This window comes from Trifolium pratense, linkage group LG5 (assembly GCF_020283565.1).
Source record: "Trifolium pratense cultivar HEN17-A07 linkage group LG5, ARS_RC_1.1, whole genome shotgun sequence".
Lineage (NCBI taxonomy): Eukaryota > Viridiplantae > Streptophyta > Magnoliopsida > Fabales > Fabaceae > Trifolium > Trifolium pratense.
The window spans coordinates 4,134,010-4,206,098 of NC_060063.1; the positions used below are offsets into that span (position 1 = coordinate 4,134,010).

General features: G+C 34.3%; 4 protein-coding genes, 1 non-coding gene and 1 pseudogene across 10 annotated transcripts; 5 read left to right on the forward strand and 1 right to left on the reverse strand.

Annotated features, from left to right (window-relative positions):
* Positions 1–684: 684 nt before the first annotated feature.
* On the forward strand, positions 685–4,174 carry LOC123887368 (protein NETWORKED 4B-like). The gene is made up of 2 exons (XM_045936687.1): positions 685–817; positions 2,471–4,174. The coding sequence occupies exons 1-2, from the start codon at positions 808–810 to the stop codon at positions 4,024–4,026; spliced, it is 1,566 nt and encodes a 521-aa protein (XP_045792643.1). The 5' UTR covers positions 685–807; the 3' UTR covers positions 4,027–4,174.
* Positions 4,175–11,644: 7,470 nt separating this feature from the next.
* Positions 11,645–15,317, forward strand: LOC123885878 (annotated as a pseudogene).
* On the reverse strand, positions 13,920–13,978 carry LOC123887842. The gene has a single exon (XR_006801832.1). It is a non-coding gene; the product is annotated as a small nucleolar RNA snoR31 (small nucleolar RNA).
* A 2,774-nt stretch (positions 15,318–18,091) lies between the features above and the next one.
* LOC123887369 (leucine-rich repeat receptor-like protein kinase TDR) lies at positions 18,092–28,043 on the forward strand. Of its 3 annotated transcripts, XM_045936690.1 has the most exons (5): positions 18,092–18,371; positions 22,420–22,546; positions 22,702–22,838; positions 24,315–26,728; positions 27,347–28,043. In XM_045936690.1, the coding sequence occupies exons 4-5, from the start codon at positions 24,421–24,423 to the stop codon at positions 27,643–27,645; spliced, it is 2,607 nt and encodes an 868-aa protein (XP_045792646.1). In that variant the 5' UTR covers positions 18,092–18,371; positions 22,420–22,546; positions 22,702–22,838; positions 24,315–24,420; the 3' UTR covers positions 27,646–28,043. The 3 variants fall into 3 exon arrangements, with proteins under 3 accessions (XP_045792646.1, XP_045792645.1, XP_045792644.1); XM_045936689.1 differs by lacking the exons at positions 18,092–18,371; positions 22,420–22,546; positions 22,702–22,838 and having other exon boundaries at positions 22,887–26,728; positions 27,347–27,662; positions 27,845–28,043; XM_045936688.1 differs by lacking the exons at positions 18,092–18,371; positions 22,420–22,546; positions 22,702–22,838 and having other exon boundaries at positions 22,888–26,728.
* Positions 28,044–30,267: 2,224 nt separating this feature from the next.
* LOC123887370 (LEAF RUST 10 DISEASE-RESISTANCE LOCUS RECEPTOR-LIKE PROTEIN KINASE-like 2.1) lies at positions 30,268–35,619 on the forward strand. 4 transcript variants are annotated; one of them, XM_045936694.1, is made up of 9 exons: positions 30,268–30,843; positions 30,933–31,483; positions 32,190–32,424; positions 32,578–32,719; positions 32,809–33,780; positions 33,935–33,985; positions 34,124–35,006; positions 35,131–35,181; positions 35,302–35,619. In XM_045936694.1, the coding sequence occupies exons 5-7, from the start codon at positions 32,925–32,927 to the stop codon at positions 34,654–34,656; spliced, it is 1,440 nt and encodes a 479-aa protein (XP_045792650.1). In that variant the 5' UTR covers positions 30,268–30,843; positions 30,933–31,483; positions 32,190–32,424; positions 32,578–32,719; positions 32,809–32,924; the 3' UTR covers positions 34,657–35,006; positions 35,131–35,181; positions 35,302–35,619. The 4 variants fall into 4 exon arrangements, with proteins under 4 accessions (XP_045792650.1, XP_045792649.1, XP_045792647.1 ...); XM_045936693.1 differs by having other exon boundaries at positions 32,190–32,719; XM_045936691.1 differs by lacking the exon at positions 32,578–32,719.
* A 15,552-nt stretch (positions 35,620–51,171) lies between these two features.
* LOC123887372 (LEAF RUST 10 DISEASE-RESISTANCE LOCUS RECEPTOR-LIKE PROTEIN KINASE-like 1.2) lies at positions 51,172–54,270 on the forward strand. The gene is made up of 2 exons (XM_045936695.1): positions 51,172–52,438; positions 53,284–54,270. Exons 1-2 carry the CDS (start codon positions 52,051–52,053, stop codon positions 54,183–54,185), a joined length of 1,290 nt encoding a protein of 429 aa, XP_045792651.1. The 5' UTR covers positions 51,172–52,050; the 3' UTR covers positions 54,186–54,270.
* Positions 54,271–72,089: the final 17,819 nt, after the last annotated feature.

Here is a 72,089-nt window from a genome sequence, read left to right on the forward strand (position 1 = left end):
TGAAAATTGAACATTTTCACAAACTTATACAAAGCATTTTTTTTTGTTACAACAAAGCGTTTCTATTTAGATTTAATTACGCACTTATTTCATAATTATGACTGATTCACTTATAATCCTAAATGGAATGCATTTCGAGTAATCAATTCGACCATCAAATTATAGATTATTATAAGTTTTCAAGGTATCAATTCGACCATCAAATTATAGATTATTATAAGTTCATAACCCTAGCCTGATATACTCACAGATTGACTAGTTCCTATTTGAAATGTTGTAAATTCTTAACTGCAACAATGTCTATTCCTGATAATAGCTTAGCACTTTTTTTTTTTGTTACCATAGGGTCTTGAAACACCAGGAGATATAATTTTTATTATTTTTAATTAAATTATCATGAAAATATTTAAAAAATAATAATTTAAAATCTAAAACTAACTGACCATAATTTCTTGAGAGACTTTTTCCACAAACTATGATAATATTCATAAAAGATTAATCTATACAATTATGTGAAGAGATGGTCGGTTCATAATCGACCGAGAGAGTAAAAAAAGATGAAATATTCAAATTATTGAGGAAAAAAGGAAAGGCGGGAGTCGGCCCAAATCCCGAAACTAAAATTGAATTTCGGGGCCACGTCACGTTAATCTCACTGTCACTCACCACTTTCTGTTTGGCTCTCTCTTTCTCTTACCATTTTCTATTTGTTTCCATTTTCTCACTTTTCATTTCACACTCTCTTTACAACACAACACAAAAACCCTCATCTCTCTTTTTTTCTTCATTTTTCATTCATCTCTCTCTATGGCTTCAGGTATCAATCATTCATCTTCTTCTCTCTAATCTCTCATTTTCAATTCATTTTTCGCATTCTTCCTTTCAATTTCAAGTTTTTGAAATTCATTTTCTGTTTTGTTAATCATTCGTGTAATTACTATCATTATCATCATTTCATGCTTGATTTATAAAAATGCTTGTAAATTATCTGCAATTTATAAATTTCAAGATCTTTGACCTAGAATTGAGTAGCGTAGATTGAGCGAGTGGATGAGTGATTGTGTCACCGTAGATCTATATCTATGTATGAATGTATGTTCTATTTATCATGATCATCGTTAAATATTAGTGTAAATCATCGATTAAGTATATGAAAGTTATAATTACTACTTAAAATATATGAAAATTTGTTCAGTTTGTCTATAGTGAGATTTTGTGACTATCGTGACAAAAATTTAGGGATTAGCATGATGAAATTTTGTAAAATTTAAGGATTATTTATTATTTTTGTATATTTTAGGAGACTAAGTAAGAGTAGAAGTGTTATTTTTGTATAGTTTAGGAGACATAATTGATTTTGGTGGTGTAAAATTGATTTCGACATGTTTGGTTGCTCTCAAGTAGAATTGATCTTGACTCAAAATTGATTATAACATGATGCTAGGATTTGCAGCTTTTGAGTTTAAAAGTGATTTTTACACTGTTTTTGGATTATTTATTGTGCAACTTTCTTTTATGTAAATGTAACCAAACATAAACTACTTTACATTCAACTCACTTTTAAGCAAAATCAATTTTACAAAATCAATTTTTATTACCGTAGAACCAAACGTGCATGTGTATGTTTGTTTCAATTTTGGAGGGGGGGTAATTGGTTCTAGGGGTGTAGAATTAATTTTTTTCATGTTTGGATGTCCCCAAGTCATAATTTTAACAAATTTGTGTGTAGCTTTTGACTCCAAACTGTACTTTTTAAACTCAAATTTATTGTTCAACTCATTTTTACATGAATGTATCCACACATAAACAACTTCACATGTATGTATGTATCATAATTTTAGTCTTTCAAATGGAGTGAGACAATTTGGTCTCCAAATTTACGAAATAGTGAATTAGTCATGAAATTGAAGACCTTCATTTTGATGTAAATACCTATGTCAGTTGCAGTTGCAGTTGCAGATACTCACTCTTCTAGAGCTAATATTGATAATAATTTCTAAGTTGTAACACGTCTTTTATGCTTATTTGTTCGATCATGAGATGCAATCTTTTTTGGATACATAACTTTATACAACTTATTAAATGCCATCTGTTTGAAAGGAGTGAATAAGTACTTTTGAGGTACAAATTTGTGTGCTTTTGTAGCTCAGAAGTTTTGATACTCTGGGAGATTTAAAGTGCTTATGTTGGATTATTTTTTTATATCTATTTTGATTGTAGAATTTTTAAACTGTTTTAGTTTTCTGATACTATTTTAGATTTCCTTCACATCTAAGGAAAATGATGAGAAAAAATGCGACCACTGGTGGTTACTGTCTCACTGAATGATTTTGCAATCCATAGTTATTGTTTGTGTTACTTCTATTCATTTGAGTTTCTATGATTTTAATGAATTTTTCCTTGCTGAGGATTTTCTTATTTATTTTTCCTGTAATGTAGAGCTCTTATCATAGACTTTTTTTATCCTCAGAATCTCAGATGGAGGGCTCTGATGATTTTGGTGAAGGTTTTGACCAAGAGAGTTTATTGGCGACTCAATATTATACTCCACATCCGAAGCAAATATTGCCAAAGTCTGGTCTTCAACCTGTCAATTTGGATTTCTCTCCTAGCTCAGGTGGGGTTAGCTCTGCCACTTCTGTGAAGGAGGAGGGTTCTAGATCACCTTCCTCATCATCCTCAGATTCAGAGCCTGAATCTTTTATCAAGTCTGTAATCCATTATCAGGGCACACCGGTGAATACCGATGGTGAGCAATCCCCTGAAGGTAAGCTGAAAGAAGACCTTCCCGATATGGAAAGACCAAGCCAGTTTGTCGGGGAAGGAGAAAATAGAAGTTATGATGAGTTGCTGAAGAAGTTCATTAAAAATGAGGAAGAACTAAGAGTTTCCAATTTTAAACTTCAGCTTTCAGAAGAAGAGATTATCAAGTTGAAGAATCAAATTGAGAAAAGTGAGGGTCAACTTGATAATGCGAGGAAAGAATTAACACTGAATAAGGAGGAACTTGAATATGAAAAAGGACAGGTACTGGAGTTGCAAAAACAAACAGCTGAGTTGGAGACTCATGTTCCAGATTGTTGCTACAAGATTGCAAATTTGGTGGAAGAGCTGGAGGTAGCTAATGAACATCTCAAAATATCAAACAATGAAGTAGCAAGACTAAGAAAGGAACTTGAGAGTAGGTCATCTGAGACTCATCAATTGCAAGGTCACCTTAGAGTGACACAGGAAAATGTGGTGAAATTAGAAAGCTGGCTTGATTCAGAGAGAAATAAGGTTCGGGAATTAGAAGACACGATTGCTTGGTTTAAAGCTAATGAAACTAACCATGAACTTGAGGTGCAAAGAATGAAAGCTGAAATGCTTGATGTGCAGGAACAGTTCTCTTTTGAGAGAGATCAGTTGCATTCTGAAATTGTGAGCTTGTCAGAAATGAAAATAGATTTGACCTCTAGACTGGAGGAATGGGAGTGTAGATGCAATTTATTAGAAAAGAAATTAAGGCAATGTGAAACTGAAAATTTGGAGCAAGAAGAGTTGTATGCTACACAACAAATAGTTATGCAAGGCGAAATCAGTTCGTTAAAGGAAGAACTTAGTCAGAGAAGACATGAAGTGGAAGCTGTGAATAAGGAATTTGATAAGCACAAGCAGAAATTTGACATGCTCATGACTGAAAAAGATGAAGCCAATGCTAAGATGGATAAACTTAAGGCTGAGATAAGCTTGCGAGACGATCAAATAGCAAATACGGAGAGACAGCTTTTACAGCAACACACACAACAGGCTGGACTGACTGCAGAATCTGAAGCTAGACTGTATCTATTAAATGTGTTGAAGCTGAAAGTTGAAGAACTTGAAAAAGAGGTTACTAGACAGAATGTTGTGATCTCCGATCGGGATGAGGAGAAGAGGGAGGCAATCCGGCAACTGTGCTTCTCGATTGATCACTATAGGAGTGGATATAAAGAACTTCTTCAAGCTTTTACTGGTCATAGGCGCCGTACTGTTATAGCCTCCTAAAGTTACATTCACTGGTCTCATCATTTTATATTGTTTTGTAGATCTTTACGGATTATTTGCTATGCATGTCTTTCTCTTATTTTCTGTTATGCAGCGAAACAAAATATCGCACACAGATTGTGTAAGATTTCTTTCTTTTTTGGTTGCATAGAGTTCTTTACTCAGCAAAGTTTAGTTCTCCTTTTCATGAAATATTTTCTAGCTTTTGTTTCCAACTAGCATGATACATCAGATAATTTTTGTATGTTTGTTAAGACTAGAAGCTGTTGAAATTGGTATTTTGATTATGATAAACTAGCAATGGCATAATTCTAGTTATATGGCAGATATATTTTGTAGCGAGTAACCAGAATGTAAAGTCTGGCTTTAATACATCCACTGCCAATGGATCATGAGCCTGGAATAGTGAACAAAGCTATTCTAATTTATGTTTCTTCACAACCAAATTTCTTTACTCTAACATAAAATGGTGCCTAGGTGAAGTAATGTCTTGCCTCACATATATCAATCTCCTGTTGAATCTTAAACTAAGCTGAAAGATTGAAGAGGTCACCATTAAAAGGGGTGCCATGAATGTACTTTGGAGGATGAGAGTTTATCTTATACTCAAAGTATTTGATTAGTGTGCAATGAGAAAACATTAATTTCCTTAAGTCTATTTTAAAATTGTGTTGAGCATTATTGGTTAAAGTATATTTCTTTTATTCTTATGTTTAATTTGACCCTCTTTTCATTTTTTGTTGCGATTTTTGTTTTACCAGAATTATACAAATGCATTTCTTATTGTTTAAAATTGTGGTAATAGTTTTTTTTTTTTTTTTTTGATGAGAAAATAGTTTTTTTTACAATAAAATACTTTCTGCTTCTTTCACAACCAAAAATTAGCTTTGTCCTTGTTTCTGGTTTTACTGTGGCTGTTTGAGATCTATAAATAAATCACAACATTTTTTCTTCCAACTTTTTTAACCCATTTCAATAAACTATCACATGTAGTAAAACACTTTGTCGGTGTTAAATTCAACTGTAACATCTACTAATGTTTGTTTTAGTTCTTTTAGTCTCTATTATAAACCATTTTAGTCGATCCTCAGCTCCATTATAAACAAAAAAATAAATAAAAAATTTAAATAGATTTTTAGTCTTTTTAAATAGATGCAGTTTAGCAAGTCATTACAATTGGGCCTAACACAAACTATATTGGGCTTAAGCTAATCAAGGCCCAATACTACAAACACATTATACAACAAACTCTCCCCTAATTGAACAATCCTAAGAGTTCAATTAAAGGATACTTGACAAGCAAGCTAAGCAACATTCACACAAAAACTAAAAAATAAGCAAAGCAAAACAAGTGAAAAAACTGCAGCAATCCAAGCAATTCTGCAGCAAGAAGAAAACTGAAGCAGATCAAGCAATTCTGCAGCCTTCATTTCATCTCCATTCCTAACCCACTTCTCAACTTCAAAAACGCATCCAACTTCAAAGGTTTGGTCATGATGTCAGCCAACTGGTCTTGTGATTTGCAATGTTTGAGTTCAATTGTACCATCCTTTGTAAGATCTCTCAAGAAGTGAAATCTCACATCTATGTGCTTACAACGACCGTGCATGATGGGATTTTTAGACAGCTTGATGGAGGAGCTGTTATCACAATAAATCTGAGTGCAAATCTTCTGATTCTTAAGCAAGTAGCTTAGTATACTTCTCAACCAAACAGCTTGGCAAGCACATGCAGCAGCTGCAACATATTCTGCCTCTGTGGTGGACAAAGTGACAATAGGTTGCTTCTTAGAAGACCAAGATATGGCTCCTGAGCCAAGCATGAATACAAACCCTGTGGTGCTCTTCCTGTCATTCACATCACCAGCATAGTCTGAATCTGACCAGCCAACTAGCTCAAAACCCTTCTCAGTGTTACACCTATACATGATTCCATTTGTAAGTGTACCCTTTAAGTACCTCAATATTCTTTTGACTGCTGTAAGGTGCATGTTTGTAGGCCTTTCCATATATCTAGCTACCAGACACACTGAATAAGCCAAGTCAGGCCTTGTAGCCAACAGGTACATTAGGCTCCCAACTATCTGCTTATACTCTCTTGCATCTGTAGCATCACCATCTTCATCTTTGTCAAGCTTACAACCAGGCACTATAGGGCTGCATACACTGTTGCAATTTTCCATACCAAACCTCCCTAAGACCTCAGCTGCATATTTCTGTTGACTGATGTATATACCTTCCTCAGACTGTATTACTTCTACTCCAAGAAAAAACTTCATCTTGCCTAAATCAGTCATTGAAAATTCTTTTTGCATTGATGTTTTGAACTCATTCATCAAAAGCAAATCATTTCCAGTGTATATGAGATCATCAACATATAGACTGACTATCAGAATCTTACCATTTGGCTTGTGCTTTATGAACAATGTATGCTCTGAAGGACATTTCTCAAATTCCTCAGAGTTGAAGTAGGCTTCAATTCTACTGTACCAGGCCCTTGGTGCTTGCTTTAGGCCATACAATGCTTTCTTAAGTTTGTACACCTTGTTCTTTTCCCTCTGATAACCTGGTGGCTGTTCAACATAGATATCTTCACTTAATTCACCATGTAGAAAAGCACTTTTTACATCCAACTGGAACACTTTCCAACTTTCTCTTGCAGCTATAGCTAGTATTGATCTAATTGTGTCCCATCTTGCCACAGGAGCAAATACCTCATCATAGTCAATACCATGCTTCTGATTGTACCCTTTTGCCACCAGTCTTGCCTTATGTTTATCAATTTCTCCTTTTTCATTGTGTTTAGTTTTGTAAATCCATTTCACACCAATTACATTGGCTCCATCAGGTAAACTAGTAAGCTCCCAAGTTTGATTCTTCTCTATGGAATGCATTTCTTGATTCATAGCTTCTATCCAAACTTTAGACTTAACAGCCTCACTGAATGATGTTGGATCTTCAGTAGCTACATAGACTGCAAGATTATGCAGCTGGTCAAGCTCCTCTCCTGTGACAAAGTCATTCAAGCTCTGAGGTGGTCTCCTAACTCTTGGAGGCAAATTCACCTCAGATTGGAAGTCAATGCCATCACTATCATCACTTGAAGTATTCATATCAACTTCAGCTTGAACCTCATTGTCATTTGCTGGAGCCTCATTGTCATTTGCTGGAGCTGATGTACTATACTCTTCATCACTGAGAGCATCATTGCTTGATTGGTTTTGCTTTTTGTCTGAGATCTTATTCCAATTCCAACCTTTATTTTCTTCAAATACCACATCTCTGCTGATGATTATTTTCTTCTTTTCAGGGTCATAAAGCTTATAAGCTTTTGACTCTTCACTTAGTCCCAGAAGAACACATTTCACACTTTTGCTATCTAGCTTGGTTCTTTGACTGTCAGGTACATGAGCAAAGGCTATGCATCCAAAAACTCTGAAGTGATGCACAGAAGGTTTGACTCCACTCCAAGCCTCTTCTGGTGTGATGTCTTTGACAGATAGAGTGGGGCTTCTATTCATCACATAAGTAGCCCACTTCAAGGCTTCTGGCCAAAATGGTTTTGGTACACCCTTTCCAGCCAACATACTCCTTACCATATTCATTAGAGTCCTGTTCTTCCTTTCTGAAACACCATTCTGCTGAGGTGTGTATGCTGCAGTCAATTGCCTCTTGATTCCATGATTACTACAAAAATCATTAAAAGCATTTGAGGTATATTCACCACCCCTATCTGTTCTTAGGCATTGAATAGAACAATTGGACTCTTTCTCAACCATAGCCTTAAACTGTTTGAAAGTTTCTAGTGAACTAGACTTCTCTTTCAGCAGATATATCCAAGTTTTTCTAGTTAGATCATCAGTGAAAGTTATGAAATACCTGTTGCCACTGTTGGATTTTGGATTGATAGGTCCACAGATATCAGAATGAACAAGTTCAAGCTTAGAGCTGGCTCTCCAATTTGCTTGCTTGGGAATGGCATCTCTGTGTTGCTTGCCTTCCAAGCAATCTGCACAATTCTCATCTAGCTCTTTCAATGCTGGTAGACCTCTCACCATGTCCTTTTTAACAAGAACATTCAATCCTTTGATGCTTAAGTGGCCATATCTGCTATGCCAAAGCAAAGAGTTGACAAGTTTTGAAGCTTGCAGACATCTTGGAGCAATTACTTCTGCTTTGACAATATACATTCTATTTGTTGACATGTATGTAGCAAAAAGTAATCCCTCTTCTTCATGATAAACTTTGCAGCAATTGTTCTTGAACACAATTGTAGCCTTCTTCTGCTGAATTTGGCCAATGCTGAGAAGGTTTGTCTTTAACCCAGGTATGAAATACACATTGGTGAAAACATGAACTCTTCCATTGATACTGAGTTTCACATTTCCTTTTCCCATCACATTCATCCTTGAGTCATCACCCAATTTCACTGAATCTCTATAATTCTCATCAAAATCATAAAACCAATCCTTGTTACCTGACATATGATTGCTGCACCCAGAATCCAAGAACCAATTTTCACCAAACTCATCATCATTGGTTTTGGCCATGAGGAGCATCTCTTCTTTAAACTCATCCAATTCTGCATAATTGGCATTTTCACTCCAATTGGGACAATTACTCTGATAGTGTCCCAATTTATGACAGTGAAAGCATTCCACATTCTCTTTGCTTTGCCTTCCCCTACCACGACCTCTAGCAGAATTTGAATTTCTTCCCCTACCTCTCCCTCTGCCACCATTAGTGACCTTGAGAGCTTGCTCTTCTTGCTTGATCAGTTGGCCTTTCATACGTTGTTCATGAACTATCAAGCTACTCTGCAGCTCATCAATGGAGAGTGTGGTAACATCAGAAGATAATTCAATAGAACAGACTATACTCTTCATCACTGCAAGAGTCAATTTTATTGATCACACAAACCTTGCTTATATAGCAAGTCATTACAATTGGGCCTAACACAAACTATATTGGGCTTAAGCTAATCAAGGCCCAATACTACAAACACATTATACAACAAACTCTCATTTGCAATGCGCTGTTGTTCTACCGTTGCATTCGCCGGAGCCACTGTCACACCATTCTCGATCAAGCTCCAATATTCTTTAGATCGGAGCAAATTCTCCATCAACATTGCCCAATGATCGTAGTAGCCATCAAATTTTGGAATTGAAGGCTTCAAGAAGTCTGAATTTTCTGCCATTGCGAATATATATATATATATATATATATATAGGGGGCTTGGGTCTAAGTTAGCAAGGTGCACCTTTTGAGTTGGACAAAAATACCCATTTTTTTAATTTTTGAAAGAATAGAGCAACAGGGGCATTTCTGTAATTTTCTGCAATTTTACACGCGCCCCCCACTTCTTTTTCCCCCCCCCCAGGACACGTGGCAGCGTGTTAGTGGACAAAAATCACGCGCGTGCATCACACGCGCCGACAGGCGCGCGTGGCTGAAGCCCAAACGCGGAGAGAGAAAGCCTTTTGAAAAGGCAGGCCACGTGTCAGCATATGATTGGCTGCGTTAATTTTTTTCCATTTAATACTTTAAACTCAATTATTTCGTCGTAAATTAATTTTTTATTTTTTATTTTTTATACCAAAATTCATAATTTTTTTTTTCTACAAATAGAGACTTGGTTCGTTTGATTTGGACACAGAAAAAAAACCCAATTTTTCACTACCTTAATCTCATTTTTCACTACCTTACATCAACTCACTGAAACCATTCTACCAGGAAAATGGTTTCAGAGTACAAATCTCAGAAACCATTCTACAAGCAAAATGGTTTCAGAAGCAAATAACTAATAATCAACTTACTGAAACCATTCTACCAGCAAAATGGTTTCAGATTACAACTCTCTGAAACCATTGTACCAGATAAATGGTTTCAGAAGCAAACACAATTAATAAATTACTCACGGAAACCATTCTACCAGTAAAATGGTTTCAGAATACAACTATGTGCAACCATTCTACAAGCAAAATGGTTTCAGAAGCAAATAACTAATAATCAACTTACTGAAACCATTCTACCAGCAAAATGGTTTCAGATTACAACTCTCTGAAACCATTGTACCAGATAAATGGTTTCAGAAGCAAACACAATTAATAAATTACTCACGGAAACCATTCTACTAGTAAAATGGTTTCAGAATACAACTATGTGCAACCATTCTACAAGCTAAATGGTTTCAGAAGCAAATAACTAATAATCAACTTACTGAAACCATTCTACCAGCAAAATGGTTTCAGATTACAACTCTCTGAAACCATTGTATCAGATAAATGGTTTCAGAAGCAAACACAATTAATAAATTACTCATTGAAACCATTCTACCAGTAAAATGGTTTCAGAATACAACTATGTGCAACCATTCTACCAGTAAAATGGTTTCAGAAGCAAACATTAGTTTTTAATTACCGTTTTATCTCATTTAATTAACTAAAAATAGTTTCAGGTCTCCAAAAATTTCATAAAATATACCAAAAGTTCCAGAATATTATCTACTATTTTCCTGGTATAATGGTTTCAGTGAGTTGGTTGAGTGGTGCGTGTTAAATTACAACACACAAGTAACGTATTTAGTAGACAAAAAATGAGATTAAGGTAGTGAAAAATTGCGTTTTTTTTTCGGTGTCCAAATCAAACGAACCAAGTCTCTATTTGTAGACAAAAAAAAATTATGAATTTTGGTATAAAAATAAAAAAATTAAAAATTAATTTACAACGAAATAATTGAGTTCAAAGTATTAAATGAACAAAAATCACGCCCAGCCAACCATTGTGTGACACGTGTCCTACTTTTAAAAAGCAAATTTTTCTCTCTCCAGGTTTTAATCCAGTGTGACGCAGGCGCTTGAATCTGATGGATCTTGATGATCTGGGCTGTCTGATTGATCAGACAGTCTTGATGAGATCAGATCTTGGCTGTCTGATGGAAATCAACGGTCTGTAACCATGGTCCTTCGGTACGCGCGCGACACTGGATCCGCGTCTATTAATAGTTTAAGAAGGTGGGGCGCGTGTATATGGTTGGCAAAATTGCAGAAAATTACAGAAATGCCCCTGTTGCTCTATTCTTTCAAAAATTAAAAGAATGGGTATTTTGGTCCAATTGAAAAGGTGCACCTTGCTAACTTAGACCTAACTAGGGTCTATGTTAGAAAACCCCATATATATATATATATATATATATATATATATATATATATATTTTTTTTTTTTAGTTCTTGCAAATATGCACTTTCTGTTTTGATCCTTGATATTTTGTTTTAGTTCCTCCAAAATATGTTCATGTAAAAATTAGTCCTTATAATATTTATTTTATCACTTATTTTGAGGACTAACCAAATATTTTAGATATTTTAAGGAATAAGGACTAGTTTTAATAGAAATCAATTTTGCAAATACTAAACCAAAAACAAAATATTATATATTTATATGGTTTAAAACAAAACAAAAATTACAAAAGCTAAAATAAAATAAAAAAATTATATTCGCAGTAATTTTCATATTTAAGCACACAAATAAAAAATGCAAACTTCTTACAAATATTATGGTACTCAAAAGAAAAAAAAAAAACGTAAACTTTTAATTAATTGCATCGTGAGCCTCCGACTCAAAATAATTGCACAGAACAGAACCAAATTTGCCTTGCCTCATGACCAAAACCATAACACAGAGCATTCACGAGTTCCACAGCTCTGAAATCGATTGCTTCTTCTTTCTCGCAATTCGTAAGTTTCTTCTCTGTCATTGTTTTATTTCTATACTTTGATCATCCAAATAGCCATGTCAATTTTTTTATTGATTGTGTTTGTTAATATTTATATGCTTTTAATAAAGAAAGAAATATCCATATGAAATTAATTAAAATCTTTTATGGAAACTCATCAGATGTAGCTGCAATGTTTCTAATTCTCTGTTAGGATTTTCTTTCTAATTGTAATGATTCTAGTGTTGTTAAATGACGCGAACCAAGTAATTGGACTCAAGTGGATAATGATTCTAGGGTTGTTAAATGACACGACCAAGTAATTGGACTCAAGTGGATAATGAGCTCACTCTAGAACTCGAGTTCGATTCCTGGTTGAAACAATTTTTGGTCAGGTTTTAATTGCCTCGTGGTCGAACTCTGGATTACCTGGGAACGAGGGGGTTAATACCAAAAAATGGAAAAAAAATGATAGTCATGTCATGGAGGATTTAGTGTGCTGGAGTTTTGGACAATTTCCATATGAAATTCCTGCCATGGCGACACCATAGGTATTAGAATTTTAGAGGCCTATACTCAACCACAAAAGCTAGCTTTATAAGTGTAGTGCAAACCTCAACTCTCAAGCTAGCTTTTGTGGTTGAGTATAGGCCTCTAAAATTTTAATATGGTATCAGAGCCTATCCTAGATCCATTTGTTGTTTGTTGTGGAGACCTCCCATATTTGGGCCACCCGTTGTTGTTGATCCCACGTTCCAGCTTGTTCAGTTCTGGACGTGAGGGGGTGTGTTAGAAGTCCCACATTGGCGAGAGATATGGAAAAGATAGCCTTTATAAGTGTAGTGCAAACCTCAACTCTCAAGCTAGCTTTTGTAGTTGAGTATAGGCCTCTAAAATTCTAATAATAGGCTGCAATGGTGTTTATATAGCAGATTTTTAGCCTTCTGCCATCCGTCACGGACAACATTGTTTGACTCTATGGAGCATAGTTCAAAATTGCGGTTGTAGTCACAGTTGCGCGTAGTCATATTTGTTGTGCTGCAAACTTTGATATGGTGGCAAAATGCGGCCGCAGTTGTAGTTGTGAATTGCGATGCCATTGCAGAGACCTTTAACTATTTTATTTTGGCCACAATTAGAACTCTGCATTAGACATTAGGACACTCGGTAATTTAGTAGCCAGTAATTTGTGTTTGTATAGTGAATGAGTGAGAGATAGTATGTTCCTCTATAGCTCTATGAACCCTAGTTTTTAAACTATATAAATCACATTTCAAATTTTATATGCAAACAATGCTATATTATTTGACTCCAAAAAACTGGCTTCAGCTTACACATGTGCAAAAGAAATCTTATGAATGAATAGACTATAAGTCTATAAGAAGATGAATTCCAAATTTTCAATTTAACGATTTTTTTGAACAATTCAATGACCTGAACTATTGTTGACACAAACCAATTTGGTGAACCTGTTAGAGCAATTCAGTTGACAATCTTTTAACCTGATTTTGTTTTGTAGGAGTTAGTTTGTGTAGCTGCCATTATGTGAATTTTTGTTAGAAAGCGTAGCAACAAGAAATCAAGTTTTTAGATAGCAATGAGTGGAGGAAGGAAGAATTTGAACAGGGCAACAGAGGAAAAACATGTAACTCTTCAAGATGGGCAACACATTATGCAGGTGGTGTCTCTTCGAGGCTCCAATCTTATTGAGGTACTGTATTGGTCAATGTTTAAAATCTTCCAAAAATTTCCCTTTTAGTTTCTATAGGTTTAGTTCTTATTTATCTTTCCATTTTGATTTGTCTCCAGGTCGTGGATGCACATGGTGAGAAATCACTAGCTCTATTTCCTGCTAAATTTCAGAAAAGCATGTGGATAAAACGAGGTTTTGCCCTATTTAAGAAGCAATTCAATACCCATGGTCCTGATTTAAAGCAACTCTAAGTATTATTTATTCGAATTTTGGAAAACAAAAAAGTAACTTTTTTACTTATAGTATTACGCCTTTGCCATCGTTGATGATTTTACTGAGCTCTTGACTTTGGTGAAAGAATTGCGCAAATGCTCAATCATGGACTATTGACTTTGGTGAAAGAATCACAAATGCTCAATCATGGAATGAATAGTTTCTCTTTTCAAATGTTCCTAACATGCTATTCTTAGCCAAACCTCTTTTTTTAGATATATTTAGCATCAGATCAAGTGTTGGATTATATATTTTGCTTCATCTGATCTACCCAAACTCTTACTGGTTTATTATGGAACTATTTGAAAGTCATACATGTTGTTTTAATAATTCAATCTTAAGCCTAATAGAAGTTTTTTTTTTTTGAAACATAAGCCTAATAGAAGTTAGTTAGGTTTGTTAATTAGAATAACTAACTTCTAAGACCGTTACTTGTTTAGCAAGTAAACTAGTTTAGTTTTGAGGGAAGTCTATATATAGCGTAATTAACTAATGATGTAAAGAATACTCACTCTCTAATCAATATAGAAACACAATTTTCTCTCTTGTTTCTTTGTTCTTCCTTCAACTTTCATTTATGTGTGGTGCTGAACAATAGGCGCGTTACATTGTGCCAGGAAATAGGCGCAGCTTAGGCGCAGTTCCAACAATTCATATCATTATCAATTCCATACCACCAACCCATTTTGTCAAGAAATCCAAAAACATGTATTGAATTTGATGTTAAAATCCTGTGTATTAGTTTTGGAAATTCTTTTCTTTCTTGGTTTGCCTTTAGTTCATTGATAAATCAACTCAAACTTTCTCCTCAATCTGCAGGGAGCTTCGTTGTAGTTTATGGAAGTGGAAATAAAAAAAAGCAAGGTTGCATGTCTCATTTCTCGAGATCTTTTCTATGAACAAGTCCGAAAATTACAAAAGTCTCCAGAATGGTGCGCTCTTGTGCCAACTTTGATTTGTCGATTTTTAATTACGTTCCTTATTTATTAATCATATTCTCTATACCAAACTTGAATATTATATTTTGGCATCTAATCGTATTATACATAAGATATCAAATACTCACATTTTTCAATCATGGTTTTTGTGTAGGCCTGAAATTTTTACACATAATTTAAATAAAAGAACCACCTCTCAACATGAGAATGAAATGGACACAAGTGATGATGATGGACTACCTCCATTGGAAGCAAATACTAATAGGATGAGACCTATTGAGTTGCAGGTAAATGAAGATTTAGAATCCAATTCAAATACAAATAATTCAATTATAGTTGGATCCCATAATTTAACCAACAATATATAAATAATGTTTTTGTCCTATCTTTGTGTGCTGATTGACTTGAGCATTTACATCATTACATATTTGAATTCTACCAAAAAGAATTGATTTTTCATTAACTTGTCAAACTACAGAACACAATCAGAGCAGAAAAATTTGTTTCATTAATTTCTTTTTGATTTTTTTCTGGGTAAATCAATGGTGAGAACTGAGAACTACTAATAAGATTTCAGGTTCAATTTCATTGTTAATTTAAAAGGGATTTCATTTGAATTTAAATATGTAGAATAATTTTTTAATTCTTTTTATATTGTTTTGTAGAAGTAAAAACAAATACAGTAACAAGAAATTTTTGAACGAATTTGACTTTTAGAATCATGTGAGAAATGAAACAATTTTAATTTATTTTTTCATTTAAAATCCTTTTGTAGGAATATATAGTTTTTTTTTTGGTACATGGAAATGGAATATATAGTTTATAAAATGGGAATTCCTTTTATTAATTTCAATTTGCACTTCTTAAGACTATGTGATAAATGGAAAAGAAAAAAAAAACTTTCACATAAAGGTGATTGCCCCAAGTCTTCTTTCACATTGGTTAAACCCTAAAAAAATATTTAACAAAAAAATCCTAAAAAAATTTTAATTTGTTTTTTCTTGATGAAAATGTACACATAACATTTCATTAATTAACATTGGTTCGTATATTCACCAAAATCCGGAAACTAGCTAACAATGTGGTTGTCTTTAGCAAGTTTATGGGCAACCTCATTTGCTTATCTCCGTATAAACTCTACACTTGAGTTCCAATAATAGTTAAGCTCATAAACCCAGTTAGGCGCTACAAAAAACTACGACTTTTTTTAGCTAGAGTATAAGAACCTTCATCTTCTCTGACACATATTTTAAAATCTTTCTTTAGTTTTAGTTATAAAAGGTGATTGTCCATGTCTTCTTTCATGTTGGTTCAACTGTTTGACTTAACAAAAATTAGAATTTATTTATTTTCACAAAATTTTGTGTAATTGTTTTAAAGTCTTATAATATAAATTGTCTTAGACCTTGAAGTATCTTAATTTCATGCTATAGCAAATACAGAAAACATAGATAATAGTACCTCTTTAGGTTTATAATTAAACCACATGAAAGAAGATATGATAGACTTTAAATTTTGATGGAATAATCTAGTTTATCTATTGTTTTCTTTTCTTGGACAGTATATCAAATTTTAAGTGGGGATAACTTTTTAGAGTAATATGTTCTTACACGGTAAAAATACAATTTACTTCAACATCTCTTCACCTTCTCTACCTATTCACATTAATTGTGCATTTCAACGGCTCTTCACCTTACTCTACCTACAAGAATAATGCTAGCAACACACTCTTTAACAAACACACTCCAACACACTCTCTTTTATTGGTTGAAATTCACATGGGTCCCATAAAAAAATGTGGACCCATATAAATTTTAACCAATAGAAGAGAGTGTGTTAGAGTGTGTTTGTTAAAGAGTGTGTTGCTAGCACTCCTCCTACCTACCATCCCCCCATTTAACAAATATGCCTTTCAATTTCATCCTCTCTTCAACTATTCTATAAATACAAACTTACCATCAAACTCCCTTCACACTATAAAATTTAAAACTCTATTCAATCTCTTTTCATCTATAAACTCATTTAAACTTCTCTTCAGATACCTTTTTTTTTTACCTTCTATATTACTATATCTAGATGACATAGATCACCCCATTTTAACCAATTATGATACTAAAATATTGGCACAACATGCAACTCACAACTATATAAATGAATGTTGGATGTATTCCATTAATCCTTTTGAAATTGTCTACGGTTCATGGTTTTGGCCACCTAACTTCAAACTAATTGATCAGACAAGATTGAGAGAAGTTTGATGGTCATAGGCCATGAACTGCGAACATTTTCTCCCAAGTATGTCCATGATACATGATTGTGATCATCAAACTTTAAAATGATTGGCTGCCCAAGTCTTATAGAAGTTTGATGGCCACAACCAATGTAATGTATAGAGGTCATACTTAGCAAGGTTGGGGAGACTTCTAACATTCATGGATTCAATTATTGTTGTGACAAAAATATCATTTTGTATATTGTATATTTTGATATTGATGATAGTGAAAATGAATAATATATTTTAGTTGATTTTATTTCATTTATATTTGTATTTAACTTATAAGTATCACAGGAAAATTAATATACATGAAACAAGATATACATCAAAATTTAATGAAATATTTTTATTTTTTTTGTCTAAAAATAATATCTATTATATATATAGCCAATATATTGTAATTTACTTTTTATGTTTAATTATGGGTTGAATTTGAATAAGTTTTTCGTCTCTAAAAATATAATGAATTTTGATTTTAGTCCTTGAAAATAAAAATGGTATGTTTTCATCGATCTTCTCAAAATTTTCTTTTGTTTTTGGTCCTTAAGGGACATAATTTTGACATTTTTTAAATATAATATGGACATAAAAATGTTTGACATAATAGATAAACATAACATGAACACATCTTGAATATAAAAGGGTGCTAATCTCGACATTAACATAACATAAATTTATTATTAAAGAGCAAAAATAAAATCAAAATTTTTGGGAGTATGAAAATATTCGATTTTTAGTCTTATGGACTAAAATTAAAACTTGCTATATTTGTTTTGACTAAAATAATAACTTTGACAAATTTAATATGGGGATACATTTTATCTTTGCAAAATGTCTTTGCAAAAGGATAAATCAGCAGGCCTTTAATAAAGAAGGTATATCATAGGAGGAAAGGATTCTAAATGGGCATTATGGTAAATTCAATTCAGGATAGCAAAAATGTATAAATAGGAAGTGTAACAATAGTTGAATAGTTATTCATTTTGCAATCAGAACATTGATTCTTGAAGCTCAATAATAATCTCTTTGTATCGGTTGGTCTTATCAAAATCATTAGTTTGTTCTTTAAAATTATAAGTTAGACATTTTCCCTTATATAGTTACTATTGATTTAGTTTTTTATTTTTTTTTTACTACAGAAGTTTAGCTCTTAGTTATCTTTCCATTTTAATTTGTCTCCGGGTCATGGATGCACATGGTGAAAAATCTCTATATCTATTTCCTGCTAAATTTCATAAAAGCATGTGGATAAAATGAGATTTGTCCAATCTAAGAAGCAATTCAATACTGATTGTCCTGATTTAAAAGCAACTCTAAGTATTATTTATTCGATTTTTGGAAAACAAAAAACTAATTGTTTTACTTATCGAATTATGCCTTTGTCTAGGTGGTGAACTAATGAATTTGTGTTATCATTGATGATTTTACTGAGCTCTTGACTTATTATTTGGTACATTTTTTTTTCTCAAAGCTACTTATAATTTGGTATAGAGGGAGTATGATAGGATCAATATTGTATTGCTAACACAAATCACAAAACAGCAGACAAATAGGGAAAACTGGTATATTTATTTTTAGTAATATAAATAGCTGAAGTTCATATGGGATTCAGCCAACTATTACAGAGATGAAAGAAAAGGAAAAAAACTATAAAGACTGTAAAAGGTAGGTAAGGCAATTCGAGAAGCCTTGGATCTCCCAGAGCAGTAACAATACTGACAAAATATTTGAATGAATATTCCCCATCGTAAACTCCATAATTATAGCATCTAAATTCTATTTTCTCTCTCTGCCACCTGGCATAGTCATCCAAAAACCACTGAGTTTGTTGCTATCATTTAGGAGTGATTCCCTCCTCCTTTCTTATTGTGCTTACGTGTATAAACTATGTCATACTTATCAATACCCCCTCCTTCAAAACTCTCCTTGACCTCAAGGAGAAATCCGGGAAACTCTTTCCTCATTTTCTCAACTGATTCCCATGAATTCTCAAATTCTGGTAGCCCTTGCCATTTCACTAATACTTCCACTTCACCCTGCTCATTCCTCCTAGTATCCATTGCTTCTTCTGGCCCTGGCTCTAACTGCCACTGCTCATTCATACAAGCAGGTAGAGGTTGAGATTCTACATTAGGAGAGATAGCTTTCTTTAATAAAGAAGCATGAAAAACTGGATGTACCCTACTGTCATCAGGTAACTTCAGTTTATAAGCCACAACACCTATCTTCTGCTCTATCTCATAAGGCCCATAATATCTTGGGCTTAGTTTCTGATTAAATCTATTAGCCAACTTCCTTAACTTGTAAGGTTGGATCTTCAAATACACCATATTTCCTACTTGATACTCCACCTCTCTTCTATGTTTGTTGCCTTGTGCCCTCATCTGGTCTTGTGCCTTCAATAACTGTTCTTGCATTTCTCTCAACATAACATTCCTTTCTGCTGTAAGCTTGTTAACTTCCTCCACTGAAGAAAGACTCACATCATCTCTTATTAACACTGGTGGTACTCTCCCATACAAAGCCTCAAAGGGAGTGGATTTCAGAGATGCATGATAATTCGTATTATACCAATATTCTGCCCACGCTAACCATCTAGGCCACTGCTTGGGTTGTCTACCAGTCAAGCATCTTAAATATGTTTCTAGACATCTATTCACTACCTCTGTTTGCCCATCTGACTGAGGGTGATAAGCACTGCTATACTTCAATCTTGTACCTGCCTGTTTGAAAACTTCTGCCCAAAATGAACTGAGGGAAACCTTGTCTCTGTATGAGACAATAGAGCTGGGGAATCCATGAAGTCTCACTATTTCTTTGATAAATAGCTCTGCAATATCCTTAGCTGTGTAAGGATGCTTCACTGGCAAAAAATGAGCATATTTGGTTAGCCTATCTACCACTACCATTATGGTGTCAACCCCTTGTACCTTAGGTAGCCCACCTATGAAGTCCATAGATATGTCAGTCCAAACCTGTTTAGGTACCGGTAAAGGTTGAATCAAACCCCCAGGACTCAGAGTTTGATACTTATTTCTCTGGCACACCTCACAAGCATCCACATATTCCTTAATATTCTTTCTCATACCCTCCCAATACACCACACTAGCAAATTTTTTGTAAGTCCTGAGATAGCCAGTGCAAAATCTCCACCCTTCATCTTTCTTTTTCACTAGCAAAACTGGACTGGAGAATGGGCTGGTACTGTGCCTTATGATACCAGCGTGCATCATTTCTTTGACAATCTTCTCTATCTCATTCTTTTGATAATACGGGTACCTATATGGCCTCAGATTAGGAATGTTGGCATCTGGCTTGAGCAGTATAGCATGATCATGCTCTCTAATTGGTGGTAATCCAGAGGGCATGTTAAAAACTGTAGCAAATTCATTAATCACCTTCCCCCATTCAGACATATCTCCACCTTCTACTGCTTCTGTTGCATCACCACTGACCGTGTGTATATAAAATCCCATCCCCTCATCAGACAAAGCTTTAATCATTGTCTTCCAAGTTGCTTGACTGTTGCACATAGTTGGATCTCCTTGGATGGTGTATTTTTTTCCGTCTAATTCACACTTCAGACAAAGATTGCTAAAATTAGCTTCTATGTTGCCCAAGCTTGCTAACCAGTCCATACCAAGCACCATTTCTGAACCACTCAGTTCCATAATGAAAAAATGTTGTTTAAATTCAACCCCTTGAATGTTGAATTGTAAACCTTCACACACACCATTGTTTCTCACCTTCTCCCCGTTCCCCACTTCGATGACATAGGTGGGTGTATCAACTACTGGCAATTTCAATTCTTTCACTAATCCAAATGTTATGAAATTACTAGTGGCACCTGAATCAATCAAGGTCCTCACTTGTCTTTCCCCTACTCTCACCCACACCTTGAAGGACTTGTTGGAAGTGAACCCTTCTCTGCTGTGTAATGACAACTGTAGGTTTTTTAACTCCCTTACTGGCTCTTCCTCTCCACTCTCCTCCTCTGCTATCAACTCCTTCTCTTCCTCACTACTCCAATCACATAGCCTCAAACTCATATGTTTGAACTTGCAAGTGTGATCTCTGCCCCATTTATCTCCACACTTGAAACACAGTCCTTTCTTATGCCTATCTTCCAACTCTGTCGAACTCAACCATTTGCCTTTGAATTTATCTCCACCTACAGCCCCCCTCTTATCACTATCTCTCTTGGCTCCTCCAAAATCACCAGGGTCTCTAAACTTTACTGCACCGCCTCTATCCTTCCATTCCCCCTTCTCCTTTCCTCCAGCTCCTCGTTTCATCAAAGAATCATTCTTTTCCTCCAACAACAAGGCACGATCCATAATTTCTGCTAAGTCTCGACAATCATAGAGCTTCAACTCAGCTTGAATTTCTTCTTTTAACCCATTTAAAAATATGCTATCCAACATCACTCTCTCTTCTCTTCTTACTGGAGCTACCAACGTTTCAAATTGCTCTCTAAACTCCATAACTGTCCCCTTTTGTTTCAGATTCAACAATGGACCAAGTGAGTTTTGAAGAATTCCTGGTTGGAATCTTCTAATCAGCGAGAGTTTAAACTCATCCCAAGTCCTTGATGCAGTTTGTTCTTCCCACCACACAAACCAATTTAAGGCCTTATCCTCTAAGGCGATCACAGCTGCATCTAACTTATCACGAACGCGTACTTCATTCAAACGAAAATACCGTTCAATACGAACCAACCACCCATAAGCATCATCCCCTTTGAATATCGGGATCTCTAGCTTACGTCGGTGTCCCTGGTACCTGGGAAAACGAGGACGCGATTCTCCCGATACCATGCTACCGTCACTTCTATTGCCCTCCTCTGTAGGCGACGGTCTCCGACGTGTCCTTCCTTGCCTTTGTCGAGGTCGACTTCGCTCACGTAGTAACAATCGAATCTCATCCAAAGTATTTTCGACGTTACCCATCCTCTGTTCTAACGCATCAGCTCTCGCAACTTCCATTATTGATGATAAAGATCAACAACAACCAAAGCTCTGATACCAAATTGATAGGATCAATATTGTATTGCTAACACAAATCACAAAACAGCAGACAAATAGGGAAAACTGGTATATTTATTTTTAGTAATATAAATAGCTGAAGTTCATATGGGATTCAGCCAACTATTACAGAGATGAAAGAAAAGGAAAAAAACTATAAAGACTGTAAAAGGTAGGTAAGGCAATTCGAGAAGCCTTGGATCTCCCAGAGCAGTAACAATACTGACAAAATATCTGAATGAATATTCTCCATCGTAAACTCCATAATTATAGCATCTAAATTCTATTTTCTCTCTCTGCCACCTGACATAGTCATCCAAAAGCCACTGAGTTTGTTGCTATCATTTAGGAGTGATTCCCTCCTCCTTTCTTATTGTGCTTACGTGTATAAACTATGTCATACTTATCAGAGTATTAATTAAGAATTTGAAAATAATTTTTTTTCTCAACCCGAGCTTTTTCCTCAATCTGCAGGGAGCTTCGTTGTAGTTGATGAAAGTGGAAAGAAAAAATCCATTGAATCAGGAAGCAAAGTTTCATGTCTTGTTACTCATGTTCTTTTCCATGAACAAGTCCCAACATTACAGAAGTTTGCAGAATGGTGCGTTCTTGTTACCAACTTTGATTTGTAGATTTATAATTACATTACTTATTGAATCATATTCTCTATACCAAACTTGAATATTATATTTTGGCATCTAATAGTATCCATAGCGATATCAAATACTCACATTTTCAATCATGGTTTTTGTGCAGGCCTGAAATTTTTACGCAATTTAAATAAAAGAACAGCCTCTCAACATGAGAATGAAATAAACACAAGTGATGATGATGATGATGGACTACCTCCATTGGAAGCAAATACTAATAGGATGAGACCTATTGAGTTGCAGGTAAATGAAGATTTAGAATCCAATTCAAGTGTTTTTTCTCCATGTAACGTTAACGAATTTGAGTTTTAGTCCCTAAAAAAAAAAATTCTTTTAATTTGCCCTTGTAATTTCATATTACTTTTGTTTTAATACTCAATGTGGCAATGTCACACAAAAATGCTGACATGGTCATAATCTGCTCACCGGACCACTGCCACATGTTTAGGGGGCGCTGACTTGACAAATTATAGGGATAAAAACCAAAATCCACTCAAATTACATGGTCGAAAAACAAAATAACCCCTAAAAAGACAATTTTTTTTTATAAAAAAGAAACTTATAGTATTATTCTGGAAAAATCTTACAATCTCTTCTTCACCATATGATTTTAATAAAAACTTACACTGACATAAGAAAAACATTAAATTGATTTGCTAATTTTAGTTTAACTGTAGAGCCAAAGTGCATAAAATGATGGTGTCCTTCATTCTAATTAAGATACACATATACCGAGTCAAGCAAAAATCTACATGATATGAAACATGATCTCAATTCACACATAAACAATGAGAATATGGACGAATTTGATCCCATGTCCCACATGGCACATAAAAAAATAAAAGTAATCAGTCAATAAAAAAAAAAAAAAGGTAGTTTTAATTAGCCATGACGTCTTTCTACTTAAAGGGATTCTCCCCAAATGAAAAAGTTGGAAAAAGATAATTTCAGATTTGAAACTTTATTTCGTAATGGCGAACACCATTCAAATAAATAAACTCATAGGGTCCCCTCTTGCCCCCAAAGCAACCCATATACTAATGTTCTTGGACCAACTAATCAATCACAAATAGTCATTATCTCTTTTTTTCATACCAAATATTACTTTAGTTGAATTGAATCTTCACAAATAGTCATTTTCCTTTTTGTTTCACGTGCACAGTACCCTTTCCTTTTCTCTATTCCCCATGCAATCCTCATACCACAAAGCAAATAATAAAAGATTTTCTTTTGCTGCCTATCTACTTCTCGCGCGCCCTATGCGTTTTTATTTTTACCCTTCCGTTATTTAAATAGCGGATGTTGTAAAAATGAGAAATTTTTGAGAAATTTTGTAAATGCCGTCTGCTATTTAAGTAGCAGACGTTATAAAAAAAAATAAAAAAATTGGTAGGGTGTCTTTTGGGGTATCTGCTACCTAAGTAGCGGACAGAGATATTTTGGTAAATTCGTAGGAGGCGCGATAAAATTGGTAGCATGGCAAAAGAAATTCTATCAGTAATACTTAAAACTTTATTTTACACTGACAGCATTGCCTTTGTCTAGTGTAGTTACAATTGTCCCTCTTCCTTGTTCTCTCCAAGTTCCAATGGAGATTTTCAAATTCTTCTACTTCATTAATCTTCTCTCTGCTTTCATCTTAACACCGTCTTTAGCAATTGATCCTTATTCACAAGCACTCTTAAGTCTAAAATCTGAGCTTATAGATTATGATAATAGCTTGCATGACTGGGTGGTGGCATCATCAAGTGGAAGTTCCTATGCATGTTCTTGGTCTGGCATCAAGTGTAACAAGGACTCAATTGTAACTTCAATAGACCTTTCCATGAAGAAACTAGGAGGTATACTATCAGGTAACCAATTAAGTGTCTTCACAAATGTTACTGATTTCAACATAAGTTATAATTTCTTCTCTGGGAATCTTCCACCAGAAATTTTCAACCTCACAAGCTTAAAAAGCTTGGATATAAGCAGAAACAATTTCTCAGGTCAATTCCCAAAAGGAATTCCTAAACTCAAAAATTTGGTTGTACTTGATGCCTTTAGCAACAGCTTTTCAGGTCAATTACCTGCTGAATTTTCAGAATTGGAGTATCTTAAGATTCTCAACCTAGCTGGTAGTTACTTCAGAGGAACAATTCCATCTGAATATGGTTCTTTCAGAAGCCTTGAGTTTCTTCATTTAGCTGGAAATTCTCTATCTGGAAGTATACCTCCAGAACTTGGTAACCTCAAAACAGTGACACATATGGAGATTGGCTACAACTTTTATCAGGGTTTCATTCCACCTCAACTAGGTAATTTGAGCCAGCTTCGTTATCTCGACATAGCTGGTGCAAATCTATCTGGACCAATTCCAAAGGAATTTTCCAACCTCACAAGTTTGCAATCACTTTTTCTATTCAGAAACCAACTCACAGGATCAATACCAAGTGACTTCAGCAATATTAAACCTCTCACAAATTTAGATCTCTCTGATAATTTCCTTTCAGGGTCAATTCCTGAAAGCTTTTCAGAGCTGAAAAGCTTAAGACTACTTAGTCTCATGTATAATGACATGAGTGGAACTGTCCCTGATGGGATTGCAGAACTAAGATCCTTGGAAACTTTACTCATTTGGAACAATCACTTCTCTGGATTACTCCCCAAGAGTTTAGGTAAAAACTCCAAACTCAAGTGGGTGGATGTCTCCACAAACAAATTCAATGGCAGCATACCAGAAGACATTTGTCTAGGTGGAGTACTGGTGAAGCTAATCATGTTTTCAAACAAATTCACAGGTAGTCTTTTCTCGATCTCGAATTGTTCTTCCCTTGTTCGACTTCGCCTGGAAGATAATTCATTCTCAGATGAAGTCCCTTTAAAATTCAGCTATCTTCCTGATATCACATATGTTGATTTGTCATTGAACAAATTTGTTGGTGGGATTCCCTTGGATATTTCTCAAGCTACTCAATTGGAGTATTTTAATGTCTCTTATAATAAGCAATTAGGAGGCATCATCCCTACATTAATATGGTCTTTGCCAAAACTTCAAAATTTCTCAGCATCTTCTTGTGGTATTTTAGGCATTCTTCCTTCATTTGACTCCTGCAAATCAATTTCAACAATTGATCTTGGTAGAAACAACTTATCTGGAACAATCCCAAAAAGTGTTTCGAAATGTCAAGCTCTTGTGACAATCGAATTGCCTGACAATAATATGACGGGTCAAATACCTGACGAGCTTGCAAGTATCCCTATTCTTGAAATTGTAGATTTATCTAATAACAAGTTCAATGGCCCCATACCTGAAAAGTTTGGTAGTTCATCAAGTTTACATCTTCTCAATGTGTCTTTCAACAATATCTCAGGTTCAATACCAAATGCAAAGACATTTAAATTGATGAATAACAGTGCATTTGTTGGAAACTCGGAGCTATGCGGAGCTCCTCTAAGACCATGTTTTGAGAGAGTAGGAATATTCAGTAGCAAAGGAACTCAGAAGCTTACGCATATTTTGTTACTCTCTGTAGGGTTGCTAATAATCCTTCTGGTATTGGCTTTTGGAATACTTCATTTCAGAAAGGGATTTAAAAGTCAATGGAAAATGGTTTCATTTGTTGGACTTCCTCAATTCACAGCGAACGATGTCTTGATAAGCTTCAATGTTGTTGCAACCGAACATACGCATATTCCATCACCATCAACCGTAGTTACGAAAGCAGTTCTTCCAACAGGTATAACAGTATTAGTCAAGAAGATTGAATGGGAAAATAGGAGCATTAATGGTGTGTCGGAATTTATAATGAGACTAGGAAATGCAAGGCACAAGAATTTAATCAGATTATTGGGCTTTTGCCATAACCAGCAACTAGTTTACCTTTTGTATGATTACTTACCGAATGGAAACTTGGCTGAGAAAATTGGAATGAAATGGGATTGGGCAGCTAAATTCAAAACAGTGGTTGGAATTGCAAGGGGACTGTGCTTTCTTCATCATGAATGTTACCCGGCTATACCACATGGAGACTTGAAATCTAGCAACATTGTATTCGATGAAAATATGGAACCCCATTTAGCTGAATTTGGGTTTAAACAAGTCTTACAGTTGAGCAATGGCGCATCTCCAACTAAAACTATGCAGGAAACAGGTATGACTAAAGTTTGTGCAGCGTACGTAAGAATGAATTAAGAGATATTTCTACATCAATTATTTTATTCCCATTCTTAACTATGTAAAAATCAGTAAGATTATGAAGTGCATAAAAGGTACATGGCTTTATGCAACAACTAATAAATCCTAGCAGCCCATATTCACATACCTCAGGATGCATTTGAAACACAGTTTAATTATGTCTTTGTTAAATAAGTACTTAATTATTATATAAGCTACTTCTATAATCAAGAGGTATTGTAGTGAAATTGTTTTGTTTTGTAAGCTATTTTAAAAATTGATTGTGAACAGCTAATTCAAATAAGTTGGACATGTCATAAGTCATAAGATAAACCTAACTAACCTGTTCTAAAATCCACCCTTGATACTTACAAAGAACACTATATCACCATGAAACAGACACTTCTCACATTAGGAGTGTCCCGTGTCGGACACCGACACGACACTGACACTTATAATTACATTGAATTATGTATTTTTTTTAAATTATTATCGGTGTCGACGTGTCAATGTATGTGTCGTGTCCAGTATCCACGTCTGTGTCCATGCTTCATAGCCATATCAACACTGACTTTAGGTTTATTTTTAATGGCAGAATACAATGAAGTAATGACAGAGGAACTCAGCAATGATGTCTACAATTTTGGGAAGATGATTCTAGAAATTTTAACTGGCGGAAAGTTGACAAATGCAGCAGCCAACATTCACAGCAATTCACAGGAGGTTCTTCTAAGAGAAGTTTACAATGGTAATGAAGCGACCTCTGTCGGTTCAATGCAAGAGATTAAACTGGTTATTGAGGTTGCTATGCTTTGCACTAAAAGCAGATCATCCGATCGTCCATTCATGGAAGATGTTTATAATTTGCTTACTAACAAGTTTGCAAATGTGTAATTACATGAGTTTGTAGCTTGTTGTTGGGTTTCAACTATGGGTGGTTAAGTCCTACATCGACTATGTGTGGGAAGAATGTTGAATTTATAAGAGAGGCGACTCATTAAACTAACAGGGTTGGGATGTGGCGTCTCCCTCTCTTGTGGTCCTAGAGCATTGGCCTATTGTTTCTCCCGAGCTCCCCCGGACTCCCCAACACTTGTATAGTACATATTTCCATTGTTTTAGTGTGCCATATAATCATGTGTAATTACATGAGTTTGTAGCTTGTCCTATTTTTGTGTGCTGATTGGCTTGAGCAATTACATCATTACATCTTTGAACTCAACCAAAAAGAATTGAGTTTTCATTAACTTGTCAAACTACAGAACACAATCAGAGCTGAAAATTTTGTTTCATTAATTTCTTTTTGAATATTTTTTTTCTGGGTAAATCAATGGTGAGAAACTGAGAACTACTAATAAGATTTCAGTTTCAATTTCATTGTTAATTGAAAAGGGATTCAATTTGAATTTAAATGTGTAGAATAATTTTTTAATTGTTTTAATATTGTTTTTCAGAATTAGGTAAAAACAAATATAGCAAAACTAGAGAAGAAATTTTTGAATTGTTTTAATATTGTTTTTAGAATCAGGTAATAAGATTTCAGTTTCCCGGCCTCTGTTCATCTTGTAATCATGATTCTCTTAAAATTTGAGTATTGAGCCTAACTCATCCTTACAAAACCGGTTTGTAAGGTGAGGATTGCCTCTAGTTTATAAACACTTAGTCAGGCCATCTCTCAACCGATGTGGGACTTCTTAACACACCCCCTCGCGTCCAGCGCTATTGGGCTTGGTACGCGGATATAAATGGTAGGTGACCCGATATCGGGTGGCCCAACGGATCTTTGAGAGGCTCTGATACCATCTTAAAATTTGAGTATTGAGCCTAACTCATCCTTACAAAACCGGTTTGTAAGGTGAGGATTGCCTCTAGTTTATAAACACTTAGTCAGGCCATCTCTCAACCGATGTGGGACTTCTTAACAGATTCATGTGAGAAATGAAACAAATTTAATTTATTTTTTCAGAAAATCTTCATTTAAAATCCTTTTTTAGGAATGTATAGTTTATAAAATCGGAATTCCTTTTATTAACTTCAATTTGCAATTCTTAAGACTATGTGATAAATGGAAATTAAAAGAAAATAATTTCTTTCACATAAAGGTGATTTCCCCAAGTCTTCTTTCACATTGGTTAAACCCTAAAAATAAAATAAAAATTAACAACTCAAAAAATTTTAATAATTTTTTTTTATATGAAAATGTACACATAACATTTCATTAATTAAAATCTGTTCAATACAATGCTCAACAATCACACTAAACCATGTGTCAAATTTTGAGGAATGGAAACTATCGGCCACTCTTTTCGAATCCAACTCAAATTTCACTAGACCTAAATTAAGTTCATGAACCCAGTTAAACACCACAAAAAGTTCAAATGCTTCATCAACATACACTTCACTCTTTGAAGAAAACCACAATTTTTTTAACTAGAATAAAAGCACCTTCATCATCTCTAATACATATTTTAAAATCTTTCTTTAGTTATAAAGGTGATTGTCCATGTCTTCTTTTACATTGATTCAAACTGTTGTACTTAACAAAAATTAGATTTTATGTATTTTCACAAAATCTTGTTTAATTTTTATGGCCTTATAATAAAAAATGTCTTAGACCTTTAAATATCTTTATTTCATGCTATAGCAAATACAGAAAACATAGATAATAGGACATCATTAGGTTGATAATTAAACAACATGAAAGAAGATATATCGAATTTCAAGTTATAAGTTCTTTAGTTCACGCCAAGAAAATGGTCTCGAAATAAAGATAAAGGCCTCTAAAACAGAAAAAATAGTGTCTTTCACGATACAAAACAATGCGAGACTTTTTATTTTTTTAAATAATGAAAAATATGGGACTTTTTTATATTATTCACTTTTGTTTAATACGTTTACTCTTTTTCTGAATATACAAAGAAATCTCATTTTAAGATTCACTTTAGACCTCTTTTAATATTAAGTCTGCCGTTATAGATATATATACCTCTTTAATATTTTTTTTTGTTTTCACCACCAGTTTAATCTGGTTCGGGAGTCAGTTCTGACATCAAGTGGTTCTAGCCCCCTCCCATCGCAGTTGCGGGGGATCGAACCGCGGTCCTCCCTACCAAGTTCAGCGTCAATCATCACTGAACTAACTAACGATTGATTATTTAATATTAAAACCAATTGAAAGAAGATATGAAATAATTCAAATTTTGATAAAATATTCTAATTTATTTATTGTTTTGCTTCTTTTGGACAATACCTCAAATTTTAGTAGGGGTAACTTTTGCCATTGTAATATTTCCTTACTCTAAAAATTTCTTCAACTAATTCTTCAACCTTACTAGTTACAGTAATAGCTATACTCAACCCCCTTCACATTAATTTTGCATTTCAACTACTCTTCACCTACTCTACTTACAAGTTACAACCTCCCTTCACATTCAACAAATGTGTCTCTCATCCTCTCCTTCACTCTCTCTTCAGATATTTTATTTTTTGTCTTCTATCTATATTACTATATTTTTTATGTATCTCAATAATCCTTTTGAAATTGTTTACGGTTCATGGTTTTGGCCACCCAACTTCAAACTAATTGACTAGACAAAGTTGAAAGAAGTTTGCTTCCTCTTTTGACCAATGTTTTATAACTTATTCTCGGGATAATAGTGACCCTGCCACTTTTCATGAGTGTGTGACCTATGTCTCAAACATTCCTTTTAAAATATGTTTACTGTCCATGGATTTGACCCCAAAACTTTAAACAATTGGCCGGACGAAAGTTGAAAGAAGTTTTGGGGCCATAGTCCATGGATTGTAAATATATTTTTGGCTACATTTTATGTAGATGGGTTGTTCTTTGTCCCTTGCATCGTTTACATTAGAGAAAACTTTATTGGAAAAAGGCTTAATTAACAAGATATGAAATTTCTTTGTAAGTAATTTGTTACATAATGCTATGATTGCTGCATTTCTACAAAATAACAGTCACTATTAGTGATAATCATAGAAGTGTAAAGTTTATATACTCGACGGTGACGGTAGGCTGAAAGCTTGGTTCTCTTTGAAGGGTTATGTTGAAAGCTTGGTTTCAACTTCTTGAAAGTAAGTTCACTTTCCTTTTGTGTTTTTGTTCTTTTTATGTGTTTTGCTGCTTCACTTTCTTGTCTAACATGAATCCTTTTGAATTTTAGATCCACAAATTCAACTTTGATCAAGCCACACATTGTTGATGGTACATATCATGAAAAGGGGCTTATTTGAGCTACATTCTCTTCAGTCGTAGTATTTGTTCTAATGGTTGTTCAGGTCCTTGGTCCTTTGATTTAAAATGGCAAGGAGGTTATGTTTTGGTTATTAGCTGGTATGTCTATTGATTATCATCCTCCGGTGTGCTTCTTGGAGTTTTCGTTGCTGATGCTTCGTGTCTGAGAGCCTGCGATTTTGGGTTCTTGTTTTAGTTTGTGCAGCAGCTTTATCTACTTACCTTGTGAATTTATATCTTGGACTTCCGTTGTATCAATAACTCATTAACACCTTTCATGGAAATCATCACTATTTTTAAATCATGGTTTTGTGTAGTATCCATAAGGATACCAAATACTCACATTTCCAATCATGGTTTTTGTGTAGGCCTGAAATTTGTACACATTATTTAAATATAAAGAACACAAGTGATGATGATGATGGACTAGCTCCATTGGAAGCCAATACTAATTATAGGATGAGATCTGTTGAGTTGCAGGTAGATAAAGATTAGAATCCAATTCAGATACAGATGAATATCTCTGTGTGCTAATTATCTTTAGTATTTACATCATAATTACATGTTTGAACTCTACTAAAAACAGGATGAATTGAGTTTGCATTAACTTGTCAAACTTTTTTTTTATCAATTTAAGTGATACTAATAACTAGTATTTTACATTTGTCCCTGATGGAATTTGAACTTAGCACCTTGAGATTATAAGGCTAAACTCTTACCACTGAGCTAGTACGTCGGGTGTAATTTGTCAAACTATAGAACACAAACACAGTAGAAATCATTTGTTTGATTTATTTCATCTTTGAATTATTTTTGTTGGTAAATAAACGATGAGGACTACTAACAATAAATGTTTAATTTTAATAGGAAAAATTTAAAGTTGTTAATAACCACTACCAAATATCTATTTAGAAAAGACAAATAAGTTTTGTCTAGCATAATATTGTTAGACAAATGTGTGCCAACAACTGCATTATAGGCATGGATCCCACTTACTATTATGTCGTACCGAGATTCCCTGTAGTCGCTAACTACGCATTCATAAAGCCAGTGAATGCGTACCTGACGATTCATAAATCAAACTCTGTAAATTAAAATTTGTTCGAGATATGCACCGTCCATTTTTTATCAGACGGTCACACAAACACTGATTGCATGAATACGTGCAAATAATGAGTGATTGCAGGAAGAGGAGGAGAAAGAATAGGGTCCACATGGATTCATGTCACCATCAAGATGCAGTTGAAAATTTCATGCATGTGGATAACAATAATCAAATGGTAGAGGTGAAAGAACAACGTACACTTGAAGTAAAAGAGCAAAGAGAAACTTGAGTTTTCAGGATCTGAAAGAGTCACAAAGTCTTGTTGATGGAAATGGTGATCCTGTCTTAGTTGCCATCAAAAGGCTTGATTAACAAGGTATGAAATTTCTTTGTAAGTAATTTGTTACATAATGTCATGATTGCTGTATTTCTACAAAATAACACTCCCTGCTAATGAAGAAAATTGAATTCTTATTTTGTAATTTTACATGTCATTCCATGAAACATACAACATACCAAACCGTCACAGAGAAATCATACCAAAAGATTGATTTATGATTTTGGAGATGACTAGACCATAACAGTATAATACACCGAGAACGTCCAATAACCGTTTTCCAACATAGTTTATGAGCAGTATAATCCAGTGGAGGATTTGGCTACTCTTGAAAGTGAGTAAATAGCGGTGTAGCCCGTCTATCTTTTGTTCATGTGTAATTATTTTATATATATGACAGCAGATGTTTTCTTTCTGCTGCAGATTCAAGGTCGGAGAAAACCTTTAAACCAACAAGAGGAATCAATTTGGATGAGTTCATCCATAGTGTACATAGTTAGTTTGTTCTAGTAACAGTAGTTTACTGGTAGAGAGAAACTATGAAAATCACTATGGATAAATATTCTTCTTCTCAAACGCGTCTACCTCTTCTTCTACCATCTTTTCCTTTCACTATCAACACATTTCTCTTCCTCTTCCTCTCACTCTTATTCTTAATCCAATTCCAAAAGCACGCCACTACTAATGCGGTAATGTACGCATCTTGTGCACCTTTTGACTGTGGAAATTTCAGCAATATTAGTTATCCATTTTGGAGTTTTAACATTCAACCAAGTTATTGTGGCCATCCAAACTTCAAGCTTGATTGCCAACATGGCAATTTAACTATTGACATAAAGTCGCAAAAGTTTCACATCCTTCAAATAAATCAAACATCTCAACTTTTGAGGATTGCAAGGGACGATTTATGGGGTTACGATTCCAATGTTGTGCATTCTTGTCCTAAGCAATATATTGATGTAAACTTAGATTTGAATTTCTTCAAGTACACTGCCAATAATGAAAACTATACTCTATTGTATGAATGTGGTCCTCTTTCACAGTCCTCTACTTTGAGTTCAGAAGTTTTCGAAGTAATTTCTTGCCTCATAGAGGGTAAACCTCGTGATGCATACCTAGTGTCAAGTGCCAAATTGGCTGATTTCATTGTTATGAAGTGTAAAAATAGTATCACAGTTTCTGGCTTGAAGAATTCCTTCACAAACGACTCGGATATTGTGGTGGATGTTTTAGATGAAGGATTCGAGGTTGGGTGGAGTGGTGTGGGAGAAGACGAATGTGATGGTTGCATTAAATCTGGTGGGAGATGTGGATACAATACATCAGAAAATGCAATTTTCTGTCTCTCGCCGGAGAAATCTGTGGCACCAATAGACGGAGTAACACCATCAACCGGTATTCTTTCTTCTCCCGATGTCTTATTAGATTTTTTGCCGAACAATATTTGCATCTTTGATTGTTTACGTCAGCTGTCAAATATTCAAGATAAAGTTAATATTTTTTAAGAGTAACCAATGCTCTAACAGATTTGTCTATGATGTTTTTACAGCTGTTGCAGGTAAGCAGTTGAGCAGACAAGGGAAAATAAAAATCATTATAGGTGATACATTTAATTTCCTATCTGTGTTGATTAGTTTGGACTATTTATTTTATAAGTGAACTATTAGTATTAACTATGCAAAGAAAAATATGTAAATTTTTGCTTAATCATAAATACATTGACTAAGCCTCCTAACAGGAAGTGCAGGTGCAGTATTTGTAGCATTATCCGTATGTATCACAATCTTTTGCTTCAAATACAAGTCAACAAAAAATAACCAAGAGATCGAAAAATTCTTAAAAACTCATGAACCCTTTCCTGTTAGAAGATACAAATTCTCACATATCAAGAAAATGACCAACAACTTCAAAGTTGAATTAGGACAAGGTGGTTATGGTGCTGTATACAAAGGAAAGATACTCGATGATCGCCCTGTGGCTGTAAGGATATTAAAGTCATCCAAAAGAAATGGTGAAGATTTTATGAATGAGGTTTCTAGCATTACTAAAACCTCTCATGTTAATGTTGTCACCCTTCTCAAACCTCATAATATTCTCTTGGATGAGAACTTTTGTCCAAAGATATCAGATTTTGGGATGGCAAGACTTTGCCCGAAGAAAGAGAGCATTATTTCGATGTCAGGTGCTAGAGGGACAATGGGATATGTAGCTCCTGAGCTGTGGAATAGAAATTTTGGACGAGTTTCACACAAGTCTGATGTTTATAGTTAAGGAATGATGTTGTTGGAAATGGTTGGAGGGAGGAAAAACCTTCGTGCTGATGCAAGTCACACAAGTGAGATATACTTTCCTTATTGGGTGTACTGTGTACAGTAGACTTGATCTAGGCGGTTATTTAAGACCGGGCGAAGTCATTGCCTCAGAAGAAGATGAGATCGCAAAGAGAATGACCGTTGTAGGTTTATGGTGCATTCAAACATTTCCAAATGATAGGCCTACAATGAGTAGAGTGATTGAAATGTTAGAATGCAACATGAATTCATTGGAAATACCACCAAAACCTGTTCTTTCGTCTCCTACTAGATCAGTACCAAAATCTCCAGCTTCATGAAATTTTTGGGGTAAGTTTTCCACACTGCATTATGCATACTACTCACTGATAAACCTGTTACTGCAATGCAGGTCAAATAAACGCCGTATTATGCATATATACTACTCACTGATAAATCTGTTGCTGCAATGCAGGTCAACGTAGGTGATATGGCTGAAACGAATGAAAATATATGTAGAAAGAAGGTTAGAAACTCATTGCTGAAGTTATTTTCCACGAACAAGTCCGAAAAATCAGATTTACTCATATTCTCTATATTTTTCTTCAATTAAACACTCACAATTTCAATCATGTTTTCTGTGTAGGCCTGAAATTTTCAAACATGATATAAATGAAAGAACCACCTTCCAACAAGAGAATGATATGGACACAATTGATGATGATGTATGTTGTATTACCTCCATTGGAAGCCGATAATAACAGGACGATATAGTTGGTTCCCCATAGTCCAACCGACACTATATATTTAAATAGTGTTCTTGCTGTTGTGTATAATCCGTAACCAGTTGATGATTTAGTGTTAGTTAGAATCCTTAACCGTGTGTGGTAAGATAGTTAAAGTAACAAATGTTAGTTACTTGGCATGCAAGATATTGCTATAAATACATATTGTAATCACTCTACTTCACCTCTAATGAAAATTGATTGCAACAAACACTCCATCTATTATCTTAGTTTTGTTAAGCATTGCTTCGTGTGCAAGAATTACTCATCCTGCGCATATGTTGCACCTACTGCGGTGATAGTAGTGTTGCACCTATCGTGCCTATCACCTGCATACTTGTGCCATGCTTATGCTGTGCCAACTCTTGCCCTATCTTTGTGTGATGATTCACTTGAGCAAAAAGAATTGAGTTTGTATTAACTTGTCAAACTATAGAACTCAAACAAAACAGAAATCATTTGTTTGATTAATTCCATCTTTGAAAATCATTTGAAAAGAAATAAAATTAATAAAAATACATGCATAATGTGATGAGATGGATAATCGAATGGTCACCTCGAACCAGCCTGACCAAATATCGAGTTATTATTTAGATGATATTTTCGTTAAAATTATTGTGTGGAATAGAGTTGAAACTAATCTGAAACTATTGAATTGAATGGATTTTCCGGTTGTGTTGGGTCATGTACACCCATAAATTTCACTAGTATATTAAGCAATTGATAACATGAATGATATTCTAAACACTAACTAACATATTGTCAAATATTCAGCAAATCATCAAATTTGCTGCAATATCAAGTAAGGGTAAGGCAAATGTAGAAAGCATAGGTAAAAGGCGTAAGGATAACGCAACTCAAGTAAGGATTTTAGACTCTTAAAAATATTAAAAATTTATCAAGCATAGGAGGTCTTATAAGTCATAAGTTCTTTAGTTCACGCCAAGAAAATAGCCTCAAAATAAAGACAAAGGCCTTTGAAAAAGAAAAAATAGTGTCTTTCACGGTATAAATCAATGCGAGACTTTTTATTTTTTTGAATAATGAAAAAATATTTGAGACTTTGTATTAAAAAAGATTTTTTATATTATTCACTTTTGTTTGATACCTTTACTCTTTTTCTGAATAAACAAAAAAATCTTACTTTAAATTCGTTTTAGGCCCCTTTTAGTATTGGGTCTGCCCTTATAATAATATTGCCTCCGTCCCAAAACATAAGAAAAAGTTGGTCAAAAAAAGTTGATGAATTTGGACTAAACATATCAATTTTATTTGATCAATTTTTATTTATATTTTGGGACGAAGGGACTCTTTAATAATAAAAAACAATTGAAAGAAGATACATAATTCAAATTTTGATGAAATATTCTAATTTATTTATTATTTTCTTTTTTTGAACAATATATCAAATTTTAGTGGGGATAACTTTTTCCATTGTAATATTTCCTTACTCTAAATATGCAAATTAATTCTTCAAAATCGTTTCACGTTGAAACCTCCTTGAAACATGGAATTGGATTCTATGAAGTCGGCAACCATGCAGTCAGGCTGCAGTCAGAAGTTGCTAACCGTCTGATCAAAATTGAATGCATAGATCTTGATGCAGTTTTAATTTTCTAAAACATTAAAGTTTCTGACTTTAAATTTAAACTATCTGATCTCAATCAGACGGCTCTGATTTTGCTAACTGCATGCAGTCATGGTCTTTGAATGCACGCAATCTGTATCCTTGAAACATCTCTTCACCTACTCTTGTACTAGTTAATAGTTATACTCAACCTCCTTCACATTAGTTATGAATTTCAACAACTCTTCACCTACTCTCCTTACAAGTTACAACCTCCCTTCACATTCAACAAATGTGCTTTTCATCCTCTCTTCAACTACTCTATAAATACAAACTTACCTTCAAACTCCCTTTAAACAACAAAATTAAAAACTCTATTCCTCTCTTCACCTATAAACTCCTTCACCCTCTATTCAAATACTTTATTTTTTCTTTCTATCTATATTACTATATTTTTTATTACATAAATTGTTCACTCTTTAACATGAATGTTTGATGTATCTCAATAATCCTTTTGAAATTGTTTACCGTTCATGGGTTTGGCCACCTAACTTCAAACTCATTGACCAAATAAAGTTGAAAGAAGTTTGATGGCCAAAGACCGTGAATGGTAAACATTTTCTCTCAAATATGTACATAATACATAATTGTGATCACTAAACTTCAAAATAATTGGCTGCACAAGCCTAATTGAAGTTTGATGGCCACAGTCAATGTATGAGAATCATATTAGGCAAGGTTTGGTAAATATCTCATATTCATGGTTTAGTTGTGGGACATTGTGTGCCAAAAATAACCTTTTGTATTATTTTAACATTGGTTGGAACCGATTACACATATCAATTGATCTTAAAATTAAAAAGTTTGGAAGTAATTGATACATTTTTGTTGATTTTATTTAATTGATACATCTTTTTGTTCTTTGATACCGTAAGGGACAAACAAATTAATCTCTCATATTTTCAAATTATCAAATTAATTCAGTTATGTTTTTGTTGGTATTGATGGTGCAGAAACAGAAAATGAACAATGTTGCAGAGATTACTTGCTCTGCAAGTAATCTTGATGAAGAAGATGAAGTTTGAACTTGAACAAGTTCAATGGAATCTAAAGGAAGTTTAGGAAAAAGTAAAAAGCTTTATTGATGAAAAATGAGAAGTATATACAATATGCTAGGACTCTTAGCATTTATAGGATTTGCAAAAAATCAAATCTAAACTAACTATGGTTCATAACTAACTAGATTGCTTAACTAACTTGTAACAAACTAGTTTAACCAATCCATAGTTGTAACCAACTAACTCTAACTACCTAGGCCAGAACAAACATAAGATGGATAGGATTTGAATTACACATTGATCAACATGCTCCCTTAATTCAAACACTATCAAGGCCTAAGTTGGAACACTCCAAGTGCATTTCTCAAGTTGAGAAATCTGTCAATCTTCAAACTCTTAGTCATGGCATCTGCAACCTGTGAACCAGTAGCACAATGAACAACCTCAATGAGATTTTGATTCACCTGCTCCCTTAAGAAGTGAAACCTAGCTTCAATGTGTTTGCTTCTGCCATGTAGCACTGGATTCTTTGCCAAATTGATTGCAGATTGATTGTCAATTTGCAGTGTGATTGGTTTCTTCACATCAATTTGCAAGTCTCTGAGAACTAAGTCAATCCACACAGCTTGACAAGCAGCATAAGCACCTGCTATATACTCAGCTTCACAAGAAGAGAGTGCCACAACTGGTTGCTTCTTAGAACACCAAGCAACTGGAGCTTTCAAAAACTTGAAAAAATAACCTGTAGTGCTTCTTCTATCTGTCTTGTCACCACACCAGTCAGCATCTGAATAGCACACTATTTCTAGTATTTCATTCTTAGCTGTCTTTGGAAAGAGTATTCCAAAATCCTGTGTGCCAGCAATGTACTTCAACACCCTAGTAGCAGCTTTCATGTGTGACTGTCTAGGATCTTCCATGAATCTACTAATCAGTCCCACTGCAAAGCATATGTCAGGCCTGCTATTGCATAGGTACCTTAGAGAACCAATAATTTGTTTGAACAATGTAGGATCAACTGCATCTTCATCTACATTCTTCTCCAATTTGAGATTTGTCTCCATTGGTGTTATAGCAGGTGTGCAATCTGTCATGTTGAATCTCTTCAAAATCTCACCAGCATACTTCCTTTGATGCAACATTAAGCCTTTTGAAGTATTCAAAAATTCAATACCTAAGAAGTAGGAAATTGTTCCCAAGTCTGTCATCTCAAATTCATTCATCATGTCAGACTTGAATTTCTTAATCTCAGCCAAGTCACTACCTGTAACCAACAAATCATCAACATACAAGCATATAAGGATGATGCTTGATGTTGATTTTTGCACATAAACACCATATTCTGACTTGCACTTACTAAAACCTTGCTTCACAAGAAACCCATCGATTCTCTTGTTCCAAGCTCTGGGAGCTTGCTTCAATCCATACAGAGCTTTCTTCAGCCTATTGATGAATATTTCGCAAGTGCACGAAAACCACGTAGTAATAAAAATATCGATCCACAGGGATTGTGTGATCAAACTAGTCGAATTGTGTTCATAGACATTTTTACAGAAAATACACATAAATTGGGGGTATGTTGAGTAATGAATTGCTAGAAAACGTGCTTTGATATGAAGGAAAAGCGAGGTAGAATCATCGGAATCATCTAGTCTATAGCTAAACCACATGCAATCTACTATGTCGTAGGAATTTACTCAAGTGTTCACAACTAGATCGACAAATTAGTGAATCGCAATCTCTTGTCAAAATCCACTCTATTCGTTGTCGATACTCCCCCGATCTCTCGGGCGGAAGCTACCTACAACGAATGATATTAACGCGCGTCAATCGTTCGCTACACTCTATGCCTCAATCTCTCGACCGGAGACACTCGAGTGCTCAATACAATTCAGTTCAGAAATTAAATCAATACTCTCGCACGTGACTTAACTCGAAATCATTATAACACTAATGAAGGATTATAAAGCATTAAAAACAGAATTGCATTGGATGAACACTATAGAAAGAGTGAATTCTTACAACATTTGCAGATTACATTCAGTTGAACTACATCCTAAACTATCCTAGATTCTACCTTCAAAGGAGTTTAGCTCCTCATCGTGCTTCGTTCGCTTCCTCGCTTCATCGCCATGGCTTGTGAATCCATGCTCTCGACGTGCTTGGAGCTATCCTCTGGAGTCTTGAATCGCGATCTGGAAGTTCCAAAACCAGAATGTAGATCAATTTTGCAGAATTTTCCAACCAGAAAACAGAATTATGCAGAAACTATATATACAGAAGGCAACCACGCCGCGCGCCAGATCTACCACGCCGCGCGTGGTTGCAAATCCATCAACTGCGCCGCGCGTAGTAACAGAATCACGCGGCGCGTGATCAAGTCAGAGAACAATCTTCTTCTTCAGCAAAGCTTCACGCCGCGCGTGGTAAGGCATCACGCCGCGCGTGATCAGAGTGAAAATCTTGGCTCCCTGTGAGCTCCACCACGCGGCGCGTGATGGGCTACGCCCCCAGCGTAGTGAAAATCAGTCATTTCCTGCAGTTTTTTCCTGTTTTCTTGCAAAACAAGTAATCAAGCTAATGGTTAGATTTCTCTTATATTTATTGCTAAAAACCTACTAAAATGCATCTAATGTTGCTAAAATAGGCATGGATTAGAGAGTGTGACGATTTGTCATCACCTATATACCATGTTTTCTTTACCTGTAATCATAAAACCAGGTGGTTGAGTCACAAAAACCACTTCTTCTAATGGACCATTTAGAAAAGCAGATTTCACATCCAAGTGATACATAGGCCAGCTGTTTGCATTTGCTATAGCTACAACCAACCTTACAGTCTCAATCCTTGCCACAGGTGAAAAAACCTCTGAGTAATCTAAACCTTCTCTTTGCAAAAAACCTCTAGCAACTAGCCTTGCTTTATGTTTTGCTACTGAACCATCAGGATTGAGCTTCAATTTAAACACCCACTTGACTGCTATAGCTTTCTTACCTGTTGGAAGTTTAACCAATTGCCATGTCTGATTCTTCTCAATGGCACACAACTCTTCTTCCATGGCTTGCTTCCATTTCAAGTTACTCATAGCTTCAAGGTAGTTTATAGGTTCTGCTCCTGCTAGTAGTGCAAAGTGTACTAGATCACCATCCTCATCTACTTCATTGTCATTTGCAGTTATACAGTCTTGTATTCTTGGAGGTACTTTCTTTGTTCTATTTGATTTCCTGGTGCCATTGATGTTGTCTGTAGCTTCATCAATTTCATTATCTATGATGACATTGTTGTCTTGATTAGCCACTACTGGTGCTTCAGTATCTTCAATTTCATCACTTGACTCCACTGCATCAGTTTCATCATCAGAAATTTGGCTTAACTGTGGCCTGCTAGTACTACTACCAGCTATCCAATCCCAGCTCTTAGCTTCATCCACTATAACATCTCTGCTATATATCATCTTCTTTGAAGTTGGATTGTACAATTTATAAGCACCAGTCACATGATAACCCACTAGGATCATAGGTTCACTCCTATCATCCAACTTGTTTCTCTTTGCCTCAGGTACATGCTTATGACATAGAGCACCAAACACTTTAAAGTGACTCACACTAGGCTTCTTACCAGTCCATATCTCCTCAGGCACTTTATCTTTCAATTTCTTTGTTGGACACCTGTTCAACACATATACTGCAGTATTCACTGCCTCTCCCCAAAATGACTTAGGCAATCCTTTGTGTTTGACCATACACCTTGCCATGTCTAGTATAGTTCTATTCCTCCTTTCTGCCAGTCCATTATGCTGAGGAGTGTATGGTGCAGTGATTTCATGTTCTATCCCATGACTAGTGCAAAAGGACTCAAAATTCTTAGAATTGTACTCTCCTCCACCATCAGTCCTAAGAATTTTTATGCTTTTGCCACTTTGTTTTTCAACAAGTACTTTGAAGTTTTTGAAAATCTCAAATGCTTCATCCTTTGTTTTTAGCAAATACAACCAAATTTTTCTGCTATATTCATCTACAAAGGTCAGAAAATACCTGTTTCCACCAAGAGAGTTTACATCAAAAGGTCCACATACATCTGAATGGACAACTCCCAGCACACTTGAAGATCTCATTGGTAGTGATTTGTTGAATGTATTTCTAGATTGCTTGCCAATCAAGCAGCCATCACATAACTTGTCTGGTGTTTCAATTCTTGGCAAGCCTGTAACCATCCCTTTGCTAACTAGCTGAGTGAGATACCTAAAGTTTAAGTGACCAAACCTTAGGTGCCAAATCCAACTTTGCATCTCATCAGTCACAACTTTCATGCATTCAACTGCTGTAGTGTTAATCATAGTTTTGAATGTCCTGTTCTTAGCTAGAGGTGTTCTCAACACTAACACATTTGCAGAATCAAACAACTCAAAATATTCATCCTTGATGATAACTGAAAAACCTTTTTCAATTAGTTGACCAACACTAAGCAAGTTACATCCCATACCTGGCACATACAAGACTTCTTCAATCACTGCAGAATCTCCATTACTTCTTTTGATTACCATGTCACCTGTTCCCATGGCCTGAATAAAACTATTATCAGCTAGTCTTACTGTGCTTTTCTTGGATTGATCAAACCTGATAAGCCAATCTCTATGACCTGTCATATGATTTGAACAACCTGTATCCAAGAACCATGCTCCACTGACACAGTTAACCCTAGCAGCATATGCTCCACTGGTTTCACACAGTTCATCAGATATAGCTGCCATAAAGGTTACAGCTCCTTTATCTTCTTTGTCTTGTACAAAGTTAGCTTCATCATCATTATCTTGCACCTTCTTTGATCTACAATCAGATGCATAATGCCCCCATTTTTCACAATTATAGCATTGAATATGACTTTTGTCCTTTTTCTGTGTATTTGATGTTCCTCCTCCTTTCTTGAAGGATTCAGATTTAGCATCAAATTTTCCATGCTTTTGTGAAAAATTCTTGGACTTATCTTGATTCTTACCTTTGTTAGCACCATGCTTCTTTGATGATTGTGCTTGAAGAGCTTGCACAGAATCTTGTACACCCTTCCTTTCATTGATCATCAATTCATGAGCCTCCAAAGAGCCAACTAGATCTTCTAACTTCAACTCTGCCAGATTACCAATCTCTTGAATGGCAACAATCACATGATCAAAATTTGGAGTTAAAGTCCTCATTACCTTCTCTACAATCATCTTGTCTGTGATTTGTTCACCACAATGTTTCATTGTGTGAACTAAAGATTGAACCTTTGCAGCATAAGATCCAATGGAATCACTCTTCTCCATCTGCAGTAACTCATACTGCCTTCTCAATGATTGTAACTTCACAGCCTTCACTTTCTCCCCACCATCATAATACTTGACCAGAATATCCCATGCTTCTTTGGCTGTGTCAACATGAGAGATTCTGTCAAAATTTGCTGTGTCCACAGCTGCTTGAATTGCATACAGTGCCTTGCAATCCTTCTTCTTCATATCTTTGTGTGCATTCCTGGCTTCTTGATTAGCATTTGCAGGCAATGCTTGAACACCATTTACAACTGCTTCTAGTGTATCTTGAAATCCAAACAAGGATTTCATCTGTTTCTGCCACCTATCCCAATTCTTGCCGTCAAGAATTGGAAGATTGTTGGGTAATCCACCATTGCCACTTGCCATAACTAGAACCTGACAATTATCACCCAAGAACCTGAATCTTGTGATGCTACACAATGAACCAAAAGGCTCGTGATACCAATTTGATGGTGCAGAAACAGAAAATGAACAATGTTGCAGAGATTACTTGCTCTGCAAGTAATCTTGATGAAGAAGATGAAGTTTGAACTTGAACAAGTTCAATGGAATCTAAAGGAAGTTTAGGAAAAAGTAAAAAGCTTTATTGATGAAAAATGAGAAGTATATACAATATGCTAGGACTCTTAGCATTTATAGGATTTGCAAAAAATCAAATCTAAACTAACTATGGTTCATAACTAACTAGATTGCTTAACTAACTTGTAACAAACTAGTTTAACCAATCCATAGTTGTAACCAACTAACTCTAACTACCTAGGCCAGAACAAACATAAGATGGATAGGATTTGAATTACACATTGATCAACAGGTATCGCGGTTTGTGCAGGTTTAATAGGGGTTGGAGAGCTCTCAGCTTTTGTAGGATAGCAGTCAATTGGCCCTCGGTTATGAATTTCTTATCTGTTCTGCTGCTGTAATCTGAGTATTGGCTCTGCATTGGCTGACCTTGTTATGGTTTTGCAGGTAGGTCACAAGAGGTTTTGCATCGTGCAAATGCTCTTTAGAAACATTCTATTTTGATAGCATCTCATAATGTCTTTGTCCTGTTGTCTTGGGAAGGAAGTAGTTCTGTTTCTACAATCCCAAGGTTTAGCCAGTGTTGTGACGCGAGATCCCAAGGCGTAATTTTTTTCCGGAGCATTTGCTGATTTTTTTACCCTCTGGCCTCTGCTGTGCTGAGTTTAGCCGAATGGATTATTAGGTTTATCCCGAATGTGTATTAGCTCATAGTTGAATTGAAGACCTAATGTATATGTACTATTGGTATTCCTTTGTGAACAGTTTTGTTGTGTAGTGAATTTAGCACACCTTGTACAGTTGTGAATTCGTCAATAAAATCACACCAATAAAAGAACTTGATGTGTGGAGCAATAGAACGGCAACCAAATAACAAGCGGAATAAGCAATAATAATAATAACAACCGATAAAAGATAAATGAGAAGAAAGAACACAATATTTGTTTACCCAGTTCGGTCCAATAATGACCTAGTCTGGGGGAGAGAGCAGCCCCTCCGTTCCACTATATCAAACGAGTAACTTTACAAAGAGTTCCAATTGAGTTACAAGAATTAATCCTAATTCTACCCAAATCCCGAATCTCTTCCCGTGACCAAGAGACTCAATTTGATAAGTGTTTCCCAATGTGTAATCAATCCCCTTTGCCCAACCCTAGAGTTATACCAAGAGACAACCCCTCTTGTTTCTCTCTAAAACCCTAGCCTTGTGTCGGCGGCAAATCCTAATTGATTCCCTACATCTCTACTCTCTTGATTTTTTCTATGAATAAAGTGATCCCTATTTATAGAAAAATATATGCCAAAAATTAGTAACAAATCTATTTTAAAATAAAACAAATCCAAGTCAAAGTGGTCTCCAAGGAAATATATTTTTTTTCACAAAAATATATTCTTTCACAAAATATATTTTTTCCAACTTTTTGTTACCGAGATTTCAAGGCATATCTAACAATTCTTCACCTTGCCTTTAAATCGATGGTGATCCCATATCAACCACTGTGCTGCTCTCTCCATCTTGAATCTTCTATTCAAGATCACCGGATTGTACCTCCCTCTTCATCCTCGGAATGCCTTCCGCTCTCATGAAGATCTTGCATCCCACTACCATAGGATTTTAGGTAGCCCCACAAGATTCACCGCACCCTCTTCAGACTCCGAAGTGGTCAACTCCGTACCTCCCTGAAGAAACGCTTGTTCCCCACTATCATCGGAATTTTAGATAGCTTAACAAGCTCCACCATCCCTCTTCAGCCCCGGATTGTGCCTTTTCCGTCCTCCTGAAGAATCGCTTGCCTCCGACTATCCATGGATTTTTGCAATAGCCCTACAAGCCTTCACCACTCTTCGACCCCGGAATGCCTTCCGTACTCTCGAAGTTTTGCTTGGCTCCAAACCAACCTTGGAATTTTAGGCGTTCCACAAGCTGCAACATCAAACTCTCCTTATATCCAACTACCTCCAGCAGTCTCACAAGTTACCAAGTCTGATCATCTGTTGCTTTCAATTGCCTCCCTGAAGATCCTCTCAAGGTCTTGCACTTCTTCAGCCACAATTGAAACATAATCCACAAGGTCTCCACGGTCATCCCCTTTGGTTCAACAATACAACTCTCCTCCCTATCTCCAATTAGATAGCCAAGAGCTAATGTTGACTGTCTACCACTATTGGAAGACTCCACCTCAAACTGAGTTTCCACCAAAGTATACCCACCATGATCTCCACCTTGTAACACGCAAGACCTCTTCAACTCCTCTGAAACATACTTCAAGCTATTGTTAGTCTCCAACAATTACAGTTCAGTTCAACACCTAGTAAACCTTGTTCACTAGTCCAACTAAACTCATGTCACTAACAGGTCCACCCGAAGTCCCACAACTCAACCACATTATGAGAGTCACCACTAGTTATAGATGCATGACCAACTATCTTTGCATCTAAGTTCAGAACAATACCTCACATCGTGTACAGAAACTCACGATTGTCAAACTTCGTAAGACAAACTGAACCCATACCTTGAACCTTCAAGCTTTCCGTTTTCAAGATGAACAACTCCACCTTCAACTAGCTCTAGAGTCTCAAAGTATTCATTCTTTGACCACATGTGAAAGGAGCATCCAACGTCCATGACTCAATACTCCACTGAGTCTCAACTTCCACTAGCACCTCCGCATAATAAAGTTGTTGTTTCAGAAGTAACCCGAGTATTATTACCACCGCCTCTCCAGGCCGACCGTCTTCGCCATCTCCATTAACTCGTTATCTTCGAGGCACCGGATAACAACACTCCATGTTTTACCCATCATCCCGAACATTAAAATTGCTTCCATCTTCACTTTCCACAATTCCAAATTGCTTTTGGAAAGTCCCTCGATATCCGACTTAGAAGCCATGGTGCTCACTTCAAATTGTTCCGATTGCCCCACGGTGGGCGCCAATTGTTGTGAATTCGTCAATAAAATCACACCAATAAAAGAACTTGATGTGTGGAGCAATAGAACGGCAACCAAATAACAAGCGGAATAAGCAATAATAATAATAACAACCGATAAAAGATAAATGAGAAGAAAGAACACAATATTTGTTTACCCAGTTCGGTCCAATAATGACCTAGTCTGGGGGAGAGAGCAGCCCCTCCGTTCCACTATATCAAACGAGTAACTTTACAAAGAGTTCCAATTGAGTTACAAGAATTAATCCTAATTCTACCCAAATCCCGAATCTCTTCCCGTGACCAAGAGACTCAATTTGATAAGTGTTTCCCAATGTGTAATCAATCTCCTTTGCCCAACCCTAGAGTTATACAAGAGACAACCCCTCTTGTTTCTCTCTAAAACCCTAGCCTTGTGTCGGCGGCAAATCCTAATTGATTCCCTACATCTCTACTCTCTTGATTTTTCTATGAATAAAGTGATCCCTATTTATAGAAAAATATATGCCAAAAATTAGTAACAAATCTATTTTAAAATAAAACAAATCCAAGTCAAAGTGGCCTCCAAGGAAATATATTTTTTTTCACAAAAATATATTTTTCCACAAAAAATATATTCTTTCACAAAATATATTTTTTCCAACTTTTTGTTACCGAGATTTCAAGGCATATCTAACACACTCATTAATAAATTTTGCCTTTAAAAAAAAAATAATAATTAACCCCTTAAACTAAAGAAGGCCGGTCAACTTAATCTTTCCATGAATTTTTTTTTTGGTACATAAAAAATTTGAGTAATCAACTCAATCTTTCCATGAAAATATTTATTCAGTAAGCATCCATAATATAAAACCTTTAAATTATAGTGAAAAATGACTAAACTGATTCACATTATTCAATTTAAGAGACTAAATTGATATGTTAAAAGTTTGAGTTATTTTGCCCACAGCCTCTCTCCCCTACACGTACAACCTCCCTTCACAATAACCTATTTTTGACAAACAACCTCCCTTCACATTAGGTGAATGATAGACATATTTTATTTCTATTTTATTTAGCTATATTTATCTAGTTAATTTTTTTTACAGGTATATTTATCTAGTTATTTTATGCTTTATTTAAATATTTGGACTATCTTTACTGCCTATTGTGTATTTTCTAATATTAGGTGGAGTATGGACCAAGTGATGGAAATTGAGAAAAAAAAAACATGATGATAAATGGAACTTTTACTTTTAAGAGACAATCATCTTATCAAAGTAGTTTGGTTTAATTAGTAAAATGGTCCCTTAAAGATATTTTTGGTTTTATATTGATCCCTTAAAGAAAAAAAAAAGTTTGAATAGGTCCCTTAAAGAAAAAAATGTCCGAATAGGTCCCTTAAAGATATATTCGTTAATCGGTTTGGTCCTATTCGGACCTTTTTTTAGGGACCAAACTGATTAACAGAGATGTCTTTAATTAAGGGACCTATTCGGACTTTTTTTCTTTAAGGGACATATTCGGACCTTTTTTTCTTTAATGGACCAATCTGAAACCAAAAATGTCTTTAAGGGATCATTTTACTAATTAAGCCAAGTAGTTTCAAGTGATTTTTGGACTTTAATGAGCATTTGTGAAGATTAAAAAGTAAGAGAATTCAAGGAAATCTGATCGATCAGGCCACCACCGACGATCCAGCCTCCCCACATATGTTTACTTCTCCCTCTGTTCTAAATTTTTGGTCCTTTTAACTTTTACTTTTGTCTCAAAACTTTGGTTCTTTTAAGAAATCAAAACACAATTAAATGATATTTTACCATTTATACCCTTACAAAAACTAATCATTAATTAAATAGATTTTCTCTTTCTTAATAAAGTAAGGGTAAAAATGACTTAACTTATCCATATTTATTATTTCTTAATCCACGTGCAAAACTCTAAAAGGACTGAAGTTTTGGGACGGATGGAATAATAGTTTCGACAATGTTTCTTTTAATCAAATCATTTTCAATTTTTCTAAATTTTTTTATGGATGACCTATATGATATAATCTTTCAATCCAACGGACAATTTTAAAAAAATTGTAATCGTTATAATGTTATTCGAGACTTGTGCATGGTACACCACATGAATCAGTCGTTCATGTTAGACTTGGCGGATAACATAAGCCTACATGTACAATCACAATACCAATCTCACAGGCATAATATTTCTTACTATAAAGGCTATCCACCAAGATTACGGAAACAATTTCAAGGATGAAAGATACTTATTTAATAATGAAATGATTAAACTCAAATGATTAATCACTTACATTAATAAAAGAATTATTTGGGTTAATGAGTTAGATTGATAGACAAGTTAATTTTATTTTTTTTGGTTACATAGACAAGATAATTTTTATTCAAACTTTACTTACATTAATTCCAAATTTGCGAATTATCACAATTAACAAATAAAATTAAAATAAACCAACATATTGGATTCAAATGGTTAATGAATTACTTTAGGACAGATCATTCAGGAAAATCCGAGTTCAATTTTCAATGGAAATAATTTTTAAATTTTACTTACTTCATGGCTGAACTCTGAATTACCAATGTCTCTTTAATCCAACTTAACAACAATGACTATTTTTGGAGAAGGAAAAATAATTTTTTGGCTTTAATGCACTTTTGGTCCCCCTATTTTGAAAAACTTGAACTTTTCATCCCCCTATTTTAAAAGCCAACTTTTTGATCCCCCTATTTTGAGAAACTTGAACTTTTGATCCCCCTATTTAATTTGGTCAAATTTTTATTGATGTGTCAAGCTATATGATATTGTGACAACGTCAATGTGGACAAATCGTGTTCCATATCATTAGTTTTTTTAAAATTAAATATTATGTTTTTATATTATTAAAAAATTGCAGATATTTATTTTTAAAAATCATTTTTTTAATAAAATTAAACAAATTCAGAATTTTGATGAACATACTCATCATGTTCATCAATCTTCCCCAAATCTCAAAATAAAAAAATAAATAATAACTTAGCAATATTCATCTTTCTTCGTCATCTTCAACCTAAAAAAAAGTCATACTCAAAATAAAATCCTAAATCCATGGAATAACCATTATCAACAAAACTCATCTTTCAAGAACAAACAATTTCCAAAACTCTTACTCCATTATCAACAAAGAGAACCGAAAATCTAGAATCAAGAGCAAACGAGATCCAGAATAAAAAAACTATTTTGGTTGCTGAAATTAGAGCTGTCAAAACGGGCTAGCCCGAATGGGCCGGCCCGCCAAGCCCGATTTTTTTTCGGGCTCGGGCCTTGAAAATCCTAGCCCGAATTATTTACGGGCTTTTTAGCCCGGCCCGATAAAGCCCGATTAAAATATGGGCTAGCCCGAATGGGCCGCGGGCGGCCCACAAGCCCGAAAAAATTAAAATTAAAAAAATTAAAATTAAAAATATATATAAATAATTTGTTTTAGATGATTTGGACTTAGTTTGTAGTATAAATTATAAAACACCGTCCGCTGCTTAAGTAGTGGGTGAGTAAAAATAGGGCACCCAAGAAACTCGTAGGTAACGGATGAGTAAAATATGACGCGCGAGAAACTCGTACGTAGAGGATGAATAAAAATAGGGCGTGCGAGAAACTCGTACGTAGCGGATGAGTAAAAATATGACGCGTGAGAAACTCGTAAGTAGCGGATGCGTCAAAATTGGGCGCGAGAAACTCGTAGGTAGCGGATGAGTAAAAATAAGGCGCGCGATGATTATTATATATATATATATATATATATATATATATATATATATATATATATATATATATAATATAAGTAGCAGATGAGTAAAAATAAGACACGCGAGAATTATTAATCCTATTTATAATGTTGAGTTTGAGCACTAGAAGTAAAAAAAAAAACAAAAATTTAAAATAAACCGGGCCGGCCCGAAAGCCCGACAACCCGTACCGGGCCGGGCTCGGGCACTAATTTTGGTAGCCCGTTTTTTATCCGGGCTTTTTAGCCCGGCCCGACGAAGCCCGAAGCCCGACCGGGTCGGCCTGAAATTGGCCGGGCCGGCCGTTTTGACAGCTCTAGTTGAAATTTGTATAATATTTGATTTAAAGAAAAACATTAATGACATGTAATATGATATGTTCACGTGACCATTGCCACATCATCAATGAGTTTGCCACATAAGCAAAAATTTGACCAAATTGAGTTGGGGATCAAAAGTTCAAATTTTTCAAAATAGGGGATCAAAAAATTAACTTTTAAAATTTAAAATAGAGGATCAAAAATTCAAGTTTTTCAAAATAGGAACACCAAAAATGCATTAAAGCCTAATTTTTTATATTAATTTGCCAAATAATTTTTTGTGGACTTTTTGCTACTTCTTTCCGCGTTGTTTCTCTGACTACAACAACACTGCTTATTCTTCTTCCTCCATTCCTTCATTTCTTTCAGGCGATACTATATTATTATTTGTTTAGTCTCTTCTTTTTGCTGCAATTGTTTATTATTTTCTATTTTACACGCTTCTTTCACCATATCTTAATTTAAATGCTACCCTTTTGTTTATTTTGATTAATCCCCACACAAAATTATCTCTCAGTTTTTTTTATCCATTAAAGTTTTCATTTTTCATTGAAAACCACACAATTGTGTGATACTGTTTAAATTCTACATTTTTAGGTGACTTTGAGTTTAGGTTACTTACTTAGCTTAGATCAATTTTGTTTCTAATTCTGTTTGAAACTGTTTCTGTTATTGTCACAATTCTTAGATCAATTTTTGTTTCTAATTCTGTTTTATGGTTATTGAGGAATGACAAATTTTCTATGAATTTGGATTTGTAGTAAGGGAATTTTCTGTGTAATGATGGATTATAGACCCTTTAGGTTAAGATTTCTAAATATGTATATTTTAAGGTGATTAAATCTTAGGTTCACTTTGTCAAAAAAAATCTTAGATTCACTTTGTCAATACAAAAAAAAATAAAAATTAGGGGCACTTAACATAGATCATAAGTTGGATCACTCAGTGTTGTCAAATAGCGACTATAGCAGTATCGATGCTATAGCACGACAGTGTAGCGAAATTTTAGCAAACCGCTATTATTCGACAGTATACTATTTAGTACCGAGTATTGTCAGTTAACTGCTATAGCATATGACAGTGTAGCGAAATTTGAACAAACCGCTATTTTTCGCTATCTGCTATTGACAACACTGGTATTAGTGATGCCAAGTTTCTCTTTTTTATGTCAATGTTTTTCCCCTGATGGAACTAGAAAGAAAAACAACCCTTCACTAACAAGGGATTTTGAGGAGAATGGTAGCAATTTGGTGGCAATGAGTTCTAAGAAGAAAATCAGCAGCAATGATCAAAGTGTGTTTGTTGGCTCCAAGGTTACGAGCACATGTAATGAATCAGTTCCTGTGGATGTGATTTCTAAGTTACCAAATAGTCATGGTGGTCAATCAATGTTGATTGATTCCGAGGTGCAGAATAGCCGATGCAATATTAGTGAGAGTGAGATATTCAAGTATTCTGAACTTGAAGAAGCCACCAATAAATTTGACACTAGTAGAATACTTGGGAGTGGCGGCTACGGAACAGTTTACTCTGGTAAGAACTATCTCCTTCATTTCAATTTTTCAAAGTTTGTAGTTAGATTCTGTTTTATAGTGATATAGGCTTACATGTGTTTGGATAAACTGCTTAATGAACTTTCTTATCATATAGTTAAAGAGAGGGTCGGAATAAGTTTTGTGTAAGTTGTTCTTATAAGACATTTTTGGTAAAAAATAGAAAGAAAAATGATGAAAAGGTTAAGAGTAGTATATCATAATCTATTTATATAAGTTAGTTCATATTCTTACACAAGTAAGTGCCTATGTGATTAAATAAGTTTAATTAAGCTCTTCTAAACATACCTTTACTACTAGTGACTTCAATATTATTTTCATGCATGTAAGAATTTTAGAATTCATTTTGAGAAAAAAGGACATACATGTAGGCGTAAATTAGTTTTACACTGACTTCCAATGAGAATCCAATATTATGCGCTTACAAAATGGGCTTACATGGCAATATCATGATTTCTCATTTGATGTTAATGTAAAACTATGTTCCACTGAAAGTGCATCTTCATTAAACACACTTGTTTTTATATTGACTTGTAGTCTATCCTTTCAATGTGTCGAGAAGCTTCCCCTGCATTTTTTTTGGCAAATATCAGTATTCGAAGTTACTTCTTTTCTGGAATGTTGTTCAAGTCATGCGAGCTATGTTAGTTAATATGTTAACTCTAAACAAATTCATGCCTCCTTAGAATATTTGTTTGGTCTTAACCCTCCGATTGATTTCTAGCGAAGGGAGCCAAGAGGATTGTTCGAGCCTCATATGTAGAATATGAAAATGAGTGTTGGATAATGGATTATATATACTTACTCAATTTGTTAATATCATAGGAACACTTAAAGATGGGCGTCTTGTTGCAATAAAGCGCTTGCATGAAGACAAGTTCAAGATCTTACGGTTACATGATAAGAAGCTTGAAGAGGAGACACTAAGAAAGTTCATCAATGAAGTTTCAATGTTAACTCGCATGAGGCATGAAAATCTTGTCCAACTGTACGGCTGCACCTCTCCTCAAACTCGTGAACTACTTCTCGTGCAAGAATATGTTCCCAATGGAACCTTGGCTCGTCGTCTTCGTAAAGACATCTTGCCATGGCGAACTCGACTAAATGTTTCCGTACAAACTGCAAGTGCATTGACTTATCTTCATGCTTCCAATGTTATCCACCGTGATGTGAAAACGAGTAATGTTCTACTTGACAGAAGTTTGAATGCTAAAGTTGCAGACTTTGGATTGTCGCGCCTTGTCCCGCATGGTGCTACACACATCACAACCGATCCTGCGGGAACTCCCGGTTATATTGATCCGGAGTATTACGAACATTGTCATCTTTCGGATAAAAGTGATGTGTACAGCTTCGGAGTGATATTGGTCGAGTTGATTTCATCTTTGCCCGCATATAGCGAGGATGAAAAACAACCTTTTCTTTCGGATTTTGCTATGGATAAAATATTCAATGGAGAACTCGAAAAGCTTGTCGACCCGAATCTTGGACTTGAATCAGACAATTGGATAAGTGAAACAGTAAGTGCAGTGGCAGAGTTGGCATTTGGCTGTTTACAACCTCAAAGAAACATGAGACCTTCGATGAGTGAAGTGTTGAACACTCTTGAGAGCATAAAAAGTGGAAGTTCTCAAAAAGCTCTTAAATGGGGTTCAAATCATTGTTATAATGCTACCAAAGTTCATATTGTGTCACGTTTGCCTGATGATTATTTTGAGAAGAAATAGCATAAAAGTGAAATACTATCTGCTAATGTATACTGATTTCAACATTTATATTATACATATACTAATCATTTATGTATGTGTTCAATTCTTCCATGGCTCTATAACAATTCATATTGGTATAATCTTAAATAAAGAAGCAAAATATTTGGTGGTACTAGAATTCTACTTTCAATTCACTTGTAAAAAATATGTGGATATGCTACGTCATTGTAAAATATTTTTACACGAACGTCCAATAGGAATCAATTATTCCTCCACATCATATCATTGGAGCAGGGTGTAGTGGGGTGATTTGGCAGAATAAATTGTTGGTATTGAATGACAGTATAAAATGATTTTACATTGTCGGTCCATGTCCACTTTCTCTTCTTTTTTTTCTTTTTTTCATTTTTTCTTCTTTCATATTTCAATAAATTATATGATTGCTTAATAACTAGTTTAGCTGAGTTTTTTTTTTTTTTTTTTTATAAAAAAACTATGGTATCGTTGCACACAACTAGGGTAGGGTGACTAAACTCTCAAGTAACTTATATTTATTTAAGGGGTTCACCTCTAACAATATGTTTTTTTTTTTCAAATGCATTGGTCAAGAATCAAACTACGAACTAAATAGTCAAGTGTTCCAATCATCTACAACTTGTGTCGTACCGTGTTGGTTTTAGAATAGCTTATTGAATAAGTACTTATTTACAGTAATGGATATTAAAATAAATCTTACTTTTGCTTGACAATTGAACTACCACAAGCAAATCATCATGTTAGTTTATTTTTTTTCATGAGGAAATATAATAATCTTTCAAGAAGAAAAAAAGAAAAGGAAGTATATAGCTTCCGTGGGCCTTAGGCAGGTCACTCTTGTGGATCAGAGATGCTTGGACCCAACTCATCATGATTTCTCTTTCCACCCTTAAAATTTCTATTTTCAAGCAAAAAACTTCAAAAAAATATTTTCCAAATTTTTTCGGCGTATTTTGTACGAAAAGAGAAACTTAGAAATGGAGAGAGAAACCATCCAATTCATCACTGGTCTATGCACTATAACTTCTAAAGGAGGAAATTTCTCCACCCCAACATTATGAATAAAAATAACTTATTTTTAATAGAAAGGTATGATGACAAATATTTTCTATTCACAACAAAGGATAAATTATTTTTAAAGCTTGAATTAAGTTTTACTGGCTCTCAGTCACTAATTATAAGCACTTTTCAAAAATAGTCTTGTCCCTAAAATAAGCCTCTATACACATGATTAAGTGCATGTGTTTATATATATATATATATATATATATATATATATATATATATATATATATGATACCAAAAAGTAATGGATCGAATAATAATAGGTTGAGTGCATAATTAAAATATGAAAATGTGTAGAATTATAATAAGACGAAACTGCTACAGTGCGTCACAGCTGTGCTATAAAATAATATACGATTTGAAAAGTTAATATAAGAAAGAAGAAATTATAACAAAACATTTTTATTCAAATATAAGATGCTTACAAGATATTGGATCTCTAGAATTCTTCAGATTTCCTCTTCGAGAATTTTTCGATGATCCATAATGAAAACTAAACTTCCTTTTATAGAGAGAAAGGAAGAGCCTATACTGACAGCTGTCAGCTAAAACTAAATAATTACATGACAATTATTTTTAATACAAACAAACAACCTTTACAAAAAAGTCAAAAGTAATAATAATGATGACTGCCACGAATCTATCTTTTTGAAAAGTAAAGATTCCCAAATAATCTTGTCGGCCACCAATTTAATAATGCTGCTTGAACCAATAATTCTTTAATCCTGTAGATCTATAATCCCAAAGCAATCGTCTTCATTATCCCTGGTTAGGCTTTGAGACGAATCTCCCGAGTCTTCATCGTTGTTGATGTCTGACTCCGAAATTGCTACTTGTAATTTCTTTAAAAATTCTTTTTTGTTGGTTGAAGAAGATAAATCAGCCAAAAATTTTGATTTTTCAGCTAAGAATTCTTCTTCCTTTTCTGCGACCTCTTTGGATCCGAGGCACTTAGGATTTTTATTAAACCAATCTTGTAATACTTGTGATTTAATTAAATCGGGGTTAAACTTGTTCCACCATTTAATTCTTATGCTCCTAACGATCCAGAAGATATTGGAATTTGGAACTGATAATTCTTTTTTGAAAGTCCATGAAGTAATCCACGAAATTCCAAAAGTAGCATGAAAAGCTAATACCTTTAAATGATCTGGTACATTAATTCTTGAGCTAAATGATTCAAAAGCTATAGCTGCAAAATCTGGGTAAATATTGTTTTCTGGGCCCCATTCATGGAACCATTTAATAAACCATAATGGGAATTTAAGGGGGAAGTCTTTCTTAAACCAGATGAACCAAGAATGATCAAATGGCTGATAATATAACATATTGGACCAGGCGTCCATGTAATCATAATATGAGTAATTCTGGGGAGTAAAGCGTCTAGTGAAGCTCCTGGTATGAGAAGGATGAGCCTTCCAATCAGAAGGTGATAATATTTTTAAAATTTTAAATTTTGAAAAAATAATTTTATTTTTATCATTCTTATCAAAAATATGAGTTATATCAATGGACTCAGTATCCACTAAAATAAACTCATAAAATAATCTGGACTTTTCTGGGTGCGAGGGTAAGTAATGAAAACCTTGAGGGAAGAATTTGGAAGTAATTTGAAGTAATGATCCATTGGAATTAAATTCTGGCTCTAATAGAAAAAGAATCTTTTTGTAATCTTTTTCCATGAAAGGACAGGATAATGAATCTGGGGGAGTGTAGAAGGGTAATTTTTCTGGGTTTCTTGAAGGGGTATTTAATGAGGATGGAGTGTTTAAAGAAAAAGTTAATGGCAAAATTAATTTTGAATTTAATGATGGCCTAATACCTCTAGGTGATGAAGAGGGATAAAAGGCTGGTAAGGCCAAAGGGGTTAATGGGGTGAATTTATTTTGGGTTGATAATGAAGTAGAAGCCGATGAATTCTGTAATGCTTGTTTTGCTGTAATAACCTTTTTAGACTCCTCAAGAGGAGGGCCATAACTGTCTTTTTTACTCATTTTCCCTGTAAAAATTCTCTGGTAAGATAATCTGGTAATGAATTATTTTCTCCTTTAATATGTTCTATATCAAAATCAAAACATGATAATAAAGCTTGCCATCTGGCAAAAATATGTTTGGAAATTAGATTTTTAACATCCTTTTGTAAAACTTCTTTTGCAGCCTTACAATCAGATCTTAATAAAAACTTCTTTGAAAATAAATCATCTTGAAATTTAGTAATACATAAAACAATAGCTAAAACTTCTTTTTTAATAGTACTGTAATTTAGTTGTGCCGGATTCCAGGTTCCAGAATAATACCTAACCACTTGTTCTAAGGATGACTCAGGTAATTTTTGTTTTAATATTCCTCCAAATCCTAAATCAGAGGAATCAGTTTCTACTATAAGAAAGGCTTGGGGATCTGGGATTCCTAAGCAGGGTAATCTTTTAACTAGTTGCTTAATTTGTCTAATACTTTGACTCATGGTATCATCCCATGGGGGACGATTCTTCTTAAGTCTTTTGAACAAAGGTAAACAAATGATTCTAATGTTGGGAATAAAGTCAGCCACATAATTTACACATCCTAAAAATCTTTGTAATTGGGTTTTATCTTTTAATTCATCTGGGAATTTATCTCCAAATTCTATAGCTCTGCTAATGGGAGTAATGGTTCCTTGATATATGTTAAAGCCTAAAAATCTTACATTAACTTGGAATAATTTCATTTTTCTAGCTGATAAAACTAATCCATTGTTTTTAATGATTTCAAAGAATTTCTCTAAGTGGTCAAAATGTTCATTTAGAGATTTGGAAAATACTAATATGTCATCTAAATAGACAATAGAAAATTCTTGATAATCATTTAATATATCATTCATAATATGTTGGAATTCACTGGGAGCATTTTTTAATCCTAGGGGCATTACATTCCATTCATAATGACCGAAGGGGACTACAAAGACAGTCTTATATTTATCCTTTTCTTCTAATTGAATTTGATAATATCCTGACTTTAAATCAAATTTAGAAAATATAATTGAATTAGATAATCGTCCTATTAAATCCTTTTTATTAGGAATAGGATATCTAATCCATTGAAGCACTTTATTTAAGGGTTTATAATTAATAACAAGGTTGTCAGAACCGGACCGGTCATCGAACCGGCGAGCTCACCGGTTCAAGGTTCAATTGGTCGGACCGGGTTCAATCGGGGTCGAACCGTTTTTAATTAAATATATATTTTAATTAATATATAAATAAAAATATATGAATAATTGCTCAATATTTCATAATTTCACACATTAAAAAGATAAAATATCACAAGTCAAAATAAAATAAAATTTATAATTCAAACCAAATGAAGAATAGATGAAAAACAAAAATCTTTCCTATTCCTACGACGTCGTTGTTTTGTTTCATTTTTTTTTAAAAAAAAAAAAGTTAAAACGACGTCGTTTGGCCTATTTTTTTTTTAAAAAATAAAAAAACTGCAAAACCGCTTGAACCGCCCGGCCGGTTCACCGGTTCGACCCCGGTTCAAGCGGTTTTTTGCCGGTCGGTTTCATATCCGGTTTTTGCTCAAAACCGAACTGTTTTCATGACCGGTTCACGGTCCGATCGGTCCGACCGGCCGGTCCGGTCCGGTTTTGATAACCTTGATTAATAACTAATCTGGGAGCACCTCTCTCTAATTCTCCTGGATTATTAACATAAAATCCTGTACAACTCCACGGTGATTTACTTGGCCTAATTAATTTTTTATCTAAATAATCTTTAATTTCTTTTTTACAATACTCTAAATATTGTTGATTCATTTGAATTGGTCTTGCCTTCGTGGGTATAGACTTTTCATTAAAGTTAGGTTCATAAGGTAATGATACAATATGCTTCTTTCTATCCCAAAAGGCATTGGGATGTTCAGAACATATTTCCTTTTCAAAACGTTGTTGTAATAGAATAATTTTGTCTTTTATATTTTTTGATTCTAATTGGCTTTCTATCCTTTTATATTGAATTTCTTTATTTAGCATATTAATATGTTTTTTCTTTTGAGAAATTAAATTAATTATAGATGTAGAAAGATTTTGAACAGTATTTAAATCTTTAATTCTGGGTGTTTCGAAAAATCTAAATATAACTTCCCTTCCCAGGGCATTTGAAGTGATAGCCTCATGAGAAACTGTAAAAGGATATAATAATGAAAGAAAAGGTGTACCTAAGATAATATGTTGATGTATATTTTTTACTAATAAAAAATGAGTTTTATAACAAACATGATCTTTACAGATCTTAGCATCTGTTAATTTATACTGAACTTGTAATTTATGGCCTCCTGCACCACTTAATCCTTGCAAAGTTTTCTCATAAAATTTTGTAGGTATTAATCCTTCTTGGATACAGTTCATGTCTGCACCAGAATCTATTAACGCTACTAGATCAAATCGCTGATCTTTAACAAGCAAAGTAATTGGACAAAGCCATTTATGTGTAATCATTCTATTTAGAGTGGCAATATAGGGGGGATCATCTATATCTTGCCTAATATTCGAAGTTCCAACTTCATTATTTATAATTTGTTTTCCTTTTAATTCTAAGTATTTAACTTCTAGCTCTAAATCTTTTACCTTTAATAAATCTATTTCTTGTTTCATGAGCGAGATTTCGTTTTGTAAATCTTTAATAGTTATTGGGGGAGTAATAATAGGTTTAAATCTATTCATGATTTCTTTAAACTCTATTTTTTGAACTGTATTTTTGTTCTTTTCTTCTCAATCGATCATGTTTTTAATTTGTAACATGAATTCTTCCTTTTGTGAAGATTCAGGCATATCTTTCAATATACTTATTAAGGTAGTAGCCTGATCACTAGTAATTACATTTATACCTTTAATACACTTATCGCAAGTACATAATTCAGCTCCTAAACAACAGTCTTCTTCAGAACTAATTTCTGATTCGGAACTAGTTAATATTTGATTAATGTCATCTTCTTCATAAGAAGATTCTTCAGAACTAATGGATGAAGTATCATTTAACATAATATCTTTTAATACATTAATAAGATTCTCTTTTAACTGATCACTGATGTCTAATTTATGAATTTCGTTAATTTTTTGCTTAACCCGACAAGTTTTTGCATAATGACCAAAACGTCCACACTTAAAACATTTAATATCAGATTTATCACGTTTAAATGTTTTCTTCTTTCCTTTAGATTTTTTATAAGATTTATCTTCAGAGGGTTCTGTATTTTTCTTGTAATGATTTCTTCGTTTTTTATAAGGCTTATAATTACTAGAGGTTTTCGTGTAATTTTTTCTACTCTTTTTACTAGGGGCTCTAATGGGCTCTATTCCAAATTGTTCACAGAAGGAACCTAATTCTCTTTTACTTTGAGTTACCTCAGATTTAATTTTATTTTGTATTTTAAAATCTGTACAAATTCCTATTCCAGTTTCTATAATTTGGCTGGATATTTGTCCAAAAGTTAATATAGAGTAAGGAATTACTCCATTACTCTTAGCTTTAATAGCCATCCTAACCTTCTCTGCTAATAATCTAGGTAATCCTGCTATAAATCGTTCTTTCCAATAATCAGCACCACCATCAGGTCTATTACATAATTTTGATAAAAACATATCTTTATACCGACGATAATCACTCATTGTAGGACAATAAAGGTTTGCTAATTGATCTGCAGCTCTATCCTGTATTTGAGTTGGATCTCCTACAAAGTGTTTGGTAATTGTATATAATAAAGTATTTACAGCATCTTCATCTCCTATGATGCCTGTTGATGGATCTAATTTTTTAGCTTCTAAGATAGCAAGTTTTTCTCCAGGACTAATTATATTATCCCACCATCCTTTTAATTGTCCAGTAAAACCAGTAATTATTAATATAGCAGCTTTTTTATCTGAATTTTCTCCTATTGATTTAAAAGCTATAGCTGCCATGGTCATTTCTTGAATGGTATTTAATATATTTTGTTCACTATGTCCATCTATATTCCATTCTATAATTGAATTACCGCTGTAAGAGCTGGCAACCATGTCTCTAGCTTCTTCAAATTGAAGATCTGGAAAACTAGGTCTAGGATAATAGTTTCTAGTTCTTCCTTGATAACCCATGTGTTTTCTAATTCTATTAATCTCAGAGTTATCCTCACTCTTTTCTAATATATTTACTTGAGCTTTTGCTTTCCCATTAATGGATAAATCAGATAATTTTTTCATAAGGTTATCCACTATTTCATCTTTGCTAGGCCCTAATTTAACTTCGCTTAAATCCTTCTCAGGGACATTAATCAATTTGTATATAGGTCTTTGCGGATCTAAAGGAAAATCCTTGTAAGACTCTATTTTATTATTTGTATGTGGAGTATGAGACATCTGAGTCTCTACTCTATCTAACTGATCTGCTATGGTGCTTAATATGGTATTTGAAAAATTCAGCTGAGACTGAACTTTTCCTATATCAGCATTTTCTGGTGATTTAAAGGGATAAGCTTCTAAGGGTACATTATGACTTTCTATTTTAATGGCTTCTAATGGAGGATGAACAGATTCAACAGTTTTATTGGTTAATGTTGTCCATTTTTTAGCAGTTTTTGTAGTAACATTCAAATAATTTGTTTGTACGAAAGGATTAATTATTTTTTGTTCTATACAATATTCTTCAAACCAAGTGAAAAAATAAACATTAATCCTTTTATTTCTAATATACTCATAAAATCTGTTAAGATAATAAGTAGTTTGTATTTTCTCAAATGTATTAAAGTACCAGTCTCTTTTTTCTTTATTATAATCTGCTTCAAAATCTTCTCTAATCCAAGCTTTATCTATTTCAAACTCTTCTTCTAATTCTATAACATTAAGAATTTGTGAGGCAGTAGGAGACATAGGAGGAGAATCATTTCTTCCCTCAGTCTCATAGATAGGTTGGGGAATATTAGGAGTAAAATCAACTCCTGCTAAATTAATATTAATGGTAGAATCTATAGATCTTCTAGAGCTTGTACTAGCTCTACTACTAATAGGTTCCTCAATCCTTATGGATTGACTTCTATTCATTCTGATCCTAATGCTACCATCATTTTCTAATATAAACTGTCTAGGTTGTCTAGACTCTAATTTTGGGGGAGGCATTATATCTTGTAATATCCATTCTTCTGGTAACTTTTGTCTTAAGTCAGAAGCCTTTAATCTTTTTGGTGTAGTAATATTTGATCGTCTTAAATTAGCTTCAACAATAATAGTTTCGTTCTTCGGCGAACTTCTAATTGCTTTAAAATTGTAGTTTCGTTCTATGACATACATCTATATTGGCAACTCCTTGATTAAATAAGTCATTCATACATTGAATATTAATTACTAATGATGTAGGTGTGAAACTATCTATTAAATTCATAGAGTAATTAGGATAACAATTAAAATAAATTGGTCCATCATTTAAATTTGATTCAAGGATAGCTATTATAGATTCAGGAAATGTTTTAATTCTGCTATCTCTTAATACCAGTAATATTGGAGTATTTAATCCTAATTTATGTAGAGGTTTTACCGCTACTTGAATTAATCCTAAATGAATATAACGAAAGCCTTGTTTTACATGTTCTTCTATTAATTTTTCATTTAATAAATTAATAGTTTCCCTTTGATGGGTTATAGATTTTGAAGATTTTATAGTTTGAGTAATACTATGTGTTCTAAAGTTATCAAACATACTTGATTTATAAATCTCTTTGTAACTGATTTCGGGTAATTTCCAATTCTGTAATTTGTTTTCAATTTCAGCTATTTCTAATTCATGGTTTTGATATCTATCTTGGTCACTTCTAACCTCTAACTCTTGGGGTGATAATCCAGACGTAACTATAGCACGATCTCTCCTAGAAGATCCTAGTTCACTTAAAGTTCTAAGTATTCTAGACATACTTCTTGTTTTCTTTATTTTTAGTTTCTTTTCTTAACGGGAACACCAACGAACTCAAAAGGTTGCAGGAACACCACCTAACTCCTCTCCTGGGATTTTAACGGGCTTACCAACACAACTATCCGGGCTTACCAACGCTAGGAAATAGAAAAGACAAATAAGAAAATAAGGAGTAAATCTAAGTTTACGAAAAACTTTAAAATAAACTTTAATCTCTAAGAGACCTCTTTCGAGGCTCTGATACCAAAAATAGATTTATTAAAGGTAAAAGATTTAGAGCTAGAAGTTAAATATACTTATTAAAGGTATATATATATATATATATTTTTTTTTATTTTTTTTTCTTTCCAAAATATGTTCCTTAATTACTAATGCTACTTTTTTTTAGAAGATAAAAAGTTAAATTTATACATATTAATGTATAAATGGTATTTTTAGTTCACATGCATATAACTTATTCTCATTAATTATTAAATAAATATTCCTAAATTATCAAGAGGTAGAGCAACCAAAAGCCAATTCTTTTTTTTTTGTTTTCACCACCAGTTTAGCGTCAATCACCACTGAACCGACTAACGATTGGTAACAAAAAACCCACTTGGGTTGGTGCATTGGTATCGGCTTGGGACCTGTGAGTGTGCTCCTCTTGAGGTCTGAGGTTCGATTCTCTCTGGCGCCAATTTGGGTGGACTAATTTAGCTTTTTCAAAAAAAAATAAATCGATTGGTAACAAAACCCAATTCTTTTTCTAATACAAAACCTTTTTTTTTTTCTTTTTCTCATTAATTCTTTTTTTTTTTTCTTAACCGATGGCCTAAGGGCATGTTTTCATAACTGATGTCCTAGGAATACTAATTAGAATAATATTTTTGAAAAAACTTAAAAGAAAAACAGGAACATGGTAATTTTCTTTTTAAAATTCATGGTGTTGAATATTGATAGACTTTCTTAATTAATTTTTTTTTTTTTTTGGACAAATCTTAATTAATTTTCTTATCCAATGGAACTTATTATATCCTTATATTGTGGTCCCTAAATGCAATTAAGGTGTCAAATTTGTCAAGAAGACAAATTGTATTTCACAATCAACTCATATTTCATATGCACTGACCGACTAAGTTTATAAACAAATTTTCACAAAAAAAATATTTAAAATTCATAATTAATGGTCTTCTTAATTTTTTTTGTCAGATAATATAGTGACTAGAAATTTCACCTTTAAGGTGGATAAGTGGAGTGTTTGAGGTTTGAACTCCAACTCCTACATATGAAATGCGATGTTCCTTAACAACTGAGTTAAGCTAAAGAACAATGAATCAATGATCTTCTATAATTTAATCAGGACAATTAAGTTTCTCAATATAATTAATGATAAAAAGTTTAAAAAAATGATAACTCAACTAGATATGGCATATATATTTTAAAACAACCAAAGTTAGGTTCACACTTTCTAATTCTACCTCTCTTCCCAAGTTTTCACATATGAGTTTGTTTGATCTGCTAAAAAATAAAAATAATGGACTGGACATGACAACTCTAGTTGTACTATGATTGATCGTAAAACTGTTTCAAGAACTGGACAAACTGGGAGGCAATGGACATGACAAAAACAGAATTTTTTGTCCCTCACTAAACCACATCACAACTTTTTGTCCGCAGTACAAGTTGTCTAAAATACCAAAATACCATTTTATTAATCAAATATCGTATAAGACAAAAAAAATGTTCAATATCCCAAAAGTCTGTTCTGTGTTGTTCTGTCATGTGTTGTGTTGTTCTGTCTTGTACTGTTCTATCAAGTATTTACTCTTTAACAAATCAAACAAACTCATATTGTTTTCATTTTCTTCCTCGTTTCTTAGCATAGTTAGGTTCACACTTCACAAAAGTTGACAATAATGTATGGTGAGTTGTCTCAAAACAACTAATATTATTGCCTTTTATCTTTTAGGTCGGCCAATATATGTTAAGAGAGAGAATTGTGCTCTATTTATTTTTATTATTATAATTAATAATTAATAGTGTAGTTTCACATGAAAATAAAGGGTTTAATTGATCTGCAAAATATAAATACCGGACAGCTCAGTATAAGGCAGTATAAAACAAAACAGTATAGAATATAAATGTTTAAGATATTGAACGAATTTTGTCATAATAATGTTTGTGGACAAAATATTATTTTGATATTTTAGATAATTTATGCAGAGGAGAAAAAATTGTCTCTTAATTCAGTGATGGACAAGAATCTCTGTTTTTGTCCAATCTCTTGACTCTCGATTTATCCGCTCCCAAAAATAATTTGAAAATCAAATACAGCACAACTGAAATTTCATTATAAATCACAAGTATCTTTGTTTTTATTCAGTTCTCTTGTATGAATTATGAATCAATTTTCATTGTCTTGCATGTGAAATTTATTTTACATTAACAATGCATGCACATTATATTCATAATTTAAACCGTATATTTTAATATTATATTGAAATGAAAAGATTTTACTTATCTATATTTTTTCGTATTCCAATTTATTTGTAATCGAAATAACTTTATGTTTGAAATTAACTTTTTAATAATTATTTTTATAAACTTTGTATTTATGAAGCTAATACTTTTCAAATATATTTATTTGATGGCTATACTTCTCAAATATTTATATTATTATGCTTATGATGATATATACTAATGATCTCAATCTCAATTATTTAAAAATCATTCACATATGTATTGCAATTAATAATTAATTCAGAAGAGAAGACTGTGAATTTTATTGACTGACTTTGATATAACATATTCAAAAAATGCTCTAGGAATATAACCAAATAAATAATTTGACTCTAATGATAACTAATTTAAATTTGAGTTTAAAAAAATAGAAATTTAATTTTTAAGAAAAAAAGTTTAATTAAATTTTAATTATCTCCAAACCAACCTCAAAATCTATACCTATATATTCTATACCTATATATAAAGAGGATAGACAAAATTTTGGTGTGGATTTTTCATAATACCAATAATACCCTTGATGGTGGCTCTGCAAGTTCACAGAATCGCAACCAAGTAATAAAGTGATAAGTTATTGTTCTCCACAAGGATTGTGCCAAAATTACTAGTTTCGCTTAGGAATTTAGATAGTTTTGCATTCGCTTTGTTGTTTAGAGATAGTTGTACTGGTAAAAGTAAATTGCAGGAAAGTAAATGACAGATAAAAATAAAGTGGTGCGTGTGTGTTCACGCGGGGTGGTTAAGTGTTTTCGAATCCCTCCCTTACTCCTGCTTGGTGGTTAATTTCTCTTGTTCCCCTATATCAGGATTAGTCCTATAAAATAGGTTCGGAAGCACTCGTTCCCTATTTCTATTACAAACTGATTAGAGCCTAGTTTAGGTTGCCTTTACTCTGCTTATATGTATCCTCGCCCCAGTCGGTTAAGAACCGTAAGGGAGTTCATTGACTCCACCTAACCTAGAAAAAATAAATTACAAAGACAACAAGAAAAGAACTTTATTGGCCTTGGAGTTTTTTGGCCCTCCTTGCCTCCTTGATGAAAGTACAAAAGCAAGTATTTTCGTTATATCGTATCCACAGGGACTAGTGTGATATCAATTGCACATACACAAATTCCATGATTCTAAGTGCGGGTTTCTTTTGATTTGGTTTCGTAACATAAAATTGCGATAAAAGTGCGTGATAAACTTTCGGATAATAAAAGGTTGTCGGAACTAGATTCATTATCTCGTTAGCATGTATCAATCAACCTCACTATATATATTTCATTTACCAATCATTATTATCACATATCATACATCGAACGTATCCGTATCCGGATTACGCCGTGAAATCTATTATATCTACCAACGTTCGATGCCTCGAATCATTAATCGACATAATAGCATTAAGATCTGATATTTGACGTGATTACTAAACTCAACATCTATGTCTAAATATTGAAGTTTAATAAGTGATTATCTTTTACTCTTGATTCAAACAATATATGTCTATGTTGTTCAAATCTTTTTAGAAATAGACAATTAAAACAAGATAACACTTATAATGATTGATAAAGAAAACATATATATTAAGATTAAATTGACTACATGTTCACAAAATAACTACATCTAATCCCAACAACAAAGGAATTTAGCTAGACATGATAAAAGTAAACTTACAAGAAAAAGGGATGAAGAACATCTCTTGATTTCTCAAGTATAATGATGAATCCACCTTCAAGAACTCTTAAAACTAATATTATTCGTATCTTTGTTAACTATTACAAAAAACTATATCTATGAAAATGGCTTCTGAGCTCTATTTATAGACTTTCAGGACAGAGGAGTTCGCTAAGCGAAATGACGTTCGCTGAGCGAACTAGTTACTTAAGCAAGGGGTTTCTTGACACGTAGCAAAAGGCTTGACTCATCACTTTGTTCGCCGATGCTCGCTATCTCTCGCTAACAGACCCTTCCTCCCGGGTTGTGCTCGCCATCTCTCGCTATCTTTCGCTGAGCGAACGTTGAGTTTGCTGTCCTGTTCGCTGAATCTCGCTGAAGCTCGCCATGGACCCTTTGTCCACTGGTTTAGTTCGCTGTAGCTCGCTATGGCTTCGCTGAGCGAAGGCTTCAAAACCTGCTTTTCTAGCCATTCCTAACAAAAATGCCTTGGGATCAATTCCTTTTAGATTTAATGTTTATATTTACACCAAAAGGGGTTTTAATCAAGATTTCTTCATAAAAGTATTGGTAAGTGCTCATATTTATCAAACATTATAACTAAAATTGGGCACTTATCAAATCTCCCCAACTTAGGACTTTGTTTGTCCTCAAACAAAAGGTAATATTTCAACAAGCTCAAAATTTTAAATCTCAGGAAAGGTTTGTAATCAATCAAAGTTTTTGAAATTTCTTTTCCTAAGCATGAGTAAAACAATGCCTACTCAAAACTATTCCTTAAAACATTCAAAAGAACAAAGCATGATCATGAATTGATTGCTATGTCTAAGCAAAATTCTCCACATTTTTATCAAACAATCAAGACTCAAGTGTTATCAAAAATGTCTCACCAAAATATCACTCAAAGGTAAGTGTTTCACTCAATCCAAACAAAGTGCATGCAACAATTCAATTCAAACATTTATCAGAGCAATGTCACAAAACATGTCGTCAATTGTGGATCACTAAGGACTTTATTAAGCTTGTAACGGGGCTGGGCTACAAAAAATCATTGTTTTTCTTTGGATTTCAAAAGGCCTCAAGAATAAGAGAGCAATACAAAACTTACAGAAAATTCATCTTTCACATTCATTTACTCCCTTTCTTTTCTTTACAATGACACTTTCTTTTTCACAAATTTTTCTTTTTCTTTCTTTTTGTGTCAATCTTTTATTTTCAACATTTTTCTCTTTTCAATCACCCAATCCACTACTTTTCCAAATTATTTTTATGACATTTGTAACCTACTTCTCCCCAACTTGAATCTTTAACATGACCCTAATTGAAATACAATTGCTCTCCTATCCTAAGACAAGGGTAGAGTAGTTGTTTTTCCATTCTTTTGGTTTCAGGGTTTATGAAACAAACAATTTTCAAAATTTTAAGGCTCAACAGGGGACACAAAAGATCACTATCTCACAAGGTAGGTTAAGTTTGGCCAAGTAGTTATCACTCAAAAAAGAAACAGGGCCTTGATCATATCCACAATATCAAACACATTAGTGACAGCAAGATTAAGTTAAAATCAAATGAGCACACAACATTGCTGGCTCTCAAAAATTTATGTAAACAATGGAAAGTTCACACATTCTCACCCGGCTAGGTTGATAACACAAGCTTCAATCATGTTCAACAAAAACATTGAAAATTATCTTAGAACAATCAACACAATTCAAAACCATGTTAGGTTCCTAAGCTTATTTCAAGGACTAATCAAGAAGTTTTGACATGAAGTTTCACAAAACATTTTCAACATGCTTGATCATTGATTTACCACAAACCTAACTTCAGATTTTTCCTAATCATGTGAGCTTGTTTGCAAAAAAACTATTTACAATATTCACACTACTAAAAAACTTATCACCAAATATTTAAACATTAAACTTAAAAACTTCCAAAAGACATTGTCTCAAACATTGTCAGGTACCACACCACATGTTCAGAATACAAAAACTTAACAAAACCACATAAAACACAATTTAAATTTGTTCACAACAAAAACAACTAAATAAACCAACTAGTAAAAGAAATAAATGACTGAAAGCTTGTAAATTTTCACTCATTTTGGTGAGCTTTCAGTCATCATCTGAATCTGCTTCTTCTTCATCCTCCTCCTCCATGCTTGCATCACCCTCACCACCATCATCTTCTTCATCATCATCATCCATACCAGCTTCTTCACCAGCATCAGCATTTGGTGCCATCCCTCCCCCAATGAAAGTAGGCCTGTCCTCAGGCCATGCAACATAGGTTTGAAAATCTTGCGGTGTCATCACCGACTGCCCTGTGTGCTGATTGTAGAAGGACTGCTGCATTGCACTCATTGCTCTATACCCTGCATCATTTTGATCATATAGATGAGTAAAGAAATTGTAAAAATTTTGATCAGAGAATCCGGAGGTGGCTGGTTGAGTAGGTGGCTGAGGTGGCTGAGGTGGTGGTGGCGGTGGTTGTCGTGCCCTTCTCCTCTTCGGCTTGCAGTAGCGGTCAACATAATCATCATTGATAGTGGGAATTTCCTCATTCCCAATCTGAGGAAGATGTAATCTGTTGGCCGAGCACAATCCCATAATGAGACATGGGAAAACTAAAGGACTTTTGCTTTTAACCTTGCTAGACTTAAGCGCCCTATCCGAGTGACCACTTAGAACAACTTCTTTCATCCACCTAGAAATTATTCCTGCCACATCTATTTCCAAATCCTCATTAATGTAATGGATGAGGCCTAGGATGTTCATGGTAGCATCTGAAGGGTGGGAATTAGGTTGGATGTTGTACAAGACCAGATTAAACAGCAGCACAGTGAAAGTTTTCATGTCCTCTCTCATTGCCCTCAAAGGTGTTTGAGTCGCACTGAAGACAAAATCGGTGTTTGGTCGAAGCAGCTTACTCCTCATTAATGGAACATCCCAAGTTCCCCGATTCCGTTGTTTTTGGTACGCACACAGTGTTTCATTGTGCGGCAATGTGAAAGGGTTGCCAAGGTATGCATTGATAGCATCGCGGTCGAATCGGATGGTGCGACCACGAACCATGGTGGTGTAGGAGAAAGGTTCATCAGCTTCTGGGAGAGCATTAGCATAAAACTCTCTTACTATGACGGGGTTGTAGGTGGTTGGTGGGTGGACAATCCTTTCCCAACCCCGGAGTTGCACAATTCTTGCAAACCGCTCATAATCTCCATGCTCAAAGATGTCAAAGAATCTTTCACTTAAAATTTTTCTCTTTTCCAGTGCCCTAAACCGATCAAACTGTTCTTGCCCTTTGAAACGATTCATGTCCAAATCTTCGGTTTGGTGGGAAGAACTTGCGATGGTTTTCTGTTTCTTACCAGCTGAAGGTTTCTTTGGTGCCATTTCCTGAGTAGTGATGTGGAGATGGGATGCACTAAGTGATGAATGAATGAGTGGGTGCTTGTTTGAGAGAAGAAAGAAATTTTTGTGAAAGAAGAAGTTGGAAAGGAGAGGTTTGGAGTAAAATGAGAGGATAAGATGGAGGAGAATGTTGTTTTAGGGTTTGGAATGTTTTGAAAACCGTGTTTGTGGTAGTGGGTGGTGAGGTGGAAACATTTTGGGCCAGCTGTCCGTTTAAAATTGAAGTTCAGGATTCGCAGAGTTCGCTGAGCGAATATAATGTTCGCTGAGCGAACCATACCAGAAAAAAAATTTTGCTGAATCCTTTGGCACAGCTTACACCAAACATGTTCCTACCATCAAAATTATTTTATGCATGCTAAAACATTAAATTACTTACAAAATTGGGTTGCCTCCCAACAAGCGCTTGTTTAACGTCATTAGCTTGACGTTCTTTTTGGAGCTTCAAGGATCGGAAAGTGGGATTTTGGTAGTGACACGATCAAATTCACCACCAAAATAGAGTTTCAACCTTTGACCATTCACAGTCCAGGTTGCATTTGTTGCTGGATCTTCTAACACGACTGCACCATAAGGCTTCACCTCATGTATTTTGAACGGACCGGACCATTTTGATTTCAACTTCCCCGGAAATAGTTTCAACCTTGAATTGAAAAGTAAAACCATTTGACCTGGCCTGAATTCTTTGTTGACAAGCCGTTTATCATGATAGCTTTTGACCTTTTCTTTGTACAGCTTCGAAGATTCATAAGCTTGGCATCTCAATTCATCCAACTGTTGAAGCTGAACTTTTCTTTGCTCTCCGGCTTGGCTTTCATCAAAATTCAAAAATTTCAAAGCCCAATAGGCTTTATGTTCAAGCTCGACCGGAAGATGACATGCCTTACCATATACCATCTGAAAAGGTGTAAGGCCTATTGGTGCTTTGAAAGCAGTTCGATATGCCCATAATGCCTCGTCTAACTTTAATGACCAATCTTTTCTTGATGCGGACACAGTTTTTTCCAGAATTTTCTTTATTTCACGATTCGAAACTTCTGCTTGTCCGTTGGTCTGAGGATGGTATGGCGATGCTACTTTGTGCTTGACTCCATAATGCTCAAGTGCTTTGGCTAGTTGAGAATTGCAAAAATGTGATCCTCCATCACTAATAAGCACACGAGGAGTTCCAAAACGAGTGAAAATGTTTCTTTTTAGAAATTTTATCACCGTTTTGCCATCGGCTTTTGGTGACGCAATTGCTTCCACCCATTTAGACACATAATCTACTGCCACAAGAATGTATTCATTTGAAAATGATGATGGAAAAGGGCCAACAAAATCAATAC

Excerpts from the sequence above, each read along its gene's own strand:
- LOC123887372 (XM_045936695.1), top strand. The coding sequence starts at position 52,051 with ATGCCAAGTTTCTCTTTTTTATGTCAATGTTTTTCCCCTGATGGAACT. Across the intron at positions 52,439-53,283 it reads CTACGGAACAGTTTACTCTG|GAACACTTAAAGATGGGCGT; the intron begins GTAAGAACTATC and ends TTAATATCATAG.
- LOC123887369 (XM_045936689.1), top strand. The coding sequence starts at position 24,184 with ATGGAGATTTTCAAATTCTTCTACTTCATTAATCTTCTCTCTGCTTTC. Across the intron at positions 26,729-27,346 it reads TAAAACTATGCAGGAAACAG|AATACAATGAAGTAATGACA; the intron begins GTATGACTAAAG and ends TTTTAATGGCAG.
- LOC123887370 (XM_045936693.1), top strand. The coding sequence starts at position 32,925 with ATGAAAATCACTATGGATAAATATTCTTCTTCTCAAACGCGTCTACCT. Across the intron at positions 33,781-33,934 it reads CGGAGTAACACCATCAACCG|CTGTTGCAGGTAAGCAGTTG; the intron begins GTATTCTTTCTT and ends ATGTTTTTACAG. Across the intron at positions 33,986-34,123 it reads GAAAATAAAAATCATTATAG|GAAGTGCAGGTGCAGTATTT; the intron begins GTGATACATTTA and ends GCCTCCTAACAG.